The sequence below is a fragment of the Staurois parvus genome, unplaced genomic scaffold, assembly GCF_062004578.1.
Source record: "Staurois parvus isolate SC_StPar_1 unplaced genomic scaffold, SC_StPar_1.0 ptg000213l, whole genome shotgun sequence".
Classification (NCBI taxonomy): Eukaryota; Metazoa; Chordata; class Amphibia; order Anura; family Ranidae; genus Staurois; species Staurois parvus.
This window is the reverse complement of record NW_028318009.1, coordinates 2517462-2579917: the sequence shown is the minus strand read 5'-3', so window position 1 is coordinate 2579917 and position 62456 is coordinate 2517462. Positions and strand designations below refer to the sequence as shown.

At 44.3% G+C, this 62456-nt stretch overlaps 1 protein-coding gene across 1 annotated transcript; it reads left to right on the top strand.

Moving 5' to 3' along the window:
• Positions 1–15546: 15546 nt before the first annotated feature.
• On the top strand, positions 15547–61044 carry CTSS (cathepsin S). The gene is made up of 8 exons (XM_089678958.1): positions 15547–15702; positions 38463–38580; positions 40303–40425; positions 43758–43919; positions 46825–47049; positions 47141–47303; positions 47625–47727; positions 59115–61044. The coding sequence occupies exons 2-8, from the start codon at positions 38464–38466 to the stop codon at positions 59212–59214; spliced, it is 993 nt and encodes a 330-aa protein (XP_089535084.1). The 5' UTR covers positions 15547–15702; position 38463; the 3' UTR covers positions 59215–61044.
• The last annotated feature ends 1412 nt before the right edge of the window (positions 61045–62456 follow it).

Genomic DNA, 62456 nt, shown 5'->3' with positions numbered 1-62456 from the left:
TCACTAAACCCGGGGACCCTGCATTCACTAAACACAGAACCCTGCATTAACTAAACACAGGGACCCTGCATTCACTAAAACCAGGACACTGCATTCACTAAACCCAGGACCTTGCATTCACTAAACCCCGGACCCTGCATTCACTAAACACAGGGACCCTGCATTCACTAAAACCAGGACACTGCATTCACTAAACCCAGGACCTTGCATTCACTAAACCCAGGACCCTGCATTCACTAAACCCGGGGACCTGCATTCACTAAACCCAGGACCCTGCATTCACTAAACCCAGGACCCTGCATTCACTAAACACAGGGACCCTGCATTCACTAAACCCGGGGACCCTGCATTCACTAAACACAGAACCCTGCATTAACTAAACACAGGGACCCTGCATTCACTAAAACCAGGACACTGCATTCACTAAACCCAGGACCTTGCATTCACTAAACCCAGGACCCTGCATTCACTAAACCCGGGGACCTGCATTCACTAAACCCAGGACCCTGCATTCACTAAACCCAGGACCCTGCATTCACTAAACACAGGGACCCTGCATTCACTAAACCCGGGGACCCTGCATTCACTAAACCCGGGGACCCTGCATTCACTAAACCCGGGGTCCCTGCATTCACTAAACCCAGGGTCCCTGCATTCATTAAACCCAGGACCCTGCTTTCAATAAACCCAAAACCCTGCAACCACTAAACCCCGGACCCTGCATTCACTAAACCCCAGACCCTGCATTCACTAAACCCAGGGACCCTGCATTCACTGAACCCTGGACCCTGCATTCACTAAACCCAGGGACCCTGCATTCACTAAACCCACTACCCTGCATTCACTAAACACAGGGACCCTGCATTCACTAAACCCGGGGACCCTGCATTCACTAAACACAGAACCCTGCATTAACTAAACACAGGGACCCTGCATTCACTAAAACCAGGACACTGCATTCACTAAACCCAGGACCTTGCATTCACTAAACCCCGGACCCTGCATTCACTAAACACAGGGACCCTGCATTCACTAAAACCAGGACACTGCATTCACTAAACCCAGGACCTTGCATTCACTAAACCCAGGACCCTGCATTCACTAAACCCGGGGACCTGCATTCACTAAACCCAGGACCCTGCATTCACTAAACACAGGGACCCTGCATTCACTAAACCCGGGGACCTGCATTCACTAAACCCAGGACCCTGCATTCACTAAACACAGGGACCCTGCATTCACTAAACCCGGGGACCCTGCATTCACTAAACACAGAACCCTGCATTAACTAAACACAGGGACCCTGCATTCACTAAAACCAGGACACTGCATTCACTAAACCCAGGACCTTGCATTCACTAAACCCAGGACCCTGCATTCACTAAACCCGGGGACCTGCATTCACTAAACCCAGGACCCTGCATTCACTAAACCCCGGACCCTGCATTAACTAAACCCAGGACCCTGCATTCACTAAACCCCGGACCCTGCATTAACTAAACCCAGGACCCTGCATTCACTAAACCCAGGACCCTGCATTCACTAAACCCAGGACCCTGGATTCATTACCTAAATTGCCAAAAGTATTAGGATGCCCTCCTTTCCACGCACATGAACTTTAATGGCATCCCAGTCTTAGTCCATAGGGTTCAAAATTGAGTTGGCCCCTTTGCAGCTATAACAGCTTCAACTTTTCTGGGAAGGCCGTCCACAAGGCTTAGGAGGGTTTCTATGGGAAGGTTTGACCATTCTTCCAGAAGCACATTTGTGAGGTCAGGCACTGATGTCGGGGGAGGAGGCCTGGCTTCCCCATGTCTTTATGGTCCTTGCTTTGTGCACTGGTGCGCAGTCATGTTGGAACAGCAAGGGGCCATCCTCAAACTCTTGCAACAAAGTTGGGAGCATGAAATTGTTCAAAATGTCTTGGTATGCAAAACGCCCTGAGAGTTCATTTCACTGGAACTAGGGGGCCAAGCCCAACCCCTATAAAACAACCCCCCCACCATAATCCCCCCCCCCCCACCAAACTTTACACTTGGCACAATGCAGTCAGGCAAGTACCGTTCTCCTGGCAACTGCCAAATTCAGACATGTCCATCGGATTGCCAGACAGAGAAGCGTGATTGGTCACTCCAGAGAACACGCCTCCACTGCTCTAGAGTCCAGTGGCGGCGTGCTTTACACCACGACATCCGACGCTTTGCATTGCACTTGGTGATGTAAGGCTTGGATGCAGCTGCTCGGCCATGGAAACCCATTCCATGAAGCTCTCTACACACTGTTGTTGTGCTAATCTGAAGGCCACACCAAGTTTGGAGGTCTTTAGCTATTGACTCTGCAGACGGTTGGTGACTTCTGCGCACTGTGCGCTCCAGCATGCGCTGACCCTGCTGTAATTTGGTGGCTGAGTTGCTGTTGTTCCCAGTTGCTTCCACTTTGTTATAATCCCACTAACAGTTGACTGTGGAATATTTAGTAGCCAGGAAATGTCACGGATGGACTTATTGCACAGGTGGCTACCTATCAAAGAACCATGCTTGGAGTCACTGAGCTCCTGAGAGCGACCCATTCTTTCACCAATGTATGTAGAAGCAGTCTGCATGCCTAGGGGCTTGATTATATATACCTGTGACAATGGAGATGATTGGAACACCTGAATCACATGATTTGGAGGGCTGTCCCAATACTTTCGGCAATATAGTGTAGCTTCTGTAAACTACAATTCCACCTGCTCCCATGTAATAGAGATGAGGAGAGAAGAGGTTGTTTGTAGTCCTCCTTAGATACAGTGGACTGATTGTTATCATCCTAGGACAGAAAACAAGTTATTGGCAGAATCACAAAGTGACAATAAAGGAAAAAAGTATATAAATGCAGCAATCACATCTAAGGACTGGGAAGCTGCAGTATATGGGGAGGACTGACAACTCATGGGGCCCCCAGGCAATAGGGGATCATGGGACCCCTGTGTTCTCGCCCACACTCAAAAAAGCCTATGAAAAAGCCAATGAAAGGTACCAGGAGCATCTCATGGGGCCCCTTACTGATCCCGGGCCCTCGGGCAATGCCCTAGTGCTCGAATGGCCAGTCCGCCCCTATGCAGTATCATATTTATGCGCTTACGTTTAGATCCACTTTAATGTGCGTTAACCTGCATGCGATATTGTACCACAAAGACATTGATGATCTCTCCTTCTGAGGCTGCTAGTTGCCTGGCTGTCATGCTGATCCGCTTGTTTTTGTAGTATGATGAGTTACTCACCCAAAACTAGTATAAAGATTAGTGATTTGCACACTTGGGTCAGGTCAGGGACTCTAGAGACTATTTAAAACCAAATCAACAATACCAGCTCTCAAATTTCTCTCATGACTGGTTTATTTGAAACAAAGAATGAAAAAACTTTTTTTCTCAGACCTCAATAACAGCACATAAAGTGCCTTCGGGTAAGTACACAATACGTGTGTTTATCAATCTCCAAACTGTGTTATTGGAGAACCAGTTCCTGGTCTCTTCTCAACAAAGAAAAGAACAGTTAAACTGTCTAAAATTATATATACAGTAATATATATATATATATATATATATATATATATATATACACGCACTATATTGGCAAAAGTATTGGGCCAGCTCTCCATTCCCCCCTACCTTCCTGGGACCCCTCCCAGAAACCAGACGCCTCCAATCAGACAAGCTCTACTTTAAATTAACAAAAAAAACTTCCTTCACTTTCTACCCTTACTAAGTTGACCCACTATTCACCCCATCATGTCTGTCCCTGCGCTTATTTTTTATTTTGCTCTTGGCATACCTTTCCCTGCATGCCATACTCCTGACATTGCTGCGGGAACGGAGGAGTCTCCAGGGCAGCCTTTCTCAACCAGGGTTCCATGGAGGCCTAGGGATCCTCCTGAAGTTGCTTGGGATTTAAACCACTTCCCATTAACCCAGGGCTTCAAGGGTCTGCTCCCTGCCCTAGACTCGCGGGAGAATCCTGCTCTCTGCAGGATTTAGAATCTGCCCACTGACAGAACAAGAAGAGGGGTAAAAGGACCTATGATGACTGCAGAGTAAAAACACCTGGAAGAAAGGTATCTTCGGAGGTGCTTCAGGGGGGGGGGGGCTTCAAAGGTCTGCTGTCTGCCCTAGACTCGCAGGAGAATCCTGCTCTCTGCAGGATTTAGGATCTGCCCACTGACGTATCAAGAAGGGGGGTAAAAGGACCTATAATGACAGCAGAGTAGACACCTGGAAGAAAGGTATCTTTGGAGGTGCTTCAAGGGGGGGCTTCAAGGATCTGCTCTCTGTCTTAGACTCACGCTAGAATCCTGCTCTCTGCAGCATTTAGGATCTGCCTACTGATGGAACAAAAAGAGGGATAAAAGGACCTATGATGACAGCAGAGTAAAGACACCTGGAAGAAGGTATCTTCGGAGGTGCTTCAAGGGGGGGCTTCAAGGGTCTGCTCCCTGCCCTAGACGTACAGGAGAATCCTGCTCTCTGCAGGATTTAGGATCTGCCCACTGATGGAACAAGAAGTGGGGTAAAAGGACCTATGATGACAGCAGAGTAAAGACACCTGGAACAAAGGTATCTTCGGAGGTGCTTCACGGGGGGCTTCAAGGGTCTGCTGTCTGCCCTAGACTTGCGGGAGAATCCTGCTCTATGCAGGATTTAGGATCTGCCCACTGATGGAACAAGAAGGTGGGTAAAAGGACCTATAATGACAGCAGAGTAGACACCTGGAAGAAAGGTATCTTCGGAGGTGCTTCAGGGGGGGCTTCAAGGATCTGCTCCCTGCTCTAGACTCACGGGAGAATCCTGCTCTCTGCAGGATTTAGGATCTGCCCACTGACGGAACAAGAAGAGGGTAAAAGGACCTATGATGACAGCAGAGTAAAGACACCTGGAAGAAAAGTATCTTTGGAGGTACTTCAAGGGGGGGCTTCAAGGGTCTGCTCCTTGCCCTAGACTTGTGGGAGAATCCTGCTCTCTGCAGGATTTAGGATCTGCCCACTGACAAAACAAAAAGAGGGGTAAAAGGACCTATGATGACAGCAGAGTAAAGACACCTGGAAGAAGGTATCTTCGGAGGTGCTTCAGGGGGGGCTTCAAAGGTCTGCTCCCTGCCCTAGACTCGCAGGAGAATCCTGCTGTCTGCAGAATTAAGGATCTGCCCACTGACGGAACAAGAAGAGGGGTAAAAGGACCCATAATGACAGCAGAGTAGACACCTGGAAGAAAGATATCTTTGGAGGTGCTTCGGGGGAGCTTCAAGGATCTGCTCTCTGTCTTAGACTCACGCTAGAATCCTGCTCTCTGCAGCATTTAGGATCTGCCTACTGATGGAACAAAAAGAGGGATAAAAGGACCTATGATGACAGCAGAGTAAAGACACCTGGAAGAAGGTATCTTCGGAGGTGCTTCAAGGGGGGGCTTCAAGGGTCTGTTCCCTGCCCTAGACGTACAGGAGAATCCTGCTCTCTGCAGGATTTAGGATCTGCCCACTGATGGAACAAGAAGTGGGGTAAAAGGACCTATGATGACAGCAGAGTAAAGACACCTGGAACAAAGGTATCTTCGGAGGTGCTTCACGGGGGGCTTCAAGGGTCTGCTGTCTGCCCTAGACTTGCGGGAGAATCCTGCTCTATGCAGGATTAGGATCTGCCCACTGATGGAACAAGAAGGTGGGTAAAAGGACCTATAATGACAGCAGAGTAGACACCTGGAAGAAAGGTATCTTCGGAGGTGCTTCAGGGGGGGCTTCAAGGATCTGCTCCCTGCCCTAGACTTGTGGGAGAATCCTGCTCTCTGCAGGATTTAGGATCTGCCCACTGACAAAACAAAAAGAGGGGTAAAAGGACCTATGATGACAGCAGAGTAAAGACACCTGGAAGAAGGTATCTTCGGAGGTGCTTCAGGGGGGGGCTTCAAAGGTCTGCTCCCTGCCCTAGACTCGCAGGAGAATCCTGCTGTCTGCAGAATTAAGGATCTGCCCACTGACGAAACAAGAAGAGGGGTAAAAGGACCCATAATGACAGCAGAGTAGACACCTGGAAGAAAGATATCTTTGGATGTGCTTCAGGGGAGCTTCAAGGGTCTGCTCTCTGCCATAGACTCGCGGGAGAATCCTGCTCTATGCAGGATTTAAGATCTGCCCACTAAGGGAACAAGAAGAGGGGTAAAAGGACCTATGATGACAGCAGAGTAAAGACACCTGGATGAAAGGTATCTTTGGAGGTGCTTCAAGGGAGGGGGGGCAGGAAACTAAAAGTGGTGAGAGGACTTCCAAGCCCAGAGTTTATGAAAATTAATGCCCTGGAAGATATCTTTTGATGATGAAATGCATCAGCAGAGCTTCCTACTGACGTCATCGTGTTCCAGACATTGATGCTTTATGTCGGTTTGATGATATACTTTATATCCACGTTGTCTCAATTCACATGTGAGTGTATTTTTATGCCTAATAAATGTTATAGAAGATTTTTTTACACTATGAAGAGGCGTTTGTCTGCTTGCTTTGCCTGAGTTTTATTATTGGGAGTCCGGACAGAACTATTTTCTGAGCAGCTTTCCTGGACGATTAGAGAAGATGTATGGAGGTTGCCATTGATATCTATTTGAACTGTTGGGGTGCTGTATGACAACTCTTAATAAGGTGGTCATAGGGATCTGGTGAGATTGCTCCCTATTATCACTCTGGCTGAAGGCGGTATGTTGGTGGCACAATTCATACATTCATCTGTTTTGCTTTTTTTTTCTCTTTTGGACATTTTATTATTTAATTTTTCATCACTTTTCACTTTAGGTTTGGACTTTCATCTTTCATTCATTTACTGGGATTGAATGAATAATTAAGTGTTCTTGCATGGCAAGACCACTTCCTGTTATCTCTCATATATATTCTTATTATTATAGCCAAATTTACCACCCTAACTCCTCCCACAGTTTTTACACTACATAGACAGTAATATACCAAAACGTGCGGATTGTTCCCGATTGGTGTGTTATTACTTTGTGGAACGTTTCGCCGAATGGTTCACGAAATATCAGCATTTTTGTGGTGAAATTGGTCCCATAGGAATGAATGGCGGAATGTTCAAAACTAGAGTGGGAGCTGGCAAAAGCTAGAGTGTGAGCTGAAAAATCAGGACATGATTTCTAAACTGCCATCACTTCCTCATTTTAAAGCCCACCTACACAAATCTTATAGAAAAACGTTCAGCTATCCCTGCTGCCACTAAAAATGTCCACGGCTAAGCCATAGTCCTGATAGTTTTCACAATATGACCATTTGTTTGCAACTCACGCCGCCCATTGACATTCATTGAAACTACACTCTAGCCACCTCAAATTTGAGGGGCAATCTCTAAACTGTGACTGTGTCTTCATTTTTAATATTTCAGAGACATACTATGCATCAAAATGTAGGTCTGGGTCTTGTGATTCTCATAATATAAAGCTCTTCAGTGTAGGATTTATAATTTTTAAATTACAACCGTTTGAAGATGGCAACCGCCAGTGAAGTGAGCAAGTTGGAGCAGTTTGTTTTTAACCGCTCTTCTCTGCCCTTGCTGCAGAGTGAGTTGCCATAGGAACCCAGGTGTGTGAGCAGGCAGCAGAGTGACAAAAGCTAGAGTTTGAGTTGTAGACTACTGGTGGAGGCAAGAACACTTCACACAATTTCCCCAGAAATTGTAGCTTTTCTAGTTTCATATATGTGGGTTCATACATTGCAAATTGGATGTGATTGCACCTTTGGTGATTTATAGCGCAACCCAGTATTCTCCAAGTAGAAACTACCAGAAGGGAAATCTTCTGTTTGTGTTTGCTGCTTTATGATTTTATACTTTTTTCCCACTTTGCACGGTTTCCAAATTTCTTTATTAGGTCCTCTTTGTTGTGTGCTGCAGAATTACGCAATGTATCAGCAAATATTATTAATAGTTCTTTTGCAGAGAGCATTTACTTTTTTTAAAGTATGCTGACCCTTTGAAGTGGACATAGCAATAAAATCACTTATTACGAGCCAGTAGGGTATGTGTCAGGATTAGCAAATCGCATTATATTTTTGAGTTAAAAAGTTCCTCTTTTATGCAGGAAAAATGCTGTCCTGAGCAACTTTATGTCACATCCTGCCTAAGCACAGATGACAATTGTCTCTGCTTGTCAGGTACAATGTGGTTGTTTGACATCATTAGAGACCGCAGAAAATATTGTTTCTTCCCTTCCAGCCCTGGCATCCGTTTAATAGGGTCTGTATGTCCTGGGGGTGGAAAGGATCAGCAATCATGTTGTCACGTACCTGGTTGGGGAGCCTGATGTGGAGAGAAGGCTTCCTCTTACGACTCCCGCTCAGAGCCCCTGATAGTGGGAACCGAGGGCGCAGAGCCAGGAGTGGCACGAGTGCTGGGTAGATCTGGAGCTGACGGCAGGTAGCTGAAGACCCAGGAGATCTGGATGCAGGCCAGGTGCAGATGCAGGAACGTAGGAGCAGTAGCAGGCAGGTATGGCGGCAATCAGGATGCAGGCTGGGTGCAGGACTGTGGGTGCAGCGGCAGGTAAGTATGGCTGTGACCAGGATGCAGGCCAGATGCAGGACCGTGGGTGCAGCGGCAGGTAAGTATGGCTGTGGCCAGGATGCAGGCTGGATGCAGGACCGTGGGTGCAGTGGCAGGTAAGTATGGCTGTGACCAGGATGCAGGCCGGTTGCAGGACCGTGGGTGCAGCGGCAGGTAAGTATGGCTGTGACCAGGATGCAGGCCAGTTGCAGGACCATGGGTGCAGTGGCAGGTAAGTATGGTTGCCATCAGGATGCAAGCCAGGTGCAGATGCAGGTAAGTAGATGTAATTTTCAAAATAAGTGAGCGCTTAAAACAACTAGTATAAAATCACTAAAAATGAAATAAAAGAAGAAGAAAACAGCAGCTGAACACCAAAGAGGTACCATATGAACCTTCTCAATAAAAACCAGATCTGACCAGATCCATATGAGGACCTTGGAATATCAGCTTTGAATGCGCATTTGAATTGCGCATTTGGTGAGTGCGCAATTTTTACTTTTATCACCTCATCCACGAATCCAGGGATTGGAGCTCTTAAAGGACCCTCTTGGATTCTGAGCACGATATGGACTATATTCATCATTTAGTCACCGTTTTGCACTTTAATAGCACTTTCTACTGATTTATATTTATATTTATCAAGTATATAAGTATATTTATTCATTTAGTTAGCGCTGCACCTCTCCCTTGTATGCAGGTAAGTAGATGTAGTCAGGGGCGGACTGACAACTCATGGGGCCCCCGGGCAATAGGAGTTAAGGGGCCCCTGTGTCCTTGCCCAAACTCAAAAAAGCCTATGAAAAAGGTACCAGGGGCATCTCATGGGGCCCCCTACTGACCCCGGGCCAAATGGTCAGTCCACCCCTGGATGTAGCAGAATCAGACAAGCCAGGTCAGTATTAAGAGGGCAGATCAAGTACAAGGGAGAAGGCAAGCGGATGGTCAAGGATAGCTGAGGTCGGTGCAGGCGGAATTCTTTCTTAGTCAGGCAAATCAGAATACAGGCAATAGGATCAGGTATTATGTGCAGGAACGTTGTAAACCAGAAGGCAATGATTTTACTATTCTGCAGGTTTAAATAGCCCGCCTAGCGGTGACGTGTATGCTACTGCGCATGCGTGAGTTTCCGTGCTTCTGCACATGCGCGCCCGCACGCTCCCGCGCCTGTGCACTTGCACCGCCTACCCCCCCCCTCTAACATTTTTTGGCCATTTTTTGGGGTTTTTTTGGGGGGTGGGCACCTCGTTTTGTTGGATGCCTGCTCTGGTTGAATCGCCTAGGTCAGGCGTCTCCAAACGTTGTAAACATAGGGCTAGTTTACTGTTCATCAGACTTTCGGGGGGCCAGACTGAGGCTATTGGGAGTAGAAATTGTCCTGGCATCAGTGGGAGTAAACAGCGCTTCATTGGTGTAAGTGGAAGGAATAGTGCTCAATTGTTGCTGTCAGTAGGAGGAATAGTGCCCCATCATTGGTATCAGTTTGGGGAATAGGGTCATAGAGGGGAAATAGTGCCCCATCGATGGTGACAATGGCAGAAATAGTGCCCCATTATTGGGATCAATGGAAGGAATAGTGCCCCATCATTGTTATCACTGGGTGGAATAGTGATCCATCATTGGTGTCAGTGGGAAGAATAGTACCCCATCATTGGTGTCAGGTGAAGGAATAGTGCCCCATCATTGGTATCAATGGAAGGAATAGTGTCCCATCATTGGTGTCAGTGGAAGGAATAGTGCCCCATCATTGGTGTCAGGTGAAGGAATAGTGCGCCATCATTGGTATCAATGGGAGGCATAGTGCCCCATCATTGGTATCAATGGGAGGAATAGTGTCCCATCATTGGTGTCAATGGGAGGAATAGTGCCCCATCATTGTTGTCAGTGGGAGGAATAGTGCCCCATCATTGTTGTCAGTGGGAGGAATAGTGCCCCATCATTGGTATCAGTGGGAGGAATAGTGCCCCATCATTGGTATCACTGGGAGGAATAGTGCCCCATCATTGGTATCAGTGGGAGGAATAGTGTCCCATCATTGGTATCAATGGAAGGAATAGTGCTCCATCATTGGTGTCAGTGGGAGGAATAGTGCCCCATCATTGTTGTCAGTGGGAGGAATAGTGCCCCATCATTGTTGTCAGTGGGAGGAATAGTGCCCCATCATTGGTGTCAGTGGGAAGAATAGTGCCCCATCATTGGTGTCAGTGGGAGGAATAGTGCCCCTCATTGGTGTCACTGGGAGGAATAGTGCTCCATCATTGGTGTCACTGGGAGGAATAGTGCTCCATCATTGGTGTCAGTGGGAGGAATAGTGCCCCATCATTGGTGTCAGTGGGAGGAATAGTGCCCCATCATTGGTGTCAGTGGGAGGAATAGTGCCCCATCATTGGTGTCAGTGGGAGGAATAGTGCCTCATCATTGGTGTCAGTGGGAGGAATAGTGCCCCATCATTGGTGTCAGTGGGAGGAATAGTACCCCATAGTTGGTGTCATTGGGAGAAATAGTGTTGATGTCAGTAGCAGTAATTATGCCCCATTGTTGGTGGAAGGAAAAGTGGCCCAAGGGCCATATAAAGAGCCACATCCACCCCCTAGGCCACAGTTTGGAGACCACTGGTCTAGGCGATTAAAATTTCAGCCCCTCTTCCCCCTGCCTGCAATCTCTTGGGTTGCATCACAGGTCCCATAAGGCTGTGGGACTATTCACACAGTGCAGCTCGTTCATGCACAGTGGGAAACCAGCTATGAAGCCACAAAGGAGTCACAGTCGGCTTTCCTTAGTAAACATGCCAGTACCAGGGACCCGAAGCAAAGAACTGGCCAGGGTGAGGACAGCTCTGGATCCCTGGACAGGTAAGTGTCCTTTTATTAAAAGTATTTGTAGCTGCTGACTTTTAATTTTTTGCAAGCAAGCTGAAGATCCCCTTCAACCACTTCCAGACCGCCCCTATAGCAGAACTATTGCTACAGGGCGGCAGGGCTGCGCAAAATCATGTATATATACGTGATTTTGTATTTCCACCATTGGAGGCTACAGCTGTCAATCACTGGATCCTGGCCGATCGCTGAGGAACACTGATGGGGAGACGTCTGTATGTAAACAATACAGATCTCTCCCCTGTCAGCACCAGCATGCTGCTTTGTATTGCTCTGCATAGCAGAACAATACAAAGCAGTGTGCTTACACATTAAAGCACACACAGAGCACACAGTTAACCCTTTGATCGCCCCAGATGTCAACCTCTTCCTGCCCAGTGCCATTAGTACAGTGTCAGTGCTTTTTATTAGCACTCATCACTGTATTAGTGTCATTGGGATGTCAGTGGCAGTTAGTCAGCCCCCCCCCCAGTGTCAGAATGCCCGCCGCAGTCCCGCTATAAGTCGCTGATCGCCTCCATTACTAGTATAAAAATAAATAAAAATTCCAGTATATATACCACCATCTGTAGACGCCATAACTGTCACATAAACCAATTAATTTACACGTATTGGGATTTTTTTTTAGCAAAGACATGTCGCAGAATACATTTTGGACATTTGATTTTTAACATTTTTTTACTGGATATGTTTTATAGCAAAAAGTCAAAAATTTTGAAAGCTCCTTTTGTGGGGGAAAAAAGACATGCATTTCATTTGGGTGCACGACCGCGCAATGTCAGTTAAAGTAATGCAGCGCCGTATCACAAAAAAAATGGCCTGGTCAGGAAGGGAGAGAAATCCTCTGCAGGGCAAGTGGTTAAATGCGTTGAGCTTTCAAGGTCTCTGAATCCATCTGGAAACTCCCAATGAATGGAATGCTTTCTACTAATTTCTGTAGTTATAATCTAGAACAAACTGGTCCAGTATATGTGTTTTGTACTATTTGTAATTTTGGTCAATAAATCTAGTATTTTTTTTATCCTAATGATGTTGTTGGTCGGTACCTAGAAAGTCCTATCCTTCTCCCTTCTTTTTTTCTCCTACCAGTAATGCACAGCCCAAAAAAGACATAAATTTCATTTGGGTGCAGCATTGCATGACCGCGCAATCGTCAGTTAAAGTAATGCAGCGCCGTAAAAAATGGCCTGGTCAGGAATGGGGGGTAAATCCTCTGGAGGGCAAGTGGTTAAAGTCCACCTGTTGCAAGTGCACATTTGTGTTACGTGGGCAGCAAGAGGTTAATCAATGGAGTGGCTATATGGACTCACGTGCACATCCATGAAAAGCAGGCCATACATGGGTGGAATTCTGAATGATTTTTCAATCGAAAACATTGTTCGTTCTGTAATCCGATGGTGCCACCAATGATTTCGAAAATCGGTCGTTTATCATGAATTTTCCAACATGCCCGATAAACGGAATGGGGAGGAACCACGGAAATCCAAAGACATGCTAGTAGGTTCATTGGATCCTGTCTAAAATTGTCCCTAGTATGTGTATGTATGAATGTGAGTTAGGGACCTTAGATTGTACACCCCTTGAGGGTTAGGGACCTTAGATTGTACACCCCTTGAGGGTTAGGGACCTTAGATTGTACACCTCTTGAGGGTTAGGGACCTTAGATTGTACACCCCTTGAGGGTTAGGGACCTTAGATTGTACATTCCTGGAGGGTTAGGGACCTTAGATTGTACGCCCCTTGAGGGTTAGGGACCTTAGATTGTACACCCCTTGAGGGTTAGGGACCTTAGATTGTACTCCCCTTGAGGGTTAGGGACCTTAGATTGTACACCTCTTGAGGGTTAGGGACCTTAGATTGTACACCCCTTGAGGGTTAGGGACCTTAGATTGTACTCCCCTTGAGGGTTAGGGACCTTAGATTGTACACCTCTTGAGGGTTAGGGACCTTAGATTGTACATCCCTTGAGGGTTAGGGACCTTAGATTGTACTCCCCTTGAGGGTTAGGGACCTTAGATTGTACGCCTCTTGAGGGTTAGGGACCTTAGATTGTACACCCCTTGAGGGTTAGGGACCTTAGATTGTACACCCCTTGAGGGTTAGGGACCTTAGATTGTACTCCCCTTGAGGGTTAGGGACCTTAGATTGTACACCCCTTGAGGGTTAGGGACCTTAGATTGTACACCCCTTGAGGGTTAGGGACCTTAGATTGTACACCCCTTGAGGGTTAGGGACCTTAGATTGTACTCCCCTTGAGGGTTAGGGACCTTAGATTGTACACCTCTTGAGGGTTAGGGACCTTAGATTGTACACCCCTTGAGGGTTAGGGACCTTAGATTGTACTTCCCTTGAGGGTTAGGGACCTTAGATTGTACGCCTCTTGAGGGTTAGGGACCTTAGATTGTACGCCCCTTGAGGGTTAGGGACCTTAGATTGTACTCCCCTTGAGGGTTAGGGACCTTAGATTGTACATTCCTGGAGGGTTAGGGACCTTAGATTGTGCACCCCTTGAGGGTTAGGGACCTTAGATTGTATGCCCCTTGAGGGTTAGGGACCTTAGATTGTACGCCCCTTGAGGGTTAGGGACCTTAGATTGTACGCCCCTTGAGGGTTAGGGACTGATGTGAATGTACAATATATCTGTATGTAAAGCGCTGCGTAAAATTGACAGCACTATATCAGTACCTGAAATAAATAAATAAATCAATCGGCCGGTGCCATTGCCCCAATAACATCGGTCGATTATTCTTAGGTCCAATTTTTTATTAAAAATCGTTCAGAAATCAACCCATGTATGGCTGGCCTGAGTCCAAACATGCAGGGCCAGGCAGCCAGCCATCCCTGCAGGTCTGGACTTGTTATGCTCCATGTACACTGCAGCTGATAAACTCACATTTAGGAGATTTTCTGTGTTTTTTTCCAGCAGCCCCTGAACTCTCCCTAATGTTCTCCTATGTATCCATGTACACATCCTCATTTACAGGCAGTTGAGTTTACATTCGTTTTTTTGAACGCAACAAACTTGCATTCAGGAGTTGATTTTATCAGCGTTACAAACGCCAAACGCTTGTAAACGTGGCTAACCGCGTTTATAAGCGTTTGCGTTTGGAAATTTTTTTTAACTCTTCCATTTCCAAATGCTGTCCAGAGCCTTGTTTCATCATGCAAAAATGCATGCAAAGCATTTTCCCGATACTCAAATGGACCCGATACACCATACTTTGAGGTTTCGCATGAAAGAAAATGTTAGACACCGCTGCAATAATTTCTGCACAGAAATGAGCCGGAACACATCCAAGCACCACAAAAAAAAAAAGACAGCTAATCTCAACACATCCTGCTCTCTCTGCTTCTGCTCTCTCTATTTCTCTCACAATGTCTGAAATGGTTAATTTTTTACTGTTTTTCAGTGCATTCTGGGCGTTTTGGAAGGTCTCCTGAGGTTATCTTTAAAAAACACTTCTAAACGCAAACGCTCATAAACGCGGTATGCAAACGCGGCTAAACAGACTTTTTTAACCTACGTTTTCCAAAAAATATATATTTTTTAAATCTATTCTTCAGATTTTTTTTTAACATATAAAAAAGTCATTTTAACATATATATTTACATATATTTGTAAATGCATTCCAAAAATGTAGATTTGTATTTTGAGAGACATACAGTATATTTAAAATGTATTTTTAAAAATATTTTTCATATATTTTGTAATAAAAATTCATTTCAACATACAGTGTATATATTTATTGAAATATATTTTGAAATTTATTGAATACGGCCGTATATATATATTTATTGAAATATATTTTTAAATATATTGAATATGGCCAAAATTGTAGCATTTCAAATATATGGCAATATAATTTGGGGATAATATTTTTAAAATATATTTCAAATATATTTTTCTTCCATATGGTTAGTATCAATATTTTTTACTTCCTTTGCTACAAGTTGTTCTATGGGGTCCTTTGATGTGGAGATGTAGACTTGCAATAGTCTACTGTAGTTTAGAAGGAAACCCGATGGGCTGATGGGTCTGTAGAAAGCCAGAAAAGGGAAATAACAGCTGCAGTCAGTGATTGGAGAAAAGACATATGACATGACGAAAGTGAAAATAAACTGTCCTCTGTCTTCCTGTTCCTCCAGCAGACTTATAAGTAGAACTCCCGTCATTCTCGTTTCTCAGTCTTTCCACACCAAGCTACAGATCGGAAGTCGATACATAAAGTCCAAACCGTACCTTTAGACAACACTCCCCACCGAGGTAAGTCAACAATTATATTCGTTTGTGTCGTATGAAAGAGATTGAACGGAAACAGGTGTTGTAATAGTTTTTTCTTTTTTAATCTGAGCCGACATGCTGGTTCTGGGAAAACTCCCTAGCTCCACCTTTTGTAGACGTTTCTAGTTGAAGTGTAAATTCACCTTTTCAGAAAAAAAAATGTGCATTGCAATAAGTACGATTTTTCCCAAACAGAAAGCAGTCGGAATTTTGCTCATTCAAGAAAACATACCCAGCCTTCCCCTTCGATTTTCCTCATCAATGCAGGTGAAAACCGGCAGGAATTTGACCATTTTAGAAAATTGACTGAAGGTTTAAAAAAAAAAGTATTTTTTCAAACAAAAAATTTTTTTTCTTTACATACACTTAAACTTGAAGTGTAAGTTCACCTTTTCAGAAGGGACCCCGGAACAGATCAGAGAGATTCTGATTGGTCAAAGTGTTCATGTGCCAGCACATTATTTATTACAGGTACTTATATAGCGCCATCAATTTACGCAGCGCTTTAAATATATATTATACAATCACATCAGTCCCTAACCCTCCAGGGGTGTACAATCTAAGGTCCCTAACCCTCAAGGGGGGGGAAAAATCTAAGGTCCCTAACCCTCAAGGGGCGTACAATCTAAGGTCCCTAACCCTCCAGGGGTGTACAATCTAAGGTCCCTAACCCTCAAGGGGGGGGAAAAATCTAAGGTCCCTAACCCTCAAGGGGCGTACAATCTAAGGTCCCTAACCCTCCAGGGGTGTACAATCTAAGGTCCCTAACCCTCAAGGGGGGGAAAATCTAAGGTCCCTAACCCTCAAGGGGTGTACAATCTAAGGTCCCTAACCCTCAAGGGGTGTACAATCTAAGGTCCCTAACCCTCAAGGGGCGTAGAATCTAAGGTTCCTAACCCTCAAGGGGCGTACAATCTAAGGTTCCTAACCCTCAAGGGGTGTACAATCTAAGGTCCCTAACCCTCCAGGGGTGTACAATCTAAGGTCCCTAACCCTCAAGGGGGGGGAAAAATCTAAGGTCCCTAACCCTCAAGGGGCGTACAATCTAAGGTCCCTAACCCTCCAGGGGTGTACAATCTAAGGTCCCTAACCCTCAAGGGGGGGAAAATCTAAGGTCCCTAACCCTCAAGGGGTGTACAATCTAAGGTCCCTAACCCTCAAGGGGTGTACAATCTAAGGTCCCTAACCCTCAAGGGGCGTAGAATCTAAGGTTCCTAACCCTCAAGGGGCGTACAATCTAAGGTTCCTAACCCTCAAGGGGTGTACAATCTAAGGTCCCTAACCCTCAAGGGGCGTACAATCTAAGGTCCCTAACCCTCAAGGGGCGTACAATCTAAGGTCCCTAACCCTCAAAGGGCATAAAAATCTAAGGTCCCTAACCCTCAAGGGGCTTACAATCTAAGGTCCCTAACCCTCAAAAGGCGTTCAATCTAAGGTCCCTAACCCTCAAGGGGCGTACAATCTAAGGTCCCTAACCGTCCAGGAATGTACAATCTAAGGTCCCTAACCCTCCAGGAATGTACAATCTAAGGTCCCTAACCCTCCAGGAATGTACAATCTAAGGTCCCTAACCCTCAAGGGATGTACAATCTAAGGTCCCTAACCCTCAAGGGGTGTACAATCTAAGGTCCCTAACTCACATTCATACATACACATACTAGGGCCAATTTAGACAGGATCCAATTCACCTACCTGTCTTTGGAGTGTGGGAGGAAACCAGAGTACCAAGAGGAAACCCACGTAGGAACAGGGAGAACATGCAAACTCCAGGCAGGTGGTGCCATGGTTGAGATTTGAACCAAAGACCCTAGTACTGCCAGGAGGAAGTGCTAACCATTTAGCCACTGTGCTGCCCTTGAGCAGTATGAGTTGCTGTGATCCGTCCCTGCTTTCAGATTCCTGGACCCCTGCACCGGCTACATGAACAGTGAAAGCTAATCATCCATGGTGGTAAGTGCAGTGGGGACCGGAGGGGGTTATGTGATCAGTGTTAGTTCAGTTTTACATTTTTTCTGAAAAGGTGAACTTACACTTTGAAAGGGAACTTCACTCTGAAGGGGACGCTCCACTTTATGTTATCCTCCCACCCTCCTCTTCCACATTTGGCACATAGTACTTTATTTTGGGGAGCGGCTATCTAGTTTTAATAGGTACCCACTCCCACTTCTGCTAGGTGATCCCAGCGGAAGTTTAGCTCCCCCTTTTTTTTGCCCAAAGCTTTCTGGGACACATTACAGGTCCCAGAAGACTGCAGGACCATTCACAAAGTGCAGTGTGGCTTGCGCATGCGCAGTGGGAAACTGGCTGTGAAGTCGCAAGGAGTCACGGCTAGCTTCCCACAGTAAAGATTCCGGCAAGGAACCTGCAAATTACCAGTCCGGGTGAGGATGGCGCTAAATCCTTGGACAGGTAGTTGCCCTTCTATTAAAAGTCAGCAGCTGCAGGATTTGTAGCTGCTGACTTTAAATTTTTTTTCTAGGGTGAAGATCCTCTTTAGGGTTCAAGTTTTCTAAATTCAAAAATTTTTGTTAAAAAAAATTTAGCTTTTGAAACCTTGAGTCAATTTTCTAATAAGGTCAAAATCAATGATTGTCTGAGGTTGATTGAGGAAATCAAAGGAGAAGAATGGATAATTTTCCTTAAACAAAATAAATTCTAACCGTGAATGTGGTTTTCATTGTGAAAAAAATTGTACATATAGAAATGCATGAAATCAAAAACTGGCAAGGGAACTAAATTCAATTTTTCTGTGTCTTCATACGAAAGTTGTTGAGTCCATAATGGTAGTATTGCTCTGAAGATCGATGTTTCAGAGTTTCCTTACAAATGTTTGAGCAGCCCTGTCAGGTTTCCACTGTTACCCAGAGCTCTGTTAGAGAGATTTGCTGCGATTTGTCCTGGTGGCCACTGTCACTGGGAAAGAAAGTTGTCATGAAAACAAAAGTTGATAAGAAATCTTTAGATGGGGACACCTATTTGGGTAACAATGGTCCAAGAGGGGATTTCCCCTGACTTTAGAGAGATTTCCTCCTCAACTTCCTGTTGTGTATCCAGAACAGGATGGAAAGGAAATCTCCGCAACAGGACACAGAAGGCAAAAAAACCGATGGGGCTTACATTCATTGCATACTCTATTGCAGGGGTCTAGAAACTTTCTAACCAAAGGGTCGGTTTTCTGTCCTTCAGGCTTTAGGGGGGCCGGACTGTGGCCAGTAGAAGTAGAAAATGTCTTGGTGTCAGTGTGAGTAAACAAAGCCCCATCTATGGTATTAGAGGGAGCAATAGTGCCCCATCTATGGTATTAGGGGGAGGAATAGTGCCCCATCTATGGTATTAGGGGGAGGAATAGTGCCCCATCTATGGTATTAGGGGGAGGAATAGTGCCCCATCTATGGTATTAGGGGGAGGAATAGTGCCCCATCATTGCTATTAGGGGGAGGAATAGTGCCTCATCATTGGTATTAGGGGGAGGAATAGTGTCCCAATGTTGGTGTCAATGGGAGGAATAGTGCCCCATCATTGGTATTAGGGGGAGGAATAGTGCCCCATCTATGGTATTAGGGGGAGGAATAGTGCTCCAGTGTTGGTGTCAGTGGGAGCAATAGTGCCCCATCTATGATATTAGGGGGAGGAATAGTGCCCCAGTGTTGGTGTCAATGGGAGGAACAGTGCCCCTTCATTGGTGTCAGTAGGAAGAAAAATGGCCCACTGTTGGTGTCAGTGGGAAGAATAGTGCCTTTTATTAGAGGGACGAAGAGTGCCCCAAGGGCCGGATAAAGATAAGCAAAGTGCCCCATCTATGGTATTAGGGGGAGGAATAGTGCCCTGTGTTGGTGTCAGTGGGAGGAATAGTGTCCCATCTATGGTATTAGGGGGAGGAATAGTGCCCCAGTGTTGGTATCAGTGGGAGGAACAGTGTCCCATCATCGGTGTCAGTGGGAGGAAAAATGGCCCACTGTTGGTGTCAGTGGGGAGAATAGTGCCTTTTATTAGAGGGACAAAGAGTGCCCCAAGGGCCGGATAAATATAAGCAAAGTGCCCCATCTATGGTATTAGGGGGAGGAATAGTGCCCTGTGTTGGTGTCAGTGGGAAGAACAGTGTCCCATCATCGGTGTCAGTGGGAGGAAAAATGGCCCACTGTTGGTGTCAGTGGGGAGAATAGTGCCTTTTATCGGAGTGAAGAAGAGTGCCCCAAGGGCCGGATAAAGATAAGCAAAGTGCCCCATCTATGGTATTAGGGGGAGGAATAGTGCCCCATCTATGGTATTAGGGGGAGGAATAGTGCCCCATCTATGGTATTAGGGGGAGGAATGGTGCCCCATCTATGGTATTAGGGGGAGCAATAGTGCCCCATCTATGATATTAGAGGGAGCAATAGTGCCCCATCTATGATATTAGAGGGAGCAATAGTGCCCCATCTATGGTATTAGGGGGAGGAATAGTGCTCCATCTATGATGTTAGGGGGAGGAATAGTGCCCCATCTATGGTATTAGGGGGAGGAATAGTGTCCCATCTATGGTATTAGGGGGAGGAATAGTGCTCCATCTATGATGTTAGGGGGAGGAATAGTGCCCCATCTATGGTATTAGGGGAAGGAATAGTGCCCCATCTATGGTATTAGGGGGAGGAATAGTGCCCCATCTATGGTATTAGGGGGAGGAATAGTGCCCCAGTGTTGGTGTCAGTGGGAGGAATAGTGCCCCATCATTTGTGTCAGTAGGAGGAAAAATGGCCCACTGTTGGTGTCAGTGGGGAGAATAGTTCCTTTAATTGAAGGGAAGAAGAGTGCCCCAAGGGCCAGATAAAGATCAGCAAAGGGCCACATCTGGCCCCCGGGCCGCAGTTTGAAGACCACTGCTCTATTGAAAATGTAAAAAATACACTCTAACATTCTACACAGGGAAAGAAAAATAATAAGCCCTGTCAACTATATTAATTACATATTTGGTTCCAGTATGTATGTTAGCACACAGTTTTGAACTTTCTACTTTGCCTGGCCGATGATGTTTTAATTTTATTTTGTGGCTAAGTCGGAACTAAAGAAAGCAATGTATTGTTCAGTTTTTATTAACACTCCATAGCTAGACCTCTGGTGCTCAACCTGTAACCTGGGGGCTGCAAGTTGTTCCCTGGAAATTACTGTACGACCCCTGCAGACAGTAGTGTGTTTTGGTGCATGCTCAGGCCAGTAAAAGAAAACATTTTTATCCTAATGGTTATTTTTTTCTTTCGCACTACTCTTATTTTTTTTTTCTCTGTTGTCTATCCTTTTTCTCCTTTTATGTTTTTTTTTTCCCTCTAATCCTTTATGTTAGATCTTTATATCAAATGTGGCACAAGTATATTTTAGGACTGTAGGAGGCAAAAATGTAGAAATGTTAACTTGTAATAGCAGTGATCTCTATCAGTTTCACGTACAACATAATTTGTTTCCAGCCTATAACATGTTCCCAGTTTTTATCCACTTCTGTAACATGTTTGCAATCTCAGATCATCTCCAAAAACATGTCACTAGTCTCCAACACTCCTGTAGCAGGTTTGTAATCTCTGATCATGTCCAAAAACATGCCCCTCGTCTCCAACCACTTCAGTAGTATGTTTGCAATCTCTGACATCTACAAAAATATGCCACTAGTTTTCAACCACTCCTGTAGCATGTGTGTAATCTATGATCATCTCCAAAAACATGTCCTCAGTCTACAACCACTCCTGTAACTTGTTTGCAATCTCTGACCATCTCCAAAAACACACCTCTAATCTCCAACCACTCCTGTAGCATATGTGCAATCTATGATCATCTTCAAAACGTGTCACTGATCTTCAACCACTCCTGTAGCATATGTCCAATCTATGATCATCTCCAAAAACATGTCCTCAGTCTACAACCACTCCTGTAACAAGTTTGCAATCTTTGACCATCTCCAAAAAGTGCCCCTGGTCTCCAACCACTCCTGCAGTGTGTTAGCAATCTCTGACCATCTCCACAAACACACCTCTAATCTCCAACCACTCCTGTAGCATGTTTGCAAGCTCTAATCATCTCCACAAACATGTCCCTGGTCTCCAACCACTCCTGTAGCATGCTTTCAATCTATGATCATCTCCAAAAACATGTCCCTGGTTTCCAACCACTCCTGTAGCATGCTTTCAATTGCTGATCATCTCCAAAAACATGTCCCTGGTTCCAACCACTCCTGTAGCATGCTTTCAATCTAGTATCATCGCCGAAAACATGTCCCTGGTCTCCAACCACTCTCAGAGTATGTTTGCAATCTCTGACCATCTCCAAAAACATGTACAAGGTCTCCAACCACTCTGTATGTTTGCAAGATATAAACATCTCCAAAAAAGTGTCCCTGGTCTCCAGCCACTCCTGCAGTGTGGAAATAAACCATCTCCAAAAACACACCTCTAATCTCCAACCACTACTGTAGCATGTTTGCAAGCTCTAATCATCTCCAAAAACATGTCCCTGATCTACAACCACTCCTGTAACATGCTTTCAATCTCTGATCATCTCCAAAAACATGTTCTCAGTCTACAACAACTCCTGTAACATGTTTTCAATCTTTGACCATCTCCAAAAACATGTCACTGGTCTCCAACCACTTCTGGAGTATGTTTGCAAGCTCTAAATGTCTCCAATAAAAGTGTACCTGATCTCCAACCACTCCTGCAGTGTGTTTGCAATCTCTGACCATCTCCAAAAACACACCTCTAATCTCCAACCACTATTGCAGCAGGTTTGCAAGCTCTAATCATCTCCACAAACATGTCCCTGGTTTCCAACCATTCTTGTAGCATGCTTTCAATCTAGGATCATTGCCAAAAACATGTCCCTGGTCTCCAACCACTCCTGTAGCATGCTTTCAATCTCTGATCATCTCCAAAGACATGTTACTGGTTTCCAACCACTCTTGTAGAATGCTTAGAATGCTGTAGAATCTAGTATAATCGCCAAGAACATGTCCCTGATCTCCAACTACTCCCGCAGCATGTTTGCAATCTCTGACCATCTCCAAAAACATGTCCGAAGTCTCCAACCACTCTGTATTTTGCATGCAATCTCTGACCATCTCCAGTTGCATGTCTTCATTTGCTGACCATCTCTTGTTGCATGTCTTCATTTGCTGACCATCTCTTGTTGCATGTCTTCAGGCATAGCAGAACACTGAAGAAAAAAAATGCAATGGTAGTTAGCAACAATCTGCACTTAAAGGGCGACTTTTAATTTTTGCTTGTTACAGCTGGAAATGGTGAACACGTCCCACTTTCAACTATAGTTAACTGAAAGCAGGTATAGAAGAGCAATATGGTTAGCAATAAAATCTCTACACTTCTTACAAAAGATGAACTCCAGGCAGAGAGCCAACTACTCAGTTAAAATTCAGATATGAATGCTAGTGTATCTGCCAAAGGATTTGTGGTTTTATCCATCAGGTCTTGAGATTAACATATTCCTGCTGGCACAGCCAGGGCGTGACCTGACTTTTTTCTGCTGCAGATACCAATACAACTAGGTCACCTCCATGTCCCAAACTTGTGATTGGACAATGAAGGAGCAGCAGCAGAATGATTAGGTTATCTCTCTGCTCTCTCCTCCAATTAGCATGTTTCTTGTGAGCCCATAAAAAAACAGAAGGTCCTAAGTTGCCTATTAGTTCTGCCCCCTCCCAGTCTAAACTTCATTGTATAAGAGATTAGAAAGGCTGATATAAGACAAATTTGATATATTACACAAGTATTGTTTAAAAAATAGAAACAACTATATTTCATTAATGCACACCTGCACTAATTGTGGATTTCTTACATCTGTCTCAGCTTTCGCTCATAAGCTTGTATAGGTATCATGTCACATTTTAGCATTTCCACATCAAAAAAACTCAACTGCAAAAGGATTCTGAATACCATTTTTAAATGAGCTGAAAAATATGCAGCAACCTGAAACTACGGTAACTTCTTAAACAATTCTAGCTGTACTTTCCGTCACATAAGCATCCTGTACAGTGAGATTTACCATAAAAGTCCAAAGGTTGCAAAGGTTGTCATATTTATTGACGTAGGAAAGAAAAATATATAATCTTTCAAATGTAGCGTGAGAAGGATAATATATGCTGAATTAGAAACTACTTCTGAATGGTTTATTATTTAGATAAGAAAACCTAGACATTAAAAATCTTAGATTGTAAGCTCCCAGGATCAGGCCCTTCTAACCCTCTTGTATTGAACTGTATTGTTGCTGTATTGTCTCCCGTTATATTGTAAAGTGCTGAGCAAACTGTTGGCGCTATATAAATCCTGTATAATAATAATAAAAAATGTATGGCACGACCTGGTGCGGGACTCCATATATAACTATTGTGCTCCAGTGTCTCACCCTCATCTGTTTTATAATTCAAGCCTATAAAGAGGCTATACATACCTTAAAGCAGGGGTGTCAAACTGGCAGCCCTCCAGCTGTTGCAAAACTACAAGTCCCATCATGCCTCTGTCTTTGGGAGTCATGCTTGTAACTGTCAATCTTGCAATGCCTCATAGGACTTGTAGTTTGGCAATAGCTAGAGGGCCGCCAGTTTGACACCCGTGCCTTAAAGCAAGAACTACCAGCTTTGGCTGTATAGTAATCCCTTCCAGGGGCATACCTATGATTCATTGGGGCCCCTTCTAACTCTTTCTATAGTAAATGCTTCTTCTTGCACAAGGGATCTGTGATTAGCCAACTAGCCATGTTCCTAAAGCCCTTCTATACTTCAAAATTCACTGTTTAGTTTTGCTTAACAACTTCCTTAATGGGGCCCCCCTCCTACCCCAGGCCCCATAGCAGCCACATGGGCTGTTATGGCTATTGTTACACCACAGGTCCCTTCTCTATAGAAGCAGACACAGAATTCCTATGTCACCAGGATTCAATGTGATATCTATGTCAAGCATTCTGACTGTGGATGCATCTGCTATTATGATGATGATTATTTTATTAAAGTGTTACTAAACCCACAACAGTACAATCAGTCGGTAGATGCAGTAAAGCATGCTTGTTATACTCACTGTGGAACCTAAGGGGTTAATCCTCCACATTGTGTAAAAAGGCTGTTTGATTCTGTCTTCTCTTATCCTCCCCTTTTTCAAGCGACCACCTCTTATCTCCAGATTGAACCATAGGCATGCATATGCTCAGTTTAGTGTGTATTGCTAGAAAGTTTTTTTTTGTTTTTTTTGGCAGAGTGCATGTAATCAGCACAAGGCCAATCAGCACTATCCAGACAGAGGTCAGGGGATTTGCTTCCTGCTAGAGCAGAAAGAAAGCTCCTCCTACAAGTTTTAGCTAGTGCTTGGTTGGACACTGATAGAAGTCACAAGACTGCTATATACTGCTGATGAAAAAAGGTATTTAGCAGTTTGTATTTACTAAAATAATTGCATTTCCAGGTTCTGTGTACTATGGGAGACCAGATATAGCAAATGCAGGGTCCGGGGAGACCAGATATAGTGAATGCAGGGTCCTGGGAAACCAGACATAGTGAATGCAGGGTCCGGGGAGACCAGATATAGTGAATGCAGGGTCTGGGGAGATCAGATATAGTGAATACAGTGGCTGGGGAGACCTGATATAGTAAATGTAGGGTCCTGGGAGACCAGATATAGTGAATGCAGGGTCCCAAGAGACCAGATATAGTGAATACACGGTCTGGAGAGAACAGATATAGTAAATAAAGGGTCCCGAGAGACCAGATATAGTGAATTCAGGGTCATGGGAGACCAGATATAGGGAATGCAGGGTGTGGGCAGACCAGATTTAGTGAATTCAGGGTCCAGGGAGACCAGATATAGGGAATGCAGGGACCAGGGAGACCAGATATAGTGAATGCAGGGTACGGGGAGACAGGATATAGTGAATGCAGAGTTCGGGGTCTAGTAACACTTTGATATTATCATCTTCACCTTGTATAAATACAAAAATAGTCCTTTAAGAAAACTTAGTAGATCAGTGTTCACTTGAAAGAAGACCTGAACTCTGGAAGCTGCGCTGAAAAAAGGGGGACAAAGGATTAGGCACCCGTATTGCATGTGGTCTTCCAGCAGCTTATGTGTTCCCTCAATACTAACCATTGCTATCTACTTGTGGAGGTGGCCATCTTGGTAGAGGCTGGGCTTTGCTTCCTCATGTCAGAGCTACCCCTTCCCTTCAGTGACTGCTGATCTGAAGACTGGTGGGGGAGTAATTAAGGAAGCAGCAGGGGAGGTGAAAGAAGCACAGATCCACAATATGGTTGAAGTAGAAGCAGGGATATCCTTCGGCTGCAGGTCTTCATGTACAGTTTTTTCTCCAGAAGGGAGAGCAGGGAACAGCACAGACGTGACATTACCAAATCTTACTCCAAATCTGGTGAGACTAGCAGTCAGAGACCTTCTGCAGATATATAGCTATAAGTCTACAGAACAGGGGTAGCCTAGGCACAGAAGGTGCACAGCTATTTTTCAGAATACATTCAAGATATAAATAGATCAATTCTGCCTTGGCATAAATACCATTTTTAGATGTTTCCGATAAAAGAAAAACAATTGAGTACTGACATTGATATTTTCTATTATTTGCTCTAACATCCAAATTTTCAGGACAAGCTTTTGGGGTGTAGCCCCTTCTTCAAGGTCCAAGCAGTACTAATGCACAAAATTTTAGAACAATGTTTTTAAGGCTGGCCATACAGTACACAATTTTCATCTACAATATTCCTTTATATTTTCCAAAACCATATACACTCCCTGGCCTCTTTATTAGGTACACCTGTTCTACTACTTGGTAACACAACTTGCTAATCAGCCAATCACATGGCAGTAACTCAATGCATTTAGGCATGTAGACATCGTAAAGACAGCTTGCTGAAGTTCAAACCGAGCATCAGAATGGGGAAGAAAGAGGATTTAAGTGGCTTTGAATGTGGCACGGTTGTTGGGGCCAGACGGGCTGGTCTGAATATTTCAAAAACTGCTGATCTACTTGGATTTTCAGGCACAACCATCTCTAGGGTTTACAGAGAATGGTCCAAAAAAGAGAAAATATGCAGTTGTGTGGAGGAAAATGCCTTGTTGATGTCAGAGGAGAACGGGCAGACTGGTTGCTGCGACATTCAGATGGTAGGGTCAGAATTTGGAGTAAACAACATCAAAATATGGATCCCTCTTGCCTTGTATGAACGGTACAGGCTGCTGCTGGTGGTGGTGCAATGGTGTGGGGGATATTTTCTTGGCACTAGCAAGGTGTACCTAATAAAGTGTGGCCGGTGAGTGTAATATGAGGTCAAACCTAAACACTTTCAATTTATATACAAACAGGCAGGCCTTTGCACTACAGAGTTGAAGTTAATTCTAAAGGAAATTGAATAAGAAAATTGTATAATGTATGGCCAGCGTAAGGCAATTTCTGAAGGAAAAACACACACACAAACAAACATACACAGAAATGGTAATTAAAGTTGGATAAGTGAGATAAGGAAGAGATAGGACTAGAAACTGGGGATGTGTTGGGTCACAGAGGTGAGAGTGGCCATAAAACTGTTGTATAATGATTAAATACAATCTTTCCCAGAATTTTATGACCACTCTCACCTCTGTGACTCCCCCCCCCCCTCCCCCTTTCCCAGTCTATAGCTATATCCCTTCCTTATCTCACTAACTATCCAAGTTTAATATAATAAATAAAATCTTGTGCGTTTCTATGAATCAAAACCAGATTTACTTGTAGTGATCGTGAGAATTACTGTAGCATAAACTGCTATGTAGCCGCTATTGCACACAACCCTTATCTCATATCAGGCAAAATCAATATATACAGTGAAAACAGTGCAGCGCTGCAAACCAAACCCAACCTAAAACCAAATGTGTTAAAGAAAATTAAATATAATTAAAATAAAAGTCCAAATATTTTCTTCTTTATGTTCTGGGATCTCTAAACTTTTCAAACAAAGGGCCAGATTGCTGTCCTTCAGACTTTTGGGGGGCCGTATTGTGACCAGTGGGTGTAGAAAATGTCACAGGCCCAGCATCCATGAGAAACATGGCCTCAGGGTTGGTGGTCAGTAGGAGATCAAATGGTACTCTATCATTGGATCATTGGTACCAGTGGGAGGAATAGTGCCCCATCATTGGTATCAGAGGGAGGAATAGTGCCCCATCATTGGTATCAGTGGGAGGAATAGTGCCCCATCATTGGTATCAGTGGTAGGAATAGTGTCCCATCATTGGTATTAGTGGGAGGAATAGTGTCCCATCATTGGTATCAGTAGGAGGAATAGTGCTCCATCATTGGTATCAATGGGAGGAATAGTGCCCCATCATTGGTATCAGTGGGAGGAATAGTGCCCCATCATTGGTATCAGTAGGAGGAATAGTGTCCCATCATTGGTATCAATGGGAGGAATAGTGCCCCATCATTGGTATCAGTGGGAGGAATAGTGCCCCATCATTGGTATCAGTAGGAGGAATAGTGTCCCATCATTGGTGTCATTGGGAGGAATAGTGTCCCATCATTGGTATCAGTGGGAGGAATAGTGCCCCATCATTGGTATCAGTGGGAGGAATAGTGCCCCATCATTGATATCAGTGGGAGGAATAGTGCCCATCATTGGTACTAGTGGGAGGAATAGTGCCCCATCATTATTGTCAGTGGCAAGAATTATGCTCCAATTTGGTGTCAGTTTGAGGAATAGTTCCTCATATCATTAGTGACTTAAGGGCCAGACAAAGGCTAGCAAAGGGCCGCATCTGGCCCTTGGGCTGCAGTTTGGAGACCACTGTTTATGTTGCTCCCTTCCTCCTGTGATCACCAAGTGCTTCAAACACAAGAGTGCATAATTCCACCACCAGATGTCTGCTCACCTCCAGTGTGACCTCACATAGTATTATGTTTGGTCTAATGGCACCAGGGGCGGACTGACAACTCATGGCGCCCCCGGGCAATAGGAGATCATGGGGCCCCTGTCTCCTTGCCCACACTCAAAAAAGCCTATGAAAAAGGTACCAGGGGCATCTCATGGGGCCCCCTACTGACCCCGGGCCCTCGGGCACTGCCCGAGTTTCCAAATGGTCAGTCCGCCCCTGAACGGCACTTTTGGTCCTACAATGGACACTGAAGATCAACTTGATGGATTTCAACTGTTAACACCTCGTTCAGAATGCTACTTTCACCACCAATTCACCTGTTGCATAAGGACTTGTAGGAGCTTCAGGCTACCATCAGATGGCCACATGGGTGCAGGCGGTTTGCTGAACGCCCCGTGCGCCCCTTGCACCTAGTAAGTGTGGGTGTATGGGGTGTGTGGGTGTACATACTGGGTGCACGGGGCATAATGGGAGTTCAGCAAACCGCCTGCACCCACGTGGCCATCTGATGGTAGCCTGAAGGTCCTACAAGTCCTTATGCATCAGTTACAGGTGAATTGGTGGTGAGAGTTGCATTCTGAACGAGGTGTTAACAGCTGAAATCCATCAAGTTGATCTTCAGTGTCCATTGTGGGACCAAAAGTGTCATTAGACCAAACATAATACTATGTGAGGTCACAGTGCTGGAGGTGAACAGACATCTGGTGGTGGAATTATGCGCTCTTGTGTTTTAAGCGCTTGGTGATCAATGTATGCTCATCTCCAGCACTGTGACATCACATAGTATTGTGTTTGGTCTAAGGACACTTTTGGTCCCACAATGGACACTGAAGATCAACTTGATGGATTTCAGCTGTTAACTCCTCGTTCAGAATGCAACTCTCACCACCAATTCACCTGTAACTGCTGCATAAGGACTTGTAGGACCTTCAGGCTACCATCAGATGGCCACGTGGGTGCAGGCAGTTTGCTGAACTCCCTGTATGAGCATACATTGATCACCAAGGGCTTCAAACACAAGAGTGCATAATTCCACTACCAGATGTCTGTTCACCTCCAGCACTGTGACCTCACATAGTATTATGTTTGGTCTAATGACACTTTTGTCATTAGACCAAACTCTCACCATCAATTCACCTGTAACTGCTGCATTCACCATCAGATGGCCACATGGGTGCAGGCAGTTTGCAGAATGCCCTGTATGCCCCGTACACCCAGTATGTACACCCACACACCTCATATACCCACACTTACTTCAGCAAACCGCCTGCACACACGTGGCCATCTGATGGTAGCCTGAAGGTCCTACAAGTCCTTATGCAGCAGTTACAGGTGAATTGGTGGAGAGAGCTGCATTCTGAATGAGGTGTTAACAGCTGAAATCCATCAAGTTGATCTTCAGTGTCCATTGTGGGACCAAAAGTGTCGTTGGACCAAACATAATACAATGTGAGGTCACACTGCTGGAGGTGAGTGGACATCTGGTGGTAGAATTATGCACTCTTGTGTTTGAAGCACTTGGTGATCACAGGAGGAAGGTAGCACCATAAAGAAGAAAATCTTTATATTTCATTTTCTTTAACACATTTGGATTTAGGTTGAGTTTGGTTTGTAGCGCTGCACTGTTTTCACTGTATATATCCAAGTTTATTATAGTGAAGTGACTGGCTTTAGGTGATACACAGAGATGAAATAAAACCTCCTACATAAGTTGTACTTGTGTATCTGCAGTCTTCTCTACATCTGTACGAAGTGGTGAATTTATAAAGCTTGTGTGAGAGTTCAGAAAAAAGGGGGTGGAGAGCTGAAATTACACTCTGCAGAGCTCAGTGAGGAGAGCTCTGAGAGCTGATTGGAGGGAAAAGATACACCCCATCCACACAGCTCACAGGAACAGATCTGAGGCTGTCAATCTGCTGGAGGTCCCTTCACTGTTAGCTCCATGTATCAGGGGTGCGGGGAGCTGAGTATCACTTTGGGAAAAGATAAAACTAAAGACTATTGCGTGATGATACCATCATTCATGATAATATATGAGGGCCCCATGGTATGCAGTATGACCTTGGTTTGGGGTGACAACAATATCATTATGCTGTGACAAACAGCGCCAATGGTTGCCTTGTACTACCTGGCTGTATATTTTATGAGGAAGTTGAGAAATATCTCTGTGTTATCATCTGAATTGTAGAGTTAAACTCAGGACTTTCTTGTGAAATCATTTCAGCTTTGGGAAGCAAATGTCTAATTAATCGGCAGAAAGGAAAATTAGTGTAATCGCAGCCAAAGCTCTATTTTTTTGCTTTCGAAAGAACAGGAGAAGACTAGATCCTGTGTTGCGTTTGATTACGGTACGAGATCCTGTGGTGGCTATTTTTCTTCACTTCCTGGCACGGGGACAACATACATTGCATATCTCAAAGAAAGATCCAAACTGACTTGAGTGTAGTCATAAAGCTTGCAAGAATTTAACACAAAAGGTTATTACTGAGAGTAGACTGGGCTGTGTGCAGGTGAAGGGATGCCCATAAAAGATCATATTTGGCAACATTCTAAGTGTATATTGTTTTTGAAAATATTTAAAAATGTATTTATTGTTTAGAATTCAGTAGCTGGATAAATATGAAATATACGGTAGTTTACTATTTCCAATGTGTAGGCAGCTACTTTTGCCACTAGATGGCTCTGTACCAGTGTCTGGTACAGCAGGTGTTAGGTCCCTTTTAGGTAGAGCCCTCCAACAGTGATGTCATGGGTGAATCAGCGCTCACTTATCAGCCAGGTGGGGAGGGGCATTAGCAAGACCTCCAGGGGCGTATTTACCTCAAGGCAAACAAGGCATTTGCCTAGGGCGGCGTTTTTCAGGGGGGGCAGCGCTGCCCCCTGGAAGAAAGGAAGGAAGAAAGGATACACACGGCATAGGAACCAGGTAGGATGTCCGGAGCTGTGAAGGAGCTGTGAAGGTGAGTGTTTTCCCTCTCTCGCCGATGGGGGGGTTGTGGTAGTGGGTGTATGGGGGGCAGTAGTAGTTGTTGGTGCTGGCTCTGTCAGCAGAGGCAGAGGAGATATGGTGTTAGTCGGTGTCAGGCTCTCTCCATGTGCTGGGGGAGGGGTGGGTTGGTGGCCAGTGTATGGGGGGGCAGTAGTAGTTGGTCAGTGCTGGCTCTGTCCGCAGGGGGAGAGGGGATATGGTGTTAGTCGGTGTCAGGCTCTCTCTACGTTCGGGGGGGGGGGGGTTGGTGGCCAGTGTATGGGGGGCAGTAGTAGTTGTTGGTGCTGGCTCTCTCCGCAGGGGGAGAGGGGATATGGTGTTAGTCGGTGTCAGGCTCTCTCTACGTTCTGGGGGGGGTGTTGGTGGCCAGTGTATGGGGGGCAGTAGTAGTTGTTGGTGCTGGCTCTCTCCGCAGGGGGAGAGGGGATATGGTGTTGGTCGGTGTCAGGCTCTCTCTATGTTCGGGGGGAGGGGGGGGTTGGTGGCCAGTGTATGGGGGGGCAGTAGTAGTTGGTCGGTGCTAGCTCTCTCTGCAGGGGGAGAGGGGATATGGTGTTGGTTGGTATCAGGCTCTCTCCACGTGCAGGGGGCGGGGGGGAGTTGGTGGCCAGTGTATGGGGGGCAGTAGTAGTTGGTCGGTGCTGGCTCCCTCTGCAGGGGGGGAGGGGATATGGTGTTGGTCGGTATCAGGCTCTCTCTACGTTCGGGGGAGGGGGGAGGTTGGTGGCCAGTGTAAGGGGGGGCAGTAGTAGTTGGTCGGTGCTGGCTCTCTCCGCAGGGGGAGAGGGGATATTTTGTTGGTCGGTATCAGGCTCTCACCACGTGCGGGGGGGAAGTTGGTGGCCAGTGTATGGGGGGGGGGGCAGTAGTAGTAGGTCAGTGCTGGCTCTCTCTGCAGCGGGAGAGGGGATATGGTGTTGGTCGGTGTCAGGCTCTCTCCACGTGCGGGGGAGCGGGTTGAACGATTTTTGTCTTGCTTAGGGCAGCACAAAACCTGAAAACACCACTTCCTAAATCAGTAAGAATGTGGCCTGCAAATGTAGGCTCTGGACAGGGAAGAAGGCTGGGTGTAGTGGACCTGTACATAGGGGGATCCAGATGTAGTCATTCTGCCCCTTTATGGAGGTGGGGGCTAGGGAAGAATGTAAAAGTCTTTTTAGGCCAGGCAGGAGATCACTGCGTGAGGTTGCTTCCTTGGAGGGTTCCCAGGACAGATGTACCTAGCAAGGGGGTGACTACAGACAGTACAATTCTGTAAGCACTAATGACTCTGGGCAGAGGAGAAACTAAACGGTAGATGCCTGCTAAAGTGCTGCACATGCTTTCACTTGTGACTACTGCGGACCGTCCACTAAATGTGATTGACTGTGTAATGTCAAGTGACTCCAGGATGTATGTCCTTGTGATGTAACTGTAACGCAACTTCCTGAACAACGCCAGTAGAGTGCAGCAAACCTATTTCTTGTGTGGACATTCCTTCCTTGGGGATTTAAAGGTCTATTTCTGGGAATTTCATGTGGATGCCTATGTCAAGGAGCAGGGCACAAGGGCACAGGATGGTTCATCCACAGCAGGAGGGATAATGTTCTAGCAGGGCTGAAGCCGGGGTAGGGAATTGTGCTTTGGTGCTAAAACCAGCCAACCATGAAGCCCCTCTTACAAGACCCTCATCTTTCCTCCCTTGTCCTTCCTGACTGCCTTGTACAGCTTTGTATGGATGTTCAATAGTGAGGGAAAAGCTCAAAGTCAGAAGCAGGGGCGGACTGACCATACGAGCACTCGGGCACTGCCCGAGGCCCCGGGGTCAGTAGGGGGCCCCATGAAATGCCCCTGGTACCTTTTTTATAGGCTTTTTTTGAGTGTGGGCGAGGACACAGGGGCCCCATGATCCCCTATTGCCCGGGGGCCCCATGAGTTGTCAGTCCGCCCCTGGTCAGAAGCTATTGCTGCTGCACTCTTGCTTTAGAAATCTTAAGAATGCTCTGCAAAAGAAGTGTCATAGGTATGTCACTGAGCTGCACATAAATATTAGATATAAATGTAAAAAATAATATTCAACATTAGTTAAAAACTAGTAAATTTTCAAAAATACTGTCCTTGTCAGACTGGGATATTCAAGGTCTAGTAAATAAAGCATTACTGCAGGTGTTCCATGTATCCATATGCAGGCAGCCCCAGGGGCGGACTGACCATTTGAAAACTCAGGCACTGCCCGAGGGCCCGGGGTCAGTAGGGGGCCCCATGAGATGCCCCTGGTACTTTTTTCATTGGCTTTTTTGAGTCTGGGCAAGGACACAGGGGCCCCATGATCCCCTATTGCCCGGGGGCCCCATGAGTTGTCAGTCTGCCCCTGGGCAGCCCCATTCTTGCCACCGCTCCCAATTTGACATTCTGGGGCATGTACCTGTGCGTACTCACACCCACATGAATGACAAATTGGGAACAGCGGCTGTGTCCATGCGGCTGCTGCATCCCAAATGACATGAATGGGACTGCTTGCTGGGAGATGCACGGAACACATGTGCCACCCGTGTGGCCATACACAGCCCTTTCATGGATGTACCTTTACGTATGTTTTTGTGAATGAGGAGATTTTAAGTCCAGGTTCACTTTAAATATAATATTTGTTTTTACTCACATCAGTGATTTTTTTCACACCTTCTGTCACTACAGATGTACTTCTGCTTTTGTTTATGTATTTCAGGAAATGTGGGGGCAGCATATGCCTTCCTATGTTTAATATCAACTGGAGAAAAAGAAACTTACTTTAAGCCCTGGTTCACACTGATGCGGTGCGGAATTCGCAGCGTTTTCTATGGGAATTCCGCACCGCATCAGAATCGCACCCCGTTCATGCGAACCGCTGCGGGTGTGTATGTTAAGTTAACAACACCCCGAAATCGGTCCGCAAAACGCAGTGCGATGTGCAGAATCGGATCGCATAGGTGTGAATACCCATGCGATCCGATTCTAGTGCAGACCCAAAAAAGGGTCCTGCATGTTTTTGTGCGTGTGCGGTGTGATTAGAGCCATACAAAATGTACAGCTCCAATCGCACCGCACACAAATCACATGTGATTTGTACAGGAATGCGGTGCGGTTCCAGTGCGAATCATGTGATGTACCGCACCACATACAGTATATGTGAACCCAGGCTAAAGCATCCTTTCTCAGCTCTTTTACCCCACTGGATCCTTTAAATAAATTTCAGGTCCCAGGGAACCTCTTCTAAAATTAATTAATGGGGGGGGGGGGGTTAGTGGGAAGAATGCTCCTTACATTGGTGGTCAATGGGAAGATGACCCCTTACTCTGGTGGTCAGTATGAAGAATGCCCCTTACACTGGTGGTCAGTGGGAAGAATACCCCTTACATTGGTGGTCAATGGGAAAATTACCCCTTACTCTGGTGGTCAGTATGAAGAATGCCCCTTACACTGGTGGTCAGTGGGAAGCATGCCCCTTACACTGGTGGTCAGCATGGAGAATGCCCCTTACACTGGTGGACAGCATGAATAATGCCCCTTACACTGGTGGACAGCATGAATAATGCCCCTTACATTGGTGGTCAGCATGGAGAATGCCCCTTACACTGGTGGACAGCATGAATAATGCCCCTTACTCTGGTGGTCAGCATGAATAATGCCCCTTACACTGGTGGACAGCATGAATAATGCCCCTTACTCTGGTGGTCAGCATGAATAATGCCCCTTACACTGGTGGTCAGCATGAATAATGCCCCTTACACTGGTGGTCAGCATGAATAATGCCCCTTACACTGGTGGTCAGCATGAATAATGCCCCTTACATTGGTTGTCAATGGGAAGAATACCCCTTACATTGGTGATCAGTGGGAAGAATACTCCTTACATTGGTAGTCAGTGGAAATAATGCTCCTTACATTGGTCAGTGAGAAAAATGTTCCATACATTGGTGGTCAGTATGAAGAATACCCCTTACATTGGTGGTCAGTATGAAGAATGCCCCTTGCATTGGTGGTCAGTATGAAGAATCCCCCTTACATTGGTGGTCAGTGGGAAAAAATGCCTGTTACATTGGTGGTCAGTATGAAGAATGCCCCTTATATTGGTGGTCAGTATGAAGAATTCCCCTTACATTGGTGGTCAGTGGGAAAAAATGTCCCTTACATTAGATGTCAGATGTCAGTTAAAGAAGACTGTTGTCATATTGCTGGCTCTGCAAAAAGGTACTGGACCCAAAACTTTGCAGGCACCCTCAAAAAAGGAGGTCAACCAGCTTCACCTCAATGAACTCCTAGCAACCTATGGAGGAGATTGAGAGTGACTCGGATAAGGAATGGTTCAGGGCTGAGATACCCAGGTTGAGAATGGCTACTTTAAAGTGTATGTAAACCTTAAAACTATTTTTCAGCATGCCTGGCACCATACTTCGCTGTATACGGTTTTTAAGCATATTTTTGGTGAATCTGTTACAAAGTTCCTTATCTGCATATCCTTCATGTAATTGTACTTCCTGTTCCAGACTGACAACACTAAACCTCTGCCTTGTGATTAGTAGCAGTGTTCTGCAGTACGATTAAACCAGACTGTAAATAATTAATCATGAACATCACATTAAGTTGAACTTCACTCTCTCAATCAACATTAACTATTTTTAATCCTTATGCTGGTAGTTTTAATAAATAGATAGGAAGGTATAATATATTCACTTGTTTTAAACTTTTTTTTTGTAATATTACTTCAGTTACTTCCTGGTTTCTGGCCTAGGCAAATGATGTCATAAATCACAGTGGCTATTTGTTTAGCACTTCTACCTGGCAGTACTAGGGTCGTTGGTTCAAATCCCAACCACAGCACCTCCTGCCTGGAGTTTGAATGTTCTCCCTGTGCCTGTGTGGGTTTCCTCTGGGTACTCTCTTTTCCTCCCACACTCCAAAGACATGCTGGTAGGTTAATTGGATTCTGTCTAAATTGTCCCTAATATGTGTATGTATGAATGTAAGTTAGGGACCTTAGATTGTACGCCCCTTGAGGGTTAGGGACCTTAGATTGTACACCCCTTGAGGGTTAGGGACCTTAGATTGTACACCCCTTGAGGGTTAGGGACCTTAGATTGTACGCCTCTTGAGGGTTAGGGACCTTAGATTGTACACCCCTTGAGGGTTAGGGACCTTAGATTGTACGCCCCTTGAGGGTTAGGGACCTTAGATTGTACGCCCCTTGAGGGTTAGGGACTTTAGATTGTACACCCCTTGAGGGTTAGGGACCTTAGATTGTACGCCCCTTGAGGGTTAGGGACTTTAGATTGTACACCCCTTGAGGGTTAGGGACCTTAGATTGTACACTCCTTGAGGGTTAGGGACCTCAGATTGTATGCCCCTTGAGGGTTAGGGACCTTAGATTGTACGCCCCTTGAGGGTTAGGGACTTTAGATTGTACACCCCTTGAGGGTTAGGGACCTTAGATTGTACACCCCTTGTGGGTTAGGGACCTTAGATCGTACGCCCCTTGTGGGTTAGGGACTTTAGATTGTACGCCCCTTGAGGGTTAGGGACTGATGTGAATGTACAATATATATGTGTAAAGCGCTGTGTAAATTGACGGTGCTATATAAGTACCTGAAATAAATGAATGTCAATATATTTGGGAAGAAAATTTTAAAAATATATTTCAAATATATTTTTCTTCATGTGTATGAATGTGAGTTAGGGACCCTAGATTGTACGCCCCCAGGGGTGGATTGACCATTCGGAAACTCAGACACTGCCCGAGGTCAGTAGGGGGCCCCATGAGATGCCCCTGGTACCTTTTTCATAGGCTTTTTTGAGTTTGGGCAAGGACACAGGGCCCCCATGATCCCTTATTGCCCGGGGGCCCCATGAGTTGTCAGTCCGCCCCTGTACGCCCCTTGAGGGTTAAGGACCTTAGATTGTACTCCCCTTGAGGGTTAGGGACTGATGTGAATGTACAATATATATGTAAAGCGCTGCGTAAATTGACTGTGCTATATAAGTACCTGAGATAAATCCCAGAAGTCTTCAAGAGGGTAAGAGGGGTTTACCAAGCACACTCTCATGCCTGAGCTAAGGACAGATGGATTCCAGGAAGTAAATCCTACATGAATCATCTGCCATTTTTCAAGTGGCCACGGCCAGAAAACCTAGGGGGTGTTTTTCAAAGTGATTTCTCAGCAAAATAAAGCATGGAGACATGGATGAGGGAGTTTGGTTTGGAGCAGGGGCGGACTGACCATTTGAGCACTCGGGCACTGCCCGAGGGCCAGGGGTCAGTAGGGGGCCCCATGAGATGCCCCTGGTACCTTTTTATAGGCTTTTTTGGGTGTGGGCGAGGACACTGGGGCCCCATGATCCCCTATTGCCCGGGGGCCCCATGAGTGTCAGTCCGCCCTTGGTTTGGAGCGTTATTGGTTTGTGGTGATCAGATACATTGAAGTTCAGCTTTAACTTGAGGCAGGATTTTACTGCTGAATATCATGCTAGATCCTGTAGAAAAGTCCAACAGATGCAAGTCCATTGCAACACGTACATTGCAGCCTTACCACATCTAAAAAAATATTACTAGCTTTTTCTTTAAGAACTTTCCAACAGTAAAATAATGTATTTGGGATGTGTATTTACTGTACATGGAAATATTGTTGTAGAATTACAACTTTTTGTTGAAATGTAAAATAAGATGATAAGGTGCGTGGGAACTGTTTTGTTGGATATCTGATTATTCAAAGGATAAGCCCCCAAAAAGCTTCTGCTCATCTGATATCCATTGTTGTGTGGACGTCTCCTTTGTTGCACTTCTTGCTCTTCCACTGTGTATATTATATTCATGTTATATATTAGAAATGTTTCATTCCATACATATGCCTTATTTCATCTTTACAGAATGAAGTCTCTGGTGTGTATTTTGTTGGCTGCATCTGTAGCATCGTCTATAGACCCAGCACTGGACAACCATTGGACATTATGGAAAATCACCCACAATAAGAACTATGACCATGAGGTATGGATCAGATGATACATAAATGGATGTGATTGACTGCTTATCTGCCAAAAACGTTGATCAATCTGTTATTTTATTGTTAGTATATTGTAAAATGGAGATCATTAGCCAGCCAGTAAACGTAACTCACCACTGGACTCTCAAAACAAGCCAACAACAAAAAAAGAAAAAATCTTTCCTTAGCAAATAAAAGCAAACAGTCTATAATCCTGGTATAATCCAGAGAACATGATGGCTCACCGCCAATATACCAGTCACACACTTGGGCTAGGGTTCCAGTCTGTAGGGGTACAGGAAAAGCCATAGGAACTCAGCCTCCAGATAGGTCAACACTTGTTCACAGCTATGAACCACTCCACACAACCTAATAGACACGTGACTAAGGTATACCAGATATTACTGCTGCTCCTAAACCTTTAAAGTCCCCCAACTAAACCTGTGACCTCCCCAAATCAAAAAACGACACTGACCCGCCTTGGAGTTTAAAGGCCATAGCAGCCATTTTATTAAACAACAAGTTTACAACATTTTTCAAAATACAAATTCTTCGTAATAACTCATCTAATCATTAATCCCCTTACTGTTACTCCATTACCCCATTAAAGTCTAGAGTCTTAGAAGGCGACTTATATATTGACCAACTGGCTGTATCTACTACCAACATAGACTTCAAGGCCCCAGCTGCAAATACACCGACTCTGGGACAATTTCCTAAAATTACCCTTGATGTAGCCAACTTACTCCTGCACCATTACAGCAATAAATTTTCAAGGGTAGGTACACCTAACCCACCATTTTCTAAATTAATAAAAACCATCACTGCCTTCCAAGACCCTGGGACCCCTGCTGCCATGACAAAAGAAACCCAGAAAACAAGAAAACCCCCCCAAAACACAGGAACACGCCCATCCAGTAAACTACCCCAGAACCACTGAAAAGCCAGGAAGGACCCATAAATAAGAGCCCCACAAACATGGAGCTGTCAAACAAGTGTTCGGGAGGGACGGCGGGAGAAACTTGGCCTACGCTGTCCCAGCTCCAACTGACTCTGACCACTTTGGCACCACCCTACTAATTCTCCAAGCCTCCAGGCTTAAGCCCCACCCGAGCCTCCTCCAATCAGCTACCACTTTCCCACTTCAAATCAAAACTCCTCTATTAACCCTACGATGCTCCGCCTGTCCTGCTAACCTACTCATGTCCGTCCCTCCGGCCTATGCTGCACATCTAGCTCCAGTCCTTATTCTTGCTGACTCATCCTTGCTGCCTTCCAAGCCTTTCTTGCAGGTGAGTAAATCCTGTTGGGACCTGAATTCCTGTAATCAGGATTTAGAGTTTTTTCCAACCAAAGTCTCTCTGATCCTCCAAACTCTGGGTCCCAAATGAGGATCAGTCAAGAGAGTACTAAATCAGTCCTCTGCTCCCTGACCGGACTACACTGGAACCTCTCACCCTGCATGGATCAGAACCCCTGAGTACAAAAAAAGTCTCTTAAACTTTCCCTTAAAGGGACCACAACCCAAATAGTGGTGAAATATATCTCTTGTCCAGGGCCCATCCCTCATGTCCTGCATAGTATATAATTCTAAATCTTTGGTTCACATTGCATTATCTGGCTTTGCTCATGAAGTTGTGCATTAATGACACCTATTGATGATTTAATATATTGATATACACACAAGCACCTCTCATACATCAATGTTTGTACTGTACTTTTTCCAGAGAGAAGACCTGACAAGGAGAATGATTTGGGAAAAGAACTTGAAGTTTGTCACACTACATAACCTTGAATATGAATTGGGAGTTCACTCATTCACTGTTGGAATGAACCATCTTGCTGATATGGTATGTACTGCTAATTCTCAAATGCATTACTGACTAATGAGTAGTTCATTGGTGGAAATATAAGGTTTGCTTCAGTTTAACGTGATCTTAATCTATTATGATATGCTACATGGCAGAGCCATTTGTATCACTAAACATGAAGTGTTTGTCACCAGCAGTGCCACTCTAGGGTCAGTGTGAGCTGGAGAAAGCACAGCTGTACTACTACTTCGTTGGGTGGTTTAAAAGCTGGAAACCTGTATTGAAAAGCTTGTGGACATCTGACTATCATACCTATATAAGCCTGTTGGACATCCCATTCCTAAGCCATGGACATTAATATGGAGATGATTATAACAGCCTTCACCCCTCTAGGAAAGCTTTCCACAAGATTTCAAAGTACATCTATTGGAATTTGTGGCCATTTAGCCAAAAGAGCATTTGTGAGGTCAAGTAATGAGAAGACCCAGCTCGCAATCCAATTCTAACCAAAGGCCACCAAGTCCTTCAAAACCAAACTCATCCAACCATGTCTTTATGGAGCTGCCTTTGTGCATTGGGGCACAGTCATGCTAGAATAGAAAAGGGCCTTCACCAGACTGTTGTCTCAAGGTTGGAGGTGCACAATCGTCTAAAATGTCTTTGTATGTTGCAGTGCTAAAAATACCCCTAGCAAGAAACCCAACAAGAACTCATTTATATGGAGGGGTCAATTGTGGTCACCTTGAGCGGCAGATGTATGTGTGTGCACGCTCAGCTCAGTGACGCTTGACACATTAGCGCTCAGACCCTGGCCATGTTTCACCCTCAATTTACCCCTTTACTCTTCCTAACCTGATATCGCTTCAAAGCTTAAATATAATGATAAAGGGAAAGTTGAGGTGATGATGTGAGCAATGAACATGGCCCAAGGAGACACATGAAAATCTGTTGTAGAAGGGATGCCACGAAGTGAAACCTTTATGACTTAGACCTGCAATCAGTGGTGTATTTAGGCTTTGTGCTGCCCTAGGCAACACAAAAATCAGGAGCCCCCCCCCCCCCCGGCGGAGAGAGCCTGACACCAACCAACAGCAGACCCCCCCCCCTCACGGAGAGATCCTGACAGTGACCAACAACATTCCAGCCCCGAGAGAGCCTTCTGCTAATACCCACCCACCCCCTCCCCTAGCAACAGAGAGAAAGACACTCACCTTCACAGCTCTGGACATACCCGGGAACGAGAGTTGGGCTCTTCATACACCATCAAGCAGCCCTCAACGGACCTTAGATTGTATGCCCCTTGAGGGTTAGGGACTGATGTGAATGTACAATATATATGTGTAAAGCGCTGCGTAAATTGACGGCGCTATATAAGTACCTGAAATAAATAAATATGTCAATATATTTGGGAAGAATATTTTAAAAATATATTTCAAATATATTTTTCTTCCATGTGAGCTTGAACGCTTCTATCTTGCTGTTGCACCTAATATTAACAAATCTCAGAAAAATTGGACTTGCACTTTACAGGGTTTTTCTAGCATTACCCAATGTTATCCCTAAATTTATTTCTCCCCCTGTAAAGTATGTCCCATTTTTACTTTTACCTTTTGCTTGTAGAAAGAAAAAACTTGTATTACTTTCTGTCATTAGGTGTGTAACATTCTTGCAAGGGCAGCTTCTTGGAGCTCAGTTCCTACAAACATAAGCACATGCATCCACCAAAACTACATCTCCCAAAAACCCTTTCCCTACATGTTGCGTGGGCTGATTTGGAATTCAAACAGCAGCATAATTTTGCTGAGAAAGAAATCAAATTATGCTTGTGGAATTGGACATAGAGGGGCATGATAGTTGAATTTCTTTAGCCCCTTTCAGTAGATATTTCAGTGCAGAAAAAGCACCATGTTGCCAAAACAGGAAATTGTTGGATCACTAGTATTTTTTCTGTATTTGCAGTGTTGGTAAAGGAAACATTTTTACCTGAAAAGCACTTCAAGCACCCTCTTTTCCCTCTTTTTCTTAAATATCAATCTTTTATTTAAATTCCACCAAATTCTTCAAAGGTGGAATAATGCTTCCTCATACCAAACCTCTAGACCAGGGGTGTCAAACTGGTGGCCCTCCAGCTGTAGCGAAACTACAAGTCCCATCATGCCTCTGCCTTTAGGAGTCATGCTTGTAACTGTCAATCTTACAATACCTCATGGGACTTGTAGTTTGGCAACAGCTGGAGGGCCGCCAGTTTGACACCCGTGCTCTAGATTTTGGTTACGGGCTAAAATTATCATTGACTCTCCAACATTGACAAAAATATAACTCATTTTTTTCAGTTTTATTAAGTTTTTTATTGAAAAGTTTTTTTAAACAATACAATCACAGGATGAATATACAGTAGAGGTATACAGTATTGTGCAATATACTGTACAAAAACATTAGAGACTATTCATGGTATGATATTGATATGGATTTATATTAATATATAAGGAGGATCCTGTTGAAGTAAAAAAAGCAGCCAGGAAATGATTGTGTAGCACCCTGTAGATAATATATGTATGTAAACTGATGCATACATTCAAGGATCAAGTCACAGTTTCATAGTTGAGGTAATCTAATAGCTAGCTATGCATGGGAGCATCAATTGATATACCTAGATAGGGTGTCTGAGCCATGGAGGGAGGTTCCATGCTTGGAAAACCCTCAAGGTCCCACCAAACAAAAGATATAATTCAGAGAAATAGAAATCTAGAAATAAAAAAGCATTTTGAAGTGGACTACTGAGATGAGAGTAGAAGGAAGAAGGGGTAGGGATATTGATGGATGGTTGGAGAAGAATGAAAATGAAGCATTGTCATCCATATTATGGTCAGGTTGAAACTAGATGGTCTGTAGGAAGTCATCAAAATCTTCTAGAAAATAATGAAAGATCCATGGAATCCAAATTGTTTTCATTTTTTTTTTATTTTGTCATGAAGGTTGCCTTCCAGAATTATATCTTGTCTTCCAGCTTCTCATTGACCAGGTACCATAACTTTTTTGTTTAACTTTTATAATTGTCAAGGTACCAGACCACCAAGCCCCGGTCAACGTTTGCTTGGCTGCTGTGAGAATAAAAGTGATAAGCTGGAACTGATCATTGGTGCAGTCAGTTGGTCAAAAATTAAGCAGAGCTTCGTAGGGATTCTTAGCAATGCTCCTAGTTTAACTTTTACATCAAAAGTCAAGATTTATGTAGACCTTCAGCTGCTTACATCTCTGGATCTGTGGACTTTTTTGACATGCATTTTTTTTCATATGCTCAGTTTGAATTTTCCTGGTTTCTACTAGTTTTATTTTATCTAATACCTGTAACTGTGTCATTTTTTATTCAGACTAGTGAAGAAGTGGAGGCCGAGCTAACTGGACTTATACTACCTCCACGTAATATGAAGAAAACCTATTTAAGTAACTCATGGAATGTTACAGACCGCTTTATGGTGCCAGACGCTATGGACTGGAGGGATAAGGGATGCGTCACAAATGTCAAAAACCAGGTAAGAAGGATTGATGAGTATTACTAATATTAATAAATATGTTCAGTAAAACCGTACAAAAAGCAGTAAAACATACGTGGCAACATATTTTTACCAGTCCTTGGGATACTGTCATCTCCATCCATGGCCCACACTTGACGTTCCTACCATCTGATCCTTCCCACACTTATCACACCCACCTCTGGCCATACCTGCCTGGATAGAAATAGTGGCAACTTGAATTTCTAATGTCTTATGATATTTGTGCAATGGTTTATCAAGCGCAAATTTGCAGTAATGAACACACTAAAGTTCATTTTAGGGCACATGAATGCAATATGTTATCCAATTGTTGGTAAAACAGAAAGGATGAGGTTGTACCAAGTTAGTACAGACCCAATATGTCAAGGTTTAAAATTGGATGAGCACGCAAAACAAAGACGAAGTTCGGTACCCTAGATTTTCCACAGGCAAAACTTACAGGTTATCAGTTTAGAGTTACAATGAACATTGGCCCTAGAATTATTGCACTCACTCCGGGCTACCCAACCGCTCATCCTATCAGTGCTGCCCTGGACTTCTGCATGCTCCCCTGGCGGCCGCACCCTTTCATCCTCTGCAGTGCTGCTGGGTTCCCCCCTCCCTGTTGCTGCTGCAGGGGATCTGTCAGAATAGACTGTCCCCTGGGGCTCTGTCTGTCCCGCCTACACTCCCTGGCAGTCTTTTGTCTTCTCTCCCCCCTTCTCTTTTTCTTCTCCTTTCATAAAAGTCTACTGACACTAGTGGCGGAACTACCAGGGTCGCAAAGGTCGCTCAAAACTTTTAGGGGGGGGGGTAAGTGTTTGGGTGTAACTTTATTTTTTGACACTTCTTTTTCACTAAAATTAATTTATATCACATAGGTAACAAACAGCCTGCTTTTTAAACATTTTTTTAAACCCGTAATGTCTCACCTGCCTTCTACTGAAGTTAATAAAGCTCAGATCATGCTTCACTAGCTTCTTCCCCAGCCACAACAGCCAGGGACTATTACACCAGGAACTGGAAGTGACACGTTGTTTCTGGGTTCTTTACAGCTTGGGGAGATCAGCAAAAGGATGTTCACCGGTCTCCCTCCCCTTCATCCAGCAACACCCGCCATGTGGGTCCTGGACCCACAGGTGGGGGAGATCCCGAGATGCATGGTGGAGGATGGCCGCGTGGGGGGGCACAGTGCTGAAATTTTATTTTGCAAAGATTACCCAATCACGTGCAAAAAATATATTTTTGCTTGCCCATTATTGGATGATGGAAGTCAGCAGAGCTTCACCTCATTCACAAAGCTAAGTGGGAAATTTCCTTGCAAAGTTAACAGCCTATTTACCTTTAGTAAATCCAATCCAATAGTAGCCATACACTTGGTATATTTGCCACGAATGGTGCTCCTCGGTGGTCAAATCTAGTCAGGGGCGGACTGACAACTCATGGGGCCCCTGGGCAATAGGGGATCATGGGGCCCCTGTGTCCTTGCCCAAACTCAAAAAAGCCTATGAAAAAGGTACCAGGGGCATCTCATGGGGCCCCCTACTGACCCCAGACCCTCGGGCAGTGCCCGAGTTTCCAAATGGTCAGTCCGCCCCTGAATCTAGTGCTAGGTAAGATACACGCTGCCAATAATCTTCTACTAATATTATCATAAGAATAGACTGTAAGCTCATTGAGGGCAGGGACTGATGGGAATGTGCAATATGAACAGTGAGAGGTAAAAGTTGTTGGCTCTGGAAAATTATCTGCAGTAATAATAAATAATATAAGACTGTCCTTGGAGAAGGATAATATCTTTAAAGTTGGCCATGCAAACGTCAACTTTCAGGCAATTTCAACCACTTTCTATCAACTGCAAATTGAACATATGATCAAAAGCGGTAGCCTAAAGCCAAACAATCCACCACACATGAATTTGACTGTCTGTCAAAATTTAGTTAATCGAACTGGGCTAAAATGTGACAACCCTAATACAGGTTATTGATAAAAAAAATCGAAATTAGAAACAAAAATACTTCAATATCTTCCAAAGCGAGCAGATTTTTTTTGGCCGTTTCTATGAATTTAATTTAAATCCCATCTCCTTGCGGTCAGTTGAAAACGCTCACTTCCGTATTCGATCACAAAATATTTCAGATTGATCAAAAGTGGTCGAAATTGCTGGAAATTCGCAATATGAATGGGCAGCTTAATTTTTATTAATAAATAATCAACTTCAACTAAAAGTAACAATTGGCCCTGATAGGAAGGACAATTTAGTTGACAAAAAGTATTTTTTTTTTGTTATGTTTATATGTTGTTTGAAACAGTTAAATCTTTAAGCATTTCTCATAACTTATATGGACATCAGGCCTCATGCACCCTGGAAATTTTGATAATGCTGGTAACATTGGCTGTGTAAAGTCACGTTAAAAATGTGAGTTTTTCAGCTTTTTTCAGCATTTTTGTATTTGTGTTTGCCACGTTTTTCAGTGTTAGAACGTTTTTACAGCTAAAATACTCCTCTAGAAACCCACTAGTCCTGGGTTTTGTTTCCAGCCAAAAAAATGTTGATTACAGTCTATGTGTGCACGGACACATAGGATAACAAGCTGGGGGTTTACTAGCTGTAGAAAAAAACCATCAAAAGCCAAAAACAGCCGCTGTAAAAACGTCAAGTGTGCATGAGGACTTAGAGTCTCATTGTACCCCAAAGGAAATCCCAAACAAACTGCAAATTAATCTGTTCTAAAACTGAAAGCAGAATTTTTCTTCTTCATTCGTTGATAAGTATGAAAATCTATGTTGAGGAACCCTTTGGAAGAAATCAGATCTACAATCTAAGTGGTTGCCTAAACTGCTGTAAACTGATATTACCTGTCTACTACCAGGAAGAGTATATTAATAGATTCTTTTGTTGCAGGGCTCCTGTGGATCCTGCTGGGCATTTAGTGCTGTTGGTGCTTTGGAGGGGCAACTGAAACTGAAGACAGGAAATCTTGTGTCCCTCAGTCCTCAGAACCTTGTTGATTGTTCTACTAAATATGGAAACCATGGCTGTAATGGTGGTTTCATGACTGAAGCTTTTCAATATGTGATTGATAACAACGGCATTGATTCTGATGATGCCTATCCTTATCATGCCACAGTAAGTAGGTCCTTCACGACCATAACAGCTGTAGCTGACCAGTTTGGTTATGCGAGACATCTACATACTGAATTTTTTTTCTCTTTTTAAGGATGGACAGTGCATCTATAATCCATCTGGCAAGGCTGCCTCATGCTCTAAGTACCAAGAAGTGACTGCCGGTGAGGAAAATCTGAAACAAGCCCTTGGTACTGTTGGACCAATATCAGTAGCAATTGATGCAAAACATGCTTCCTTTTACCTGTATAAAAGTGGTAAGTTTTCCCCCTGTCAAAGCTGAATTCTGGGTTGTAGAAAAAGAGAACCCTTGCAGTGGTTAGCTTATTCCTTGCTTCTCCAGCAGCCATCACTCTTCTCTACTGTTGGTGCTTCCGGGACCTTTACTGTCCGCATTGTACAATGCAGCTAAAAAGTTTTATATCACCATGCCATTTCAAACTTGTAGAAGCAACCCACAGATCAAATACTGAGTTATTGCTAAAGTGTGAAGGTTTTTTTTAATCTACCGTAGGAAGTGTAGGAAACCTCTTTAATCTTGTATGGTCAAACTTTATTGAAACGTGTGTTCTTCACAGGTGTCTATGATGATTCATCTTGCACTCAAGAGGTGAACCATGGTGTTCTTGCTGTAGGGTATGGAAACCTTGGCGGAAAGGACTTTTGGCTGATAAAAAATAGGTAAGACTGCTTTTCTACATGGTGTTAAAGAGATATCGCAAGAGACAGGGCTTTTATTCAGGGGGAACGCGGGGGTATTCAGTTCCGTCAAGTCCAGCACTGAATGTATGTAATACAATTGGAGGGGGGGGGGGTGTTAGGGTGTGCTGGAATGTCTATTGAGGCTGGCTGCTGAGTGATCTATTGTCACTGGGAGATCTATTGTTGCGGGGGGGTGTCTTTTGTTGCTGGGGATTAATTGCTGCTGGGTGGGATCTACTGTTGAGGGAGGGGTCTACTGATGCTGGTTGTTGAGAGATCTGTTATTGCTGGTAGGGGTCTTGTGTTGCTGGACTTTTTTTTATTGTTGTTGAGGGTGTATTGTGTCGAAGAGAATCTATTTGTGCTGGGGAGGGGAGTCTTTCTCGTTATCAGTAACAAATCATACACATTACTTAGCCCAGCAAAATGATACTTCGTTCTATATTCTCTAAAGGGGGCTGTCCTGGGTGGTGGGTAGGGGATGGTGTTTGGGAGGTGGGTAGAGGGCAAGAGGAGATAACCCAGAAGGGGGGAGTATCTGCATCTAAAAAAGCCCTGACAAGAGATATACAAAAAGCATACAGCATGAGATATATATTTATTGGTCTCCATTTTTTGCTTTTTTAAAAATAAAAGCGGATTCTTCAGTAAGATAAGTGATAACACACAGATTAGTTGAATGCACCAGAATCATGCACTGGCACTATGTCTCACATTGCACACTGACAGTGCAGTTTGCTGGTGTTAATAGGCCCTAAGCCAGGGGTTTGCAACCTTTAAGACATAAAGAGCCACTTGGACCCGTTTCCGAAGGGAAAAAAAAGACTGGGAGCCGCAAAACCATTGCAACATTTAAAACAAATCCGACACTGCATATATTGTTTCTTACCTTAATGCAGTGGTGGGCAACCTTTTTTTTCAACTGAGCCAAATCTCGCCAAAACCACGATTGAAATTTATTTTGAGAGCCACATTTTTAAAACTGAAAATACATCCCCCATATAGTAATTCATCCCCCATAGTAATTCATCCCCCATATAGTAATTCATCCCCCATAGTAATTCATCCCCCATATAGTAATTCATCCCCCATAGTAATTCATCCCCCATATAGTAATTCATCCCCCATATAGTAATTCATCCCCCATATAGTAATTCATCCCCCATATAGTAATTCATCCCCCATAGTAATTCATCCCCCATAGTAATTCATCCCCCATAGTAATTCATCCCCCATATAGTAATTCATCCCCATAGTAATTCATCCCCCATATAGTAATTCATCCCCCATATAGTAATTCATCCCCCTTATAGTAATTTATCCCCCATATAGTAATTCATCCCCCATATAGTAATTCATCCCCCATATAGTAATTTATCCCCCATAGTAATTCATCCCCCATATAGTAATTCATCCCCCCTATAGTAATTCATCCCCCATATAGTAATTCAATCCCCCATATAGTAATTCATCCCCCCTATAGTAATTCATTCCCCATATTGTGTCAATTCACTTACCTTTGCTCCGCGCGTTCCTCTCGCCGTGTTCCCGCGCCGTTCCGGTCTTCAGGGCGGACTGTGAGAGGAGAGGAGTTTGTCACGCTGCCCCGCCTACATCCTGGCTGCCCCACCTACATCCTGACAGCCAATGTTTGCCACGCTCCGCGGGCCGGATTAAAAGGTCTGCCGGGCCGTAGTTTGCCCATTGCTGGGCTAGCTGCAGAGTCATGACTTTTGGGGCGGCCGCCCGAGAGGAGGGAGGGGAGCGGGCGCCCGGCACACAGAAGAGCCGCATTGAAGTGTGTAAAGAGGCCGCATGTGGCTCGCGAGCCGCAGCTGCCTGTCACCTGGTGGGCAGTGTGCTCCGGAGCCGCAGCAAAGGTGAAAAAGAGCCTCATGCGGCTCTGGAGCCGCAGGTTGCCGACACCCGCCCTAAGCGCTATAAAATGTGTCACTGACAAGATTACTTTAAAGTATTCCCGGTCAGATTATTACTGCTGTCTGTGTCCCCAATGGAGCAAATCGCCCTCTCAGAGAGAAAAAATATCCTCAATATGCAGCCCGTGGTATGTTCAATGTGAAGCACCATGCATTGCACTCTGCTGTACAGTGCATTGGGCGCCATTCACAATGAAAAGCACCAAAATGGTGCAATGAAATACCCATGTTTTACTGTGCATTGCCAAAATGGGCTCCTACAATTACTGCATAGTGATGTCCTTCCAGAAGGCAATAAATTCACTGGGACAGAGGAAAAAATAGCACGCATTTAGTCACTGACATGAAAGAAATATAATGTGACGCTTTATTGACATGAGAGGGTTAGAAATTGCTCAGTGAAGTTAAGAAAAGCAACAACCTCTGCTCACAGTGAAGGTTTCGAAAGTTTATTTAGAAGAGAAGAGTTTACAAAATCAAAGTAAAGATTTGTAAGTAGAGAGAGTACATCCTTAGACATGGTGGGTGTACTGAGAATCTGACCTTATAATCAAAGTCGCAGACTTTAAAGTGGAAGTTCAGACAAAACCTGAGTATTCGACAATAAACTCCGTGAGTTGTCACCACTCCCCATTCATCAATCACCTAGCTGACATGCATATGAAACAATATTTAAGAGTTCCAACAGATCTGGAACACAGCTCTTGAGTATAGAAGTTATGGTGGAAAATCAAAACCAAATGGTTCAACTCTGCATAGGGGGGACAATAACCCTGGAAACAATGCTTGGCAGCCGATGCTGCTTACATGTGCGTTTTTCCAGGGTTATTGTTCCCCCTATGCAGAGTTGAACCATTTGGTCTTGATCTTCCACAGCAGCTGTGGTCCGTTAGGTGATTGATCTGACATTGGGAAAGATGACCCCATGGGGTTTTCCAGCTTTGATCCCTTGCACTGCTTTTGGGGTGATTTTAAGTTCCTTTGAAGTTATATAAATGATATGAGCATTTCTGTTGTTGTGGCCGTGTATCCAGGCCACTTTGACATAGACATACACTATATTGCCAAAAGAATTGGGACACACCTCCAAATCATTGGATTCAGGTGCTCGAATCACCTCCATGGCCACAGGTGTATAAAATCAAGCACCTAGGCATGCAGACTGCTTCTACAAACATTTGTGAAAGAATGGGTCGCTCTCAGGAGCTCAGTGACTCCAAGCATGGTACCGTGATAGGTTGCCACCTGTGCAATACTTCCATCGTGAAATTTCTTTGCTACTAAATATTCTACGGTCAACTGTTAGTGGGATTATAACAAAGTGGAAGCAACTGGGAACAACAGCAACTCAGCCACCAAGTGGTAGGCCACGTAAAATGACAGAGGGAGGTCAGCGCATGTTGAAGCGCACAGTGAGCAGAAGTCACTGTCTGCAGAGTCCATAGCTACAGACCTCCAAATTTCATGCGGCCTTCAGATTAGCACAACAACAGTGCGTAGAGAGCTTCATGGAATGGGTTTCCATGGCCGAGCAGCTGCATCCAAACTTTACACCACCAAGTGCAATGCAAAGCGTTGAATGCAGTGGTGTGAAGCACGCAGCCACTGGACTCTAGAGCAATGGAGAAGAGTTCTCTGGAGTGAAAAATCACGCTTCTCTGTCTGGCATTCCGATGGACGTGTCTGCGTTTGGCGGTTGCCAGAACAGTACTTGCCTGACTCCATTGTGCCAAGTGTAAAGTTTGGTGGAGGGGGGATTATGGTGTGGGTTTTTTTTTCAGGGGTTGGCTTGGCCCCTAAGTTCCAGTGAAGGGAACTCTTAAGACGTCAGCATACCAAGACATTTTGGACAATTTCATGCTCCCAACTTTGTGGGAAGAGTTTGGGGATGGCCTCTTCCTGTTCCAACATAACTGCGCACCAATGCACAAAGCAAGGTCCATAAAGACATGGATGAGCGAGTTTGGGGTGGAGGAACTTGACTGGCCTGCACAGAGTCCTGCCCTTAACCCGACAGAACACCCTTTTGATGAATTATATTGGAGACTGCGAGTCAAGCTTTCTCGTCAGACATCAGTGCCTGACCTCACAAATGTGCTTCTGGAAGAATGGTCACACTTTCCCATAGACACACTCCTAAACCTTGTGGATGGCCTTCCCAGAAGAGTTGAAGCTGTTATAGCTGCAAAGGGTGGGCAACCTCAATATTGAACCCTACAGACTAAGACTGGGATGCCATTAAAGTTCATGTGTGTGGAAAGGCAGGCATCCCAATACTTTTGGCAATAACGAAGTTTATCCTGAAGAAGCCTTGTTTTGGGAGGAAAGCGTGATCTTTACACACTTCGTTTCGTCTGATTAAGAAGATATATTTGTTTAGCTTGTAGCCACTGTATAATGTGTACATTATGTTTTTCAATAGATTTAAAAGTAGAAACTTATTTTAAAATTTGTTATATATGAATATAGTTTTTTCTTTTTCTTTTTGTCTTTGCATACACCTTTTCAAATCCCCATTTTTCCGTGTCTTTTCCCCCTCCCCGTAGGGGGAGTGGAGACAATTCACAGAGTTTACTGTCTAGTACTTATTCTCTCTTTGGGGATGGTGTTTTTATCATGTTACTGACAGCCCCCCTCCATCCATTCTTTGCTTTCAAAACAAATTAAGGCTATACCTACTCCCACCTCCTTTCTAAGGCTCTTCTATTTAATACTGTGAAGAAAAGATGTGTATACTTACCTTATTCTGAAGGCTCTCCGATTCGGTGCCAGCATCAGCTATCAGCAGGGCCTTCTGTGTAGAGGAGGGGCCACCGAAAGCAGATGCCCCATAGTAAGTCTATGGGTGATCTTCTAGGCATTTCCAGCCATTGTTGGTAATCTCTCCTCTAGACAGAAACCATTGCTGGAGACTAAGAGTTGGTTTAGCCTTTAACCTTAGAACTTCCACTTTAAGCTCCAACCCTGGACAGATGCCATGTAGTACCCCCAAAACACATTTAACGCATTAGATCATTCACATATTCCATATACACAGTATTTTACATATTAAAGCAATAATTTCAAGAATTTGCACTAGCAGCACAACCTTAAAGGTTTTCTGTTCTTTCGAGCCTGCTGTGTGGTGCGCAAAAACAAAACACCAAAGTGAACCAAAAAGTGCATGGGAGCAAACACAACAAAGTGCACCAGGGTTCATCAGATGGTCCCCTCCTGATGAGGAAGGACCCTTCCTGACCCTTTCAAGGGGCTCAAGACTCCTGACAGGTACAAGGCAAACTCAGGTCAACCTAACCAAAAGGCCCAGCAGACCCCACTCCTGATGATCAGCTGAAGTTGATCAATGACCAATGAAACCCCACAAGGCAGGAGAGGAAGAAGCCTAAGGTCCAAACATCCACCTCCTAGACTGCAGGGTAGGTCAAAGGACTTCTCGGCCAAAAGGGCAAAAATCCCAGCAAACCCTGCTCCTCATTATCAACTGATGTTGACCCATGAGTACTAGGTGAGGTGCTCTCCCAATAGGAAACCCCCCAAGGTAAGACAGGAAGAAACCTGGTGAACCTGGTTTCACATCCACCCTGTGGACTTCAGGGTAGGCCCAAGGACCCACACCCTACTATCCAGACTGAACAAAGCACACATATACAGTGGGGCAAAAAAGTATTTAGTCAGCCATCAATTGTGCAAGTTCTCTCACTTAAAAAGATGAGAGAGGCCTGTAATTGGCATCATAGGTAGACCTCAACTATGAGAGACAAAATGAGAAACAAAATCCAGACAATCACATTGGCTGATTTGGAAAGAATTTATTTGCAAATTATGGTGGAAAATAAGTATTTGGTCAATATCAAAAGTTCATCTCAATACTTTGTTATATATTCTTTGTTGGCAATGACAGAGGTCAAACATTTCCTGTAAGTCTTCACAAGGTTGGCACACACTGTTGCTGGTATGTTGGCCCATTCCTCCATGCAGATCTCCTCTAGAGCAGTGATGTTTTGGGGCTGTCGCTGGGCAACACAGACTTTCAACTCCCTCCAAAGGTTTTCTATGGGGTTGAGATCTGGAGACTGGCTAGGCCACTCCAAGACCTTGAAATGCTTCTTACGAAGCCACTCCTTCATTGCCCGGGTGGTATGTTTGGGATCATTGTCATGTTGGAAGACCCAGCCATGTTTCATCTTCAATGTCCTTGCTGATGGAAGGAGGTTTGCATTCAAAATCTCATGATACATGGCCCCATTCATTCTGTCCTGTACATGGATCAGTCGTCCTGGTCCCTTTGCGGAGAAACAGCCCCAAAGCATGATGTTGTCACCCCCATGCTTCACAGTAGGTATGGTGTTCTTTGGATGCAACTCAGCATTCTCTCTCCTCCATACACAACGAGTTGTGTTTCTACCAAACAGTTCTATTTTGGTTTCATCTGACCATATGACATTCTCCCAATCCTCTTCTGGATCATTCAAATGCTCTCTAGCAAACTTCAGACAGGCCCGGACATGTACTGGCTTAAGCAAAGGGACACGTCTGGCACTGCAGGATCTGAGTCCCTGGCAGCGTAGTGTGTTACTGATGGTAGCCTTTGTTACGTTGGTCCCAGCTCTCTGCAGGTCATTCACTAGGTCCCCCCGTGTGGTCCTGGGATTTTTGCTCACCGTTCTTGTGATCATTTTGACCCCACGGGGTGAGATCTTGCATGGAGCCCCAGATCGAGGGAGATTATCAGTGGTCTTGTATGTCTTCCATTTTCCAATTATTGCTTCCACAGTTGATTTGTTCACACCAAACTGCTTGCCTATTGCAGATTCAGTCTTTCCAGCCTGGTGCAGGTCTACAATTTTGTTTCTGGTGTCCTTCGACAGCTCTTTTGTCTTCACCATAGTGGAGTTTGGAGTGTGACTGTTTGAGGTTGTGGACAGGTGTCTTTTATACTGATAACAAGTTCAAACAGGTGCCATTGATACAGGTAATGAGTGCAGGACAGAGGAGCCTCTTAAAGAAGAAGGTACAGGTCTGTGAGAGCCAGAAATCTTGCTTGTCTGTAGGTGACCAAATACTTATTTTCCATCATAATTTGCAAATAAATTCTTTCCAAATCAGCCAATGTGATTGTCTGGATTTTTTTTCTCATTTTGTCTCTCATAGTTGAGGTTTACCTATGATGCCAATTACAGGCCTCTCTCATCTTTTTAAGTGGGAGAACTTGCACAATTGGTGGCTGACTAAATACTTTTTTGCCCCACTGTAAGTACAAGTGACATACTGTATGTGGAATAAACATACATTTAAAAAATGGTGCCATTGCATGCACAGTGATTAGGCCTTTCAACCTGGTAACAAATATGGCCCCATCTCGGCCAAAAAGCCTAGCTAGAGCTTAGAAACCCTGTCAGGTTTTTATTGTTGTCTTTGCCCCCGTTAGAGAGATTCACCCTCTCTGTTTGTCCAGTTAACCTTTACAGCCGAAAGTAAAAGAAAATCCCAAATTATGGGTTGTCACCAGAACATTAATACAGAGGAAATCTTCCAATGAGGACACTAGTTGTGGTGCCCCTGGCAATTCCGTCACTTTGCTTTTAGCTCTGCTTTAATCACAAGTGACATTCATTTCTGCTATCTTGGAAGACGTTATCAGCTTGACCAGTCTTTGGTCTTTCACATACCTCACTGTAGAACAAAGAAACTATCTCCATGTTGTACAATAAGACATTCCAAGAATCCCCAGAATTGCCATTTGTGCTAATAACCTTTTCCTAAAAAAATGAACCTATTATTACATACGGAACCCACCGTAAATGAGGGCCTGTTTGCAGTATAGAACCAGCTACCACCCTTCAGCATAATTAATGTAACACAAAGGGGTAGCTTTACTAAAACTGGAGCACTCAGAATCTGGTGTAGCTGTGCATGGCAGCCAATCAGCTTCTAACTTCAGCTTGTTCAATTAAGCTTTGGCAATAAAACCTGGAAGCTGATTGGTTTCTATGTAGAGTTGCCCCAGATTTTGCACTCTCCAGTTTTACATTATTACATTATTATTTTTTTTTACTTTTTGTAAAAAAAAACATTACAGCTTTATCACGATATAACTAGTAACAGATAGCATGGAAACCAAACAATGATGTTTGGCTTCACAACACGGAACATAGGTCACATGGTATAGGACAACCTTTGCATGGGAGCATGTGTATTATATCAATCTTAAAATGCTGGTATAAAGAATGTTGTAGAACTGGTTTGGTAGTTTGCTAACACACGTTTACTTTATAAAGGAAAAAAAAGATTTAGTATGCATATGAGAAATCTTCATTTGTACTGGGTAAGTGCAGAACTTTACCTTTCGGCTAGGTTCACATCTCTGCGTTGCTGTGGGCCACGATTTGCGCGGGAATGAAAGCCCATCCATTTGAATGGACTCCCGTGTCCCGGGACATGCAGAGAAGAAGTCCCTGCACTTCTTGGGAAAACGTAGACCGAGGTTCCCAGTAAAGTTGTGATTTCCAGTGCGGGAGGCGTGCCATTAAAATTAATGGCACCCGCCAGTGGGTCCGCATTCCTCTGTGTGGGAGGTGTGGCTGCATTGATTTTTGTGCAGATCCGCAGCGGCACCACCCGCAGAGATGTGAACCAGGGGTAAATGACAGAAACCGAACAAAAGAGAGTACACCAGTCTAGTGTATTATCCCAGGGGTACTTTATTACTATAAAAAGATAAAAACATACTCACAAACAGTGAAGATTGCCGTAGAAGGCGCCAAGAAGACACATCCGAGATCCATAAACCGCTTACATGTTTCGAGGGTAAACTCTCTTCGCCATCTTCATGGGCTCTGATGAAGAGGGTTTACCCTCGAAATGCATAAGCTGTTTCTGGATCTTAGATGGCATCTTCTTGACGTTGGATCCCTCTGAGTCCTACTATCCACTGTGCCACAAGATGGTGGCTTTACATGCTGTATATCTTCACTGTTTGTATGTTTTTACCTTTTTATAGTAATAAAGTACCCCTGGGATAAAGCACTAGGCTGGTGTGCCCTCTTTTGTTTGGCTTCTTGCAGTTGCTATTGGATCACCCCAGTTTTTAGAGGACAGCAAGGCCTGGCACTCCTCTGAATGCGGTTCTAAAAGGAGGCATGTGCAAACTGACCCTAGTCCACCACACTTATGTACAGGAGGCATTATATCATTTAGGCAGTACAGTGGCTGAATGGTTAGCATTTCCACCTGGCAGTACTAGGGTCTTTGGTTCAAATCCCAACCACGGCACCACCTGCCTGGAGTTTGCACATTCTCCCTGTGTCTGTGTGGGTTTTCTCCGGGTACTCTGGTTTCTTCCCACACTCCAAAGACATGCTGGTAGGTTAATTGGCTCCTGTCTAAATTGGCCCTAGTATGTGTAGGTACAAATGTAAGTTAGGGACTATAGATCGTATGCCCCTTGAGGGTTAGGGACTGATGTGATTGTACAATATATATATGTAAAGCGCTGCGTAAATTGGCGGTGCTATATAAGTACCTGCAATAAATGTAAGCTATGTATCTTTAATGATATCAGAGTGCTGGTATTTTTTATTGATCAAAGTATAACCTTATTTTGTGGATTGCCTTGATATGCCTATGGCTTTTTTTCTCAAAAAATAGGCGCTGGAACTCCCCCCTTCTGAATAACGTCTTGTCTCCGCCCCCTACCCACCTCTGAGTACCATCACTTGGTTCCGCCCCCTACCCACCTCCCAGTACCTCTCCTTTTAGAGCATACAAGCCAAGTATCATTTCAATCAAGTAATTTGTATTGAATTTGTTAATGATAACAAGAAAAGCAGAAACATAGATCACTTATGGCCAGCAGAAATAGACTCCCCCAGCACAATAGATTCCTCCAGCAACAATGGACCCCAAAAACAAAATACCCCCCCCAGCAACAATAGACTCCCAGCAGCTATAACTGATCTTCCGGCAGCCAGCATCAATATACTCTCTAGCAGCCAGCAACAATAGACAAAAGACCCCTCCCTCAACAGTAGATTCCTTCCAGCAACAACTAACCCCCAGCAACAATAGATCTCCCACTAGCAACAACAGACCTCACCAGCAACAATAGACTATTACACAAAAATAGATCCCCTTCAGTGACAACAGTACCCCCAGCGGCCAGCAACAATAGATCCCCCAGTACACCCCAGCACTCCTTGTTATTACATACATTCAGTGCTGGAGGTGCAAGAACTGAGTTCCCCCGCGTTCATGCTGAAAAAAGCCCTGAATATGCCACAGGGTTTGCATTTATTTACAAATGTGTTCCACTCAGACTTTTGTTTTTGGCATATTGATCGTAATAGTTTATGGCTGGGGTCTCCAAACTACAGCCTGTGGACTACATATGTCCTGCTACAAGATTTTACCAGGCCCTTATCTACGGCCACTATCATATCCTCAATGTCAGCTGACTGAAGATTAAGGTCAGCAGAGGCTGCCTATGGTCTCCACTTCTGATGTAAGGGGGACTGTGATGGGAACCCTGATGTAAGGAGCAACTCCTAAGGCAAGTTCTGATGTAAGGGAGGCTCTACTGAAGACCCCAAAGTAAGGGGGACTCTGATGGGGACCCTAAAGTGTGGGGGAACTTTGATTGGGACCCTGCTGTAAGGTACAAGTCTGATGGGGACCCCAATGTAAAGGGGAACTCCGATGGGAACACTAATGTAAAGGGGCACTCTGATGAGGACCCTGATGTAAGGTGTGATTCTGATGGGGACCTGAATGTTAAGTTACCTAGATCTAAGGGGTACCCTGATGGGTGTTTTTTTCAGCCCACAATCATTTGTAAAATATACAATGTGGTTCTCGTACTGAAGGTTTTGGAGACTTGTTTATTGTAACGGCACATGTGTTCACAATACTGGACAACTGGATCAGTGGAGTACTTGGATATGTTTTTGTAGTAAAGATGAAAACAGCTTGTGGGCAGGTGCAGTCTACAGTCACCAATGCAGGTGGTGCTCGTCCATATGGCAATATGGGCGAAGTTGGGGAAAACTGGGTTTCTCTATGGTTTCCTTCGTCCCCTGAAGCAGTGATTCAGTTGGATGTGCTAGATCCAGATGACCCTAATAGCCATCTCGAGTCTTGCAGAGTCTTTTTAAATCTCTGCCCCCGGGTTTGCGATTGGCTAGTGTAGGAACAGGATTCTCATCTTTTAGCAATCCAGCACTCAACAAGCTATTCATATGTGTATTGTTATAAGAATAATCTGGTAAAAATGACAGTATGGCAAGAAGTTTTATATGCCCTAAGAACATGGTCAGAAAATCCCAATATGTATCCTTGTTTTTCACTTAAGATTATAAATGAAATGACTTGTAAATTTTGTATAAGACCTATAAAGTACAAGTACTCAATTTTGTCTTTCTTTTTCTTTTTCAGCTGGGGGGAAAGGTACGGAGATCAAGGATATGTCCGAATTGCAAGGAACAAGGGAAATATGTGTGGTGTGGCCAGCTATGGGTCTTATCCAGAAATGTGAAAACAGTACTAAAACAATAGAAATGAAGCACAATAATAAAATACTTTATCCAGTGAGTGCAGACGTACAACACTTCTTTTGATTGTGGCTGACCCATATGGAAATAATATCAAGACTTTCTGTACCCTTTGGAATCAGTACTATAAAATATTGACTTATATCAAACATACAGAGAAGGTATATATTAGCTGGTATAAAACGTCCACAAACAAAACTCAAATTATTTCTGGTCTTTCTGCAGATCATGGATATATCCTAATTTATGGTATCTTTTTGGATTGATTGTGATTCTAGATCAGCAGCTATTCTTTAAGAATGATTACCAAGAATAACCTGTCATTTAGCATCTGACAGGTCTACTAGCTCTTCAATGGGGCAGAGAAATCTGCTGGTTCTTCAATAGGGTAGATCAGTCTACTGGATCCTCAATGAAGTAGATCATCTACTGGCTCATCAATAGTGTAGATTAGTCTACTGGATCCTCAATGAAGTAGATCATCTACTGGGTCATCAATGGTGTAGGTCACCCTACTGGCTCATCAATGGAGTAGATCAGTCTATTGGTTCTTCAATGATGTTGATCAGTCTACTGCCTCTTCAATGGTGTAGATCAGTCTACTGCCTCTTCAATGGTGTAGATCAGTCTACTGCCTCTTCAATGGTGTAGATCAGTCTATTGGTTCTTCAATGGTGTAGCTCAGTCTACTGCCTCTTCAATGAGGCACATCAGTCTACTGGCTCTTCAATGAGGCACATCAGTCTACTGGCTCTTCAATGAGGCACATCAGTCTACTGGCTCTTCAATGATGCACATCAATCTACTGGCTCTTCAATGATGTACATCAGTCTACTGGTTCTTCAATGGTGTAGATAATTTTTTTTCAACCTTTTTATCCCAGATGAACCCTTGAAATAATTTTCAGGTCTCAGGGAGCCCCTGCTAAAACCAATTTATTGTGTATCTGGGCTAAAAATGCCCCCTACAGTGGTAGGCCAGTGGGAGGAATGCCCCCTCCCTTACAGTGGTGGTCAGAATATCACTTTTAGACAGCTACAAAGATCATTGTTGTCATGTTGCTCACTCCACCAAGTGATGTTGACTATGGAACTGTGTAGTTACCATGAAACAGAAGGTCAGTCAGCTACGGCTCAAGGAACCCCTGGCAACCTCTGGAGGAACCCTGGTTGAGAATGGCTGGTGTAGATACTCAGATTGCTTAGGGTTGAGCTAAATGTTTGTATACTCTACACCAGCTCTTCTCAATCAAGGTTCCTGCAAAGGTTGTTAGAGGTTCCCTGAACAATTATCAATTTCTGCCTCTCTGATATGTAACCACTAAAACTAATGATCTTTTTATCTGTAAGGGGGATGCTTCCCACTCCCCACAAATGTACTAAACATTCTTCCCGATGACTATCATTAGCAGCAGGGGTTCCCTGGGTTAAAAATAAAAATAATGAGAAAGGCTGTTCTACATAATTAACAGATCCTTGTAAGAGCAAAACTGCATTGGCATTGCTTTGCCTATATATATATATATATATATATATATATATATATATATTTGAACTGAGGAAGAGAGTTTGTATTGCTCAGGGAAGGGACTAAAGTTGTCCCAGTGCGTGCAGGATATTAAAATTATGGCAGAAACTATGAAATTCCTAGCTTGTATTAAACTAAAATGTTTAGGGTACTCATGTTTACCAGGTGGAGTTCAGACATAATGATTTATTTGTCGATATACCAGAATGATCAGTCTTAATTAAGTGCTCTAATATAGATGTACATTTTTTAAAATTTTTTAATAAATTATGGTAGTTGACATTAAAGTATGGATGTGACTTTTTTTTTAAAGTTTCTGAACTATGGAAGCTGCACTCGAGGGTAAAGGACTACTCACCAGCAGGGGCGGACTGACAACTCATGGGGCCCCCGGGCAATAGGGGATCATGGGGCCCCTGTGTCCTTGCCCAAACTCAAAAAAGGCTATGAAAAAGGTACCAGGGGCATCTCATGGGGCCCCCTACTGACCCCAGGCCCTCGGGCAGTGCCCGAGTTTCCAAATGGTCAGTCCGCCCCTGCTCACCAGTATTGCCTTTGGTCTCCTTGCAGCTGATCTTTTCTCCATCACTGACTTACCATGCCTGTCTCACTATGTGGAGGCAACCATCTTGGTATCAGCAGAGCTTTGCTTCCTCATGTCTCCGCCTCCAGCAAGAAGAACAGAGGGCAGCACAATAGTGGCATCACCAAATTTCACTCGAAAGCTTCTGAAAGTAGCAGTTGAAGGCAACAGTGCCTGAAAATCGCCCTTCATAAATACAGATACAGTATGTACCCCTGAAGCAATGGCATCCTACAGCTGATTTTAAAGCTAATATTCTAACCTACTACCTCCTGTCTTGTAGACTCTACAAACCACTTATCAAATTGCAAAATCGAATGTTAAAAGCAAAAGAAAGTTTGAAGTACTCCTATACAAGAGCTACTCATTGACTGTACTGACAATTTTTGTACAAATGTTCATGGGAACATTTGTTCAAAAATCTACTAGTGTATGACCAGCTTAATTCTTTAACCCAGGGGTGGGCAAACTTTTTGACTTGAGGGCTGCAATGGGTTCATATATTGGACCCAGGGGCCGGACCAAGAGTAGATGAATGATGTGTATGTGTCATCCATAGTAAGTATAGTAATATTCCCCCATAGTAAGCATAGTAATTAATCCCCCATATAGTAATTCATCCCCCATAGTAATTCATCCCCCATAGTAATTCCTCCCCCCATAGTAATTCATCCCCCATATAGTAATTCATCCCCCATATAGTAATTCATCCCCCATAGTAATTCATCCCCCATATAGTAATTCATCCCCCATAGTAATTCATCCCCCCTATAGTAATTCATCCCCCATAGTAATTCATCTCCCATATAGTAATTCATCCCCCATAGTAATTCATCCCCCATATAGTAATTCATCCCCCATATAGTAATTCATCCCCCATAGTAATTCATCCCCCATATTAATTCATCCCCCATATAGTAATTCATCCCCCATATAGTAATTCATCCCCCATATAGTAATTCATTCCCCATATTAATTCATCCCCCATATTAAGTCCCCAAGTCCCCCCTGTGTCAATTCACTTACCTTTGCTCCGCGCGTTCCTCTCGCCGTCTTCCCACGCCGTTCCGGTGTAGCATGAAAATCTGTCTCCTATGAGGATCTGTCCCCCTCGAC

Bases quoted from the DNA above. Each gene is read 5' to 3' on its own strand.
- CTSS (XM_089678958.1), top strand. From the start codon at position 38,464: ATGAAGTCTCTGGTGTGTATTTTGTTGGCTGCATCTGTAGCATCGTCT. The intron at 43,920-46,824 runs GTAAGAAGGATT...CTTTTGTTGCAG, and splicing joins TCACAAATGTCAAAAACCAG to GGCTCCTGTGGATCCTGCTG. The intron at 47,304-47,624 runs GTAAGTTTTCCC...TGTTCTTCACAG, and splicing joins CTTTTACCTGTATAAAAGTG to GTGTCTATGATGATTCATCT.